This window comes from Schistocerca gregaria, chromosome 1 (assembly GCF_023897955.1).
Source record: "Schistocerca gregaria isolate iqSchGreg1 chromosome 1, iqSchGreg1.2, whole genome shotgun sequence".
NCBI classification, from domain to species: domain Eukaryota; kingdom Metazoa; phylum Arthropoda; class Insecta; order Orthoptera; family Acrididae; genus Schistocerca; species Schistocerca gregaria.
The window spans coordinates 742777719-742849807 of record NC_064920.1 but is presented as its reverse complement, the minus strand read 5'-3'; positions in this window follow the sequence as shown (position 1 = coordinate 742849807).

Genomic DNA, 72089 nt, shown 5'->3' with positions numbered 1-72089 from the left:
AAGCGGTTTTCGGCGTCTTGAATTCGGTGGTCGTCCGAATGCTTGGCGAACTGCGGCGAATAGAGCCCCAGGGTGACGTCCATCGTTGCCATGGTCTCAGAATTGCTGAATACCCTTCGTTGAAGCTGCTCACTGCCAGGAAAGTCGCAATCTCCACTGTCTTCGCACCAGAACGCAAATGCTTGGGGGATAACTTCCAAACACACGCGTTCAAATTTTCTTTTGAATTTTGTGTGTTTGCTCCCAAGCAACGGTACAATAACTCGTCCTCCGAAAGCAAAAAACTGGTGCGTGGAAAAGGCCGATTTCAGGCATGTGCATTTTTTTGTTCAACCGCAAATAACAGACGTTTCCGTTCCGTATTTGCAAAAACCGTTTCAGGGGTGGATTCTAAACACTTTTGTGGGTCCAAAAATTTAATTTAAAAGAATCGATTTTTTGAACCAAAAGATAGTAAACGTCCCCTTAAGTGAGGAGTTCAAATGTGTGCCGCCCATATTCCTGACTGCACAACGCAATGCGTCTTCTGGACGACCTGTGGACGAGATGTGACTTTGCCGTTGTTACGGAGCGATAAGCTTCTTCAATGCACTGTTAGATATCATGTTCGGTTACAGAATGCTGAATATCGTCTTACAACGCCGTATATACGGCAAGTCGGAACGCACCTACAAACGGAATTCAGTGTGCCGCGGATAGTGGCGTGTGTAATAAGCATGGCATTCACATCCAACGAGTGCACTGGCATGTTGCTGATGCTTGGCAAATGCCGACACGATATCAATGATGCAGCCATGGCGTATACCATGAGATGGTGGAAGAAGAGCTCCGGCAGCCATTATGTTCTTACTTGCTGAATGAGGGCCTTGGGGAAAAAAACTAGTCTGAGAAGACGCGGCAGTAATAGACAAAGAGCAGCAAACTGTGAGGAGATAGAGATGTTTGTTTTAGCTGCAGTTCACCACAATCCTCATGTCAGCTTACGAGACTTTTCTACAATCACTGGTATCAGCCTTTAGCATCTGTGTGGCCTATAATGCTAGGTCCCAGTTTTCAACATTACCATCTGTCAGTGACACAGGATCTGAATGGGAATGATTTCAATCGTAGAGTTACTGTCTGCGAAAGGGCCGTGCGTAATTATACTCTGGACGCCTTAAAAATGTTGAATCCAAATTCGCAAATTATGGTGCAGCGAACTATCATAACATGTATTACTGAGCCACAGAAAATCCTAGATGAGTACGTTCTATCGATCGTCAATCGAGGTGGTCCATTAATGTCTGGTGTGGAATCCCTGGTGATGAACTCACACGTCCACACTGCTTCGCAGGTACGCTCACAGGTTAGATGCTCTCCTTAAAAATATCCGTCTAGGCAATAGAGGCCGTATGTGAATGGACCACGATGGTCACCCAGCCCATTCTGAGTGTGATTTGTGCAAGAACTGAACAGGTTCCATGGAATATGGTTGTGGCGCAGTGGGCCGTGCGGTTCTAGGTGCTACAGTCTGGAACCGAGCGACCACTATGGTCGCAGGTTCGAATCCTGCCTCGGGCATGGATGTGTGTGATGTCCTTAGGTTAGTTAGGTTTAATTAGTGCTAAGTTCTAGGCGACTGATGACCTCAGAAGTTAAGTCGCATAGTGCTCAGAGCCATTTGAATCATTTTTTGTGGCGCAGTGGACCCGAGGAATGTTCCGCACGGTGGCCCGATTTAACGTCAGCAGAGTTCTTTTTGTGGGGTTATCTAAAGAACCCACAGCCCAAGATGACTTCAAGCGGCGCATCGCGGAAGCTTGTTGGTCCGTGACACCGGCGACCTTGCATCTCGTCCATAGGTCGTTTAGAAGGTGCATAGCGTTATGCATTCAGGAATATGGACGCACATTTGTCAGCAATCATCTTGGTTACTGAATGACATTTCAATACGAGGTCTGTTCAAAAAATTCCGGAACATCCGTAATTTAGCGCCAATGGTGTGTTGGAGCGAAATGCAGCTGGCATCCATGCAAACGACTGTGTTTAATGTGTAACTTCTGGCAGTTCCATTGTTGAATGTCTGATATTGTTCAGTGCTGTATTCAGTACAACGTTGCGTCGCACAGTTTGCCAGTTTCTAGGCGCTAGAATTCGAGGAGCAAGGAGCAACGCGTATGTACTAAATTTTGCATGAAACTCGAGAAAGCCATTACAAAGACACACCAAATGATGCAGGAAGCCTACCGTGATGAGTGCTTAAGCAGTACTCGGTGCTACGAATGATTCCCACGATTTAAAAATGACTCTCTTTCATGACGCCCTTCGACTTCTATCGACGACACTCATGTCAGGAAAAACAATGAAATTGTGCGCGCCAATCGAAGACTGACGGTCCGAGGGATAGCAGACGAATGTAACATATCAGTTGGATTATGTGGTGACATGCTGTGAGAAGGAAACGACCAGAAACGCGGCGAGACAATTCATGGCTCTTGCATCACACGCTCATCACTGTTGGTGCGTGATTATTGTACAAAAAATGAAATTATTGTGCTGCCTCATCCTCCGTACTCTCCAGAGTTGGTCCCTGCGGACTTATTTTTTTATTTGCAGTCGTGTAAACCACTTTGAAGCTCGAAGATTTGCAACGATAGACGAGGTAAAAGAAATTCGCACGAACCAGCAAGGGGCGTACCAAGATTGCTCCCGGAAGTGGAAAAGTTGTTGGGAGCAGTGCACCAATTTTTGAGGAGGTTATTTTTAAGGAGACCATGAAGAATATGTAAAAGGTAAGCTAAGAAAAATTTTGTGGACGAAGTTCCGGAATGTTTTGAACGGACCTCGTACACTGTTAAGCGGTGGCAGAGAGGGAATTTTAACAAATCTCGTCTTGTGGGCTTCATCAGTGGAATCGAGCAGGTTTTTTACTTTATTGTACTCTTGTGACCAACAGGGAAACATACGTCGCTCATTATCAGCCACGACTGAAGCGAATGAGAAGGGAGGGGATGTGATTAACATTTTACAATGAATCAGCTTGGTGTGAATGATGTCCGGTTCAATAATGCGGTGTTTCACTTCGTGATAGAAAAAAGTCCGAATTACTACGAATTCCGAATTCATGAAAGTTTACTGCAGTTAAATATTACGGCATGTTTTGTGTCCCCTTCCAGTAACGATACTGTTAACCTGCTGAGGCGGTTATTCAGTAACGTTCTAATCATTCATGATGGTGACTGTTTGTTCTATATCGTGTCTCCCTACCACTTTCGCGCAACGACGCTCTGAGTGTATCTTTTAGGGAATTGACTAGTTTAAACCTGGGACCTATTGCTGGTAAGGAGACGCCAGACCACACATGACATGTAGAATTCGGAAGAGTTCAGTGAGACTAGCGATGATATAACCAAATACTAAATTATCTCAGCGTCAGCTCCACTGCATTCCCTGTAAAAGAATCTCAATACTAACTAAATTTAGTGGAAGGGGTTCAAGGCTTTCATATTTTTAGTTAGCTGGTAAAATAACATCGAAAAAGCAGTTAAGTTTAGCATTGGCAATTTTATTCTACTCACAAAACATCGTTTATAAATTGCACTAATGATAAAAGGAAATGTTTTAATACAGGATGGTAAAAACCAACTGCGTTCAACAAAAATGTGAACGGATATTCCCTGAATGGGTTTCCAAGTTCTACAATGGATCGAAGGATGACCTATGCCATATCACATCTATAATCCAGGTTTAAATTAAGTTTCACAAAAGAGAAAACTACCAAAATGGTCTACAGTGACCCTCAATTATCTTTAATAACTTATCTAACTTGTCGTATATTACAGTGGCTGATGTGGCTTCTCAATAATTATATAACAGAGAAATCATCGCGTTTCAGATTTTTACTTCAAGTGGCAAATGTGAACACCATGAGCTTTAATTGACGATCGACACTAGTATTACGCAAAAAAGGGGGTATAACAGATGAGACTTCTGCAGTTATAAGTGAAGCCTTATGCGCTCAAAAATGCGGCATCGTGTGCGTTCATTACCTTGTCGGTGTTTAGGCAGCGTCAGGGCAGCGGCCGGGCAGCACAGCTCCGCTCACCTCGGCATCTCGGAAGCAACTCCTCTCTAACTTCTCCTTACTACAATTTACCGAAGTTGGTTTAAAAAAACTATCTGGCTGTGTTTTGATCTGACCAATCAGGGTCTCAATGTTAACCTTAAGCTCCGCCTACAAAAATTCTGTCTAGCCAATGAGAAACGTTATACTTTTCGTGGTGGGGCACTGTTTTTAAAGTTTGCAAAGTAACAGAGACGCGAAAAAGTCTCACGCTAAAACCTGCAGCTGGTGTGGTCCTTTTAGCGTTATCGTGAGATCTATACTGTTCTTCTGTAGGGCTCTATCTTTTAACATGGGCTGGGGGGTGGTCCTTGACGTAACAGAGACGCGAAAAAGTCTCACACTAAAACCTGCCGGTGGTAGTGGCCCTTTTTGTGTTATCGTAAGATATATACTGTTTTTCTGGAGGGCTCTAGCTTTTAACATGGGCTGGGGGGTGCTCCTTGACGTAACAGAGACGCGAAAAAGTCTCACGCTAGAATGTGTGGGTGGTAGTCTTAGAGGTAGGCTGGCGACGTGGGTGTCCAGTCCGTCCCTTATCGTAGGGCCTTCTAGCTTAACACGGTTCTGCTCTCGGCTTCTGTTCTCGTTTCTCCCCTCAGAAGTGCGTCGGTCTCATGGTGGGAAGGTACGACATGCATTTACGCTTTCTTGTGTTAGTCTGTGGTATTCCATTTGCTCACTCGTTGATCGTATTACTTTGGTTAACTGCTGTCACGTCACGGTTTTCATGGAAGTTGTTGGATTTGCCTGACACCTTACAACGTGTGAAGACACAGATTGTGGGGTGGAGGCAAGTGCTCTCTCGACACGTCCCCAGGCCTTTCAGAGTTCGTACTGGTCAGGTGATCAGCCCCCCCCCCCCCTCCCTTCCCTATTTAAACACAGAAATGAGATGATCGTATGGCCGGGACTCCCCATTTGTGGAAGTTAGGCCGCCGAGTTGCAAGTATTTTCACTTGACGTCACATTGGGCTATTTGCGTGTCGACGATGATGAGATGACGATGAGGACAGCACACCACCTGGTCCCCGAGCGGATGAAGTCGCCCACCCAGTCGGGAGTCGAACCCGGTCCCGTCGCATGACAGTCAGAGTCGCTGACCACTAAACTAGGGGGCGAACGTTTAAGCACTCGTGGATTCATACGCTACGGTCGCAGGTTCGAATCCTGCCTCGGGCATGGATGTGTGTGATGTCCTTAGGTTAGTTAGGTTTAAGTAGTTCTAAGTTCTAGGGGACTGATGACCACAGCAGTTGAGTCCCATAGTGCTCAGAGCCATTTGAACCATTTGATTCATACGCGAACCACTTCAGTTAACTTATTAAAAATAAAATCGTCATGGTTGCAAAATTATTTTTATTTAAAAATATCTCGTTTCGCCATGGTTAGACATCAACAGATTATGTATGAGGCCTAAAGACGGCGAAACGCCTTATTTTTAAATAAAAATAAATGCAGCCGGTACTGTTTTATCTATAATATCACCATGGAAACTGGTTGCTGTATCAGCCAGCCAACGATGGAGTGGAATGAACTTCAGTTAAAGTTTCACACAAACAGGATGAGCAACGAAACACGTTTACAATACAACACCAATACGCAGACTGTTTTTAACACTGATAAATCCTTAACATTTACCAATTAGTCTTCGTATTTAGACAAAACACGTACATAAGCACGAAAGTAAACTAAGAGGAGTATGTCGCATACCTTACCTCTGCAATTAGTATCATGTGTCTCGCCGCTCCCATAAGGAACTAGCCCCCGCCATATAAGGTTTATAGCTCTGGATAGCGAGACAGTGCATAGGATTACACACACAGTAAAACGTAAACTACATTGTGCTTAGCCGAGAGCTCTGGCTATCGTATTTTAGCACAGGCATTGACAGGCCTTGATCAGTGTCTTCTTTTGAGGTGCTGTTTGATAACATCCGAAAAATTAAATGCCTAAGAGCGCAAACCACACGGCATAATATTCTATCCTTTTCCATAATAATACGTCGTAAGTATTGTCTTATATTTTTTTATGCTGTGGACCGTTCAACAAAGATTTTAGCTGTACGCGTATGGTATATGTGGCCGATTTCGACTTCAATGAGTCGTCGTCAGATATTATGGGACTCTACCTTTCATGCTTGCCTCTTGTGGTATGCAGGTGACTCATAACAGCTGGTGAAGGCATGGCAACATACTGACTCCTTAGAATCGAAACGATTCGCAGCATATTATAAACGTGTACAATTATATCCGCTGGCCGACTTTTAGTATGTGGCAGAGGGTACATCGCGTACCACAGTCTGTTTTTCCGCGTCCCATTCCATTCACGAATAGTGTGCCCAAAGAAACTCTGCCTGTTAGTCTGTACGTTAGCTTGGATTTAGTGTCGAGTTTGTTATTTAGTAGAACATGTGTAGAAAGTAGAGACACACGCTGTTTCAAAAGGTGGTTTACGTTATCCGTTTCACAGTTATGACTGTACGCCGTGATTTTCGTTAAGAGTACGTCGTTGGACTTCTTATAGCGTAAGGAGCATACCATATAGTATTGCATTTTGGCCTCCAAGGTCCCTCATCTCACGGTTTGACGTTTTTTCTGGGACGTTTATGAACACTCTATATTTGCCTCCTAACAGCTTAGGGCTATCTGCGACACCGCATAACAACAGCACTGTGTGCAGTAGCTCTGTAACTTCACCTTTTTTGGCGATACCAACAGGGAGGTTTTGTAACCTTGTCGTGTATTTTATTTTTTTAAAAATTTTGAACGAAAGAATTATTATTTTAATGAATTCTTCTACAAGATACTATTACTGTTTTAAATCTTTTCGGCTAAACTTAAACGAAAAATTTACGTCAAATTGAAGTAGTCATTAGGTCTCACCCCACCCCCTTAGTAGTAGATACGACGTTTTACAAAGAATATCTTAGTCATCAAATAATAGCATTGAAAGACATTAAAAGATATTTCCAGGTTGTGGAGCCTACTTTCACACCAGCATCTCTGTAAAAATATTTGTTAATAAAAGTCAACAACAATTAAGAAATCAGTATTTTTAAAAATATTTTTATGGATGCCGTAAAGCACCCCCTCACACCTTCTCCCCCCCCCCTCCTCTCCCCCCACCGTCGACACAGTTAAGCTATTGAATAAGCGTTGGTATTGTTAGAGTTATCTCTGTAATGCAGAAGAATAGCATTACCCACTGGACTTAGTTGAGCATATATGTGACGCTCTCGTGCTTACAATAAACGAACGTGCTGATCTTCGTTGATCCTCTCTTCCTATTGTTCTGTCACACAAGGCTCAAAGCTAGCAGACTGACGAAAAATAAACAAGAATCGGCAGAGAGAAAGTTTTGTAGAATGCACCTCATAACGGCGAACTGTATTTCCTAAGCATTCGTCAAATGAATATCTGAGTTTTCAACCTAATATCGCCCCAGACATTTGTTCATAGATATTCTGCGGTTATGACTGTCTCCAGTCATTAATCACCTATGGTGTAATCATCCAATAATGAACCTTTCTTCTTATGTAGGAATAATGTGAGTCATTTGATTATCTTCTGGCCAGCTACCAGTAACTAAACCAGATGTCAGTTATCTGTAGGGCCTCCCGGCTTTCACTAGTTTCTGGCTTTGTTTCTTTCTTAAATACAGGGTGGACGAGAAGTCCCCGTATGCCTGTTCAATATAAAATATTATGCAGTTTGGTAGCTATGTTAATTCTGTTAAGTTGTTGGAATTCGCTTTTACATTTTTTCTCAGTCGGCGAAGAGTTTCAATTTGCGGCTATGGCAGGTGTGAGCGGTCATATTTACACTACTGAGGAGGCCTTAGTGACATGTGTGCGTGCACGGACGACACACATAGCAGAAAATGAGACAAATTATGGGAACATTCCAGGATAGATTTAATGTGGGTCCAATCCATAAGGCAACACTTCTGGATAGGGAAAGACATGCTTTTGCTTTTGGCAATGATAAAGATAGGCCGAGGCGTAGAGGAGGAAGACACGGGAAGGAACAGGTGCCGGACTATCTGCTTCAATGGAACAATCTCCTATGAAGCTGACACGTAAACGTGCTTCGGAACTCGATATGCTGAGGAGAACAATGCGAGATCACATGAAAAAATACCTCTAGGTCAGATCTTTTGGACCGTCGTTCGTAAACGAGTTAACAGATATAAACCACAATGAGCCCGTTTTAGCATTCCGTGCTTTGTCAATTCAGTTTTCGAATGCAGTGAAGGTCATGTATTCAGGTGAAAGTGCCATTTATCGCAGATCACATGCTAGAAATATTGTCGTTTGGGCCAAAGAGTATCCTCATTACACATTCGAGTTAGAAAGGGAGGGGAGGAGGAGATTAGTGTTTAACGTCCCGTCGACAATGAGGTCATTAGACACGGACAAGAAGTTCGGATTAGGTAAGGAAATCGGCCGTGCCTTTTCAGAGGAACCACCACGGCATATGCCTGAAGCAATTTAGGAATGTTCGGTACACTGTGTCTTCGGACACTCTTGTACACTCTCCAGCATTGAAGTCGGTTGTTAGTTCCGCAACAGTTTGCCAACTGTCCTGTTTTACTGTTTGCCCAGCCTACGACGTACGACATCTGTAATTAGGGTTGAGTGCCCAAACCCATGACGTGTGGATGTGGTTTCACCACGTGTTGCGGACACTCAAAACTGAACTGGTCGAACACCCGAGAAGTCGTGCAGTTTCCGGAATGCTCGTGCCGAGCCTCCGGTCAAACTCAGATAGATCGCGCTCCTTCCCCATTCTACACACGGACAACACGCTCACCGATACTACGTGAACCGCGTATGTGTCTGACAAGCAGTCATTCCTGGTTAGTTGACAATGCTATCGCCTGGACGGGTTTATATCGATAGTAGATCGGTGGTCATAATGTTCTGGCCGAGCAGTTTATGATCATTTGTATAGCAACTAGGGTGTCTAGACACTGGTTAATGGCACATTAGGCAGGACTCAAACGAGGCAGCGATGTTATCCTTAGAACCAAGAGGTTGACTGCCCGGACATAGTACGACCGGCCGGGCATAGATTGTCGGTGGCCTGGGAAAGGAGAAAGGCATATGCATTTTCCGTAGCTGCTCTAGATAACGGCTGCCGGAGATGAAGTTGCATTCGAGTGGTGGAGCCGGGGTCGTTGCTCTTACCCACAGTGGGTGCCCGACGTCTAGAGATCCGCAGACGCGCCAGTGGAGTCGGCGTCGGCGCATGCGCAATGGCGGCAGCCTCTGCTCCGGGCAGTGCCGGAGGCCTCGCGGAGGGGAATCGCCCGAGGTGGGCAGGCGGCCGCGCGGAAAGAATTCCTCCGCCCGGCGAGTCTGGAGGGAGGGGCTGCGACCTATCGATCCTGGCCGCGGGTGGCGCGTCATGGAGCGCCCGGTTTGTGTGTATACGCTGGAGACGAAAGAGTTCCAGTCTCCACAGGCTCTCCGCGGAGCGTAATGGCGGCGTGCGGGGGTGGCAGCGTAGGAGCGGGGACGGTGCCACAGTGTGCCGTCGGATGGCGTCAGTGGTACGCCATCTGGGGCGCGCTACGTGGCTCGGACAGCGTGATGTTCAAGAGTAGACCAACGATCTGAAGTAGGGGAATGGGAGGCAACTCACATTAGCTTCGTGGGAGGGGAAGTGCTAGACAAAAAAGGGAGGAAGGGGAAGACGATGAACACAATTCTTGCAAAATAAAACTCAATACATATTGGAACTAATAAGCCCTCGGTCACAAATATTAAGTCAAAATTGACCTGGTTTCGACGCTACTATGAGCGTCGTCTTCAGAATTTTAAAACAGTTAGTCTAATTCTGAAGACGACGCTCATAGTAGCGTCGAAACCAGGTCAATTTTGACTTAATATTTGTGACCGAGGGCTTATTTATTCCAATATAATTCTGACAAGTTCACTGAACCTTAGCAGCTATGTTCAAAGTTTTAAAACTCAATAGTGTCATGCAACTTTGGTTAATCCATAAAGTTCTGGCCCTTGTTTCATTCTTGGCGTATAACAGACGTCAACGCAGTAATTACGGCGGTAGCTTGAACTAACAGCTATAAACAACAGAAGTGCCTTCAACTAGTCAGTTGTGAGCAGGTAGCGTTATGACATCGGCACACGGACCGTGCATTCGAGCGTTGACCGGGCGGAGTCATGACGTCATAGCGTGGTAAACGCACGTTGGGGAACATTTCCGAACATGGAGAGTGGAGATGGGCAAAGTCGTTGATCCTTGGGAACTAGTTCACTGGTGATCGCTCTTTTTTTGGGAACCGTTAATTTTTACTCGTTCACCGTTCGTTGTACTTGGTATACGGTTCTTATGAAAAATTGAAAATTAGTAGCATAGGTGACTGAAGGATGGATGCCAAGAGGGGGCACTTGCCCCCCTCCTCCCCCCTAGAGTACAGAGTTTTTATTCATAACAGAATTCTCACACACTTTTAATTTTCGTGATTCTGCAAAACATTTCGTTTAGCCAACTGTAGCATTATGTCGCTGATAGTAGTGAAATTATATAAGGTTGCGCACGAAAACCCGGCCCCGCCAATTACGCACGATTTGTTGACCGCCACGAGCAGAATAGATAAACGTGTAATAATTAGGCAGTGAGGAAATAACAAATAAGCTAATGCAGACAACTTCGAAACAATAAGATGAGGATTGGTAAGCGACAAAATGTCCAGACACTCTGTGACCAAAATGGTACTGAAACAGAGGATGACAGACTAAAGGCCGAAATACTAAATGTCTCCTTCCAAAGCTGTTTCACAGAGGAAGACTGCACTATGCTTCCTTCTCTAGATTGTCGCACAGTTGACAAAATGGTAGATATCGAAATAGACGACAGAGGGATAGAGAAACAATTAAAATCGCTCAAAAGAGGAAAGGCCGCTGGACCTGATGGGATACCAGTTCGATTTTACACAGGGTACGCGAAGAAACTTGCCCCCCTTCTTGCAGCGGTGTACCGTAGGTCTCTAGAAGAGCGAAGCGTTCCAAAGGATTGGAAAAGGGCATAGGTCATCCCCGTTTTCAAGAGGGGACGTCGAACAGATGTGCAGAACTATAGACCTATATCTCTAACGTCGATCAGTTGTTGAATTTTGGAACACGTATTATGTTCGAGTATAATGTCTTTTCTGGAGACTAGAAACCTACTCTGTAGGAATCAGCATGGGTTTCGAAAAATACGGTCGTGTGAAACCCAGCTCGCGCTATTCGTCCACGAGACTCAGAGGGCCTTAGACACGGGTTCACAGGTAGATGCCGTGTTTCTTGACTTCCGCAAGGCGTTTGACACAGTTCCCCATAGTCGTTTAATGAACAAAGTAAGAGCATACGGACTATCAGATCAATTGTGTGATTGGATTGAGGAGTTCCTAGATAACAGAACGCAGCATGTCATTCTCAATGGAGAGAAGTCTTCCGAAGTAAGATGATTTCAGGTGTGCCGCAGGGGTGTGTCATAGGACCGCTGCTATTCACAATATACATAAATGACCTGGTGGATGATATTGGAAGTTCACTGAGGCTTTTTGCAGATGATGCTGTGGTGTATCGAGAGGTTGCAACAATGGAAAATTGTACTGAAATGCAGTCGGATCTGCAGCGAATTGACGCATGGTGCACCGAATGGCAACTGAATCTCAATGTAGACAAGTATAATGTGATGCGAATACATAGAAAGATAGGTCCCTTATCATTTAGCTAAAAAAATAGCAGGTCAGCAACTGGAAGCAGTTAATTCCATAAATTATCTGGGAGTACGCATTAGGAGTGATTTAAAATGGAATGATCATATAAAGTTGATCGTCGGTAAAGCGGATGCCAGACTGAGATTCATTGGAAGAATCCTAAGGAAATGCTAGCCGACAACAAAGAAAGTAGGTTACAGTACGCTTGTTCGGCCACTGCTTGAATACTGCTCAGCAGTGTGGGATCCGCACCAGATAGGGTTGATAGAAGAGATAGAGAAGATCCAACGGAGAGCAGCGCGCTTCGTTACAGGATCATTTAGTAATCGCGAAAGCGTCACGGAGATGATAGATAAACTCCAGTGGAAGACTCTGCAGGAGAGACGCTCAGTAGCTCGGTACGGGCTTTTGTTAAAGTTTTGAGAACATACCTTCACCGAAGAGTCAAGCAGTATATTGCTCCCTCCTACGTATATCTCGCTAAGAGACCATGAGGATAAAATCAGAGATTAGAGCCCACACAGAAGCATACCGACAATCCTTCTTTCCACGTACAATACGAGACTGGAATAGAAGGGAGAACCGATAGAGGAACTCAGTGTACCCTCCGCCACACACCGTCAGGTGGCTTGCGCAGTATGGATGTAGATGTAGATGTAGATGTAGAATGAGCAGTATAGTACTCGGGGCCGATTTCGGTGCGCCACTGAAACTACACTCCTGGAAATGGAAAAAAGAACACATTGACTGCGGTGTGTCAGACCCACCATACTTGCTCCGGACACTGCGAGAGGGCTGTACAAGCAATGATCACACGCACGGCACAGCGGACACACCAAGAACCGCGGTGTTGGCCGTCGAATGGCGCTAGCTGCGCAGCATTTGTGCACCGCCGCCGTCAGTGTCAGCCAGTTTGCCGTGGCATACGGAGCTCCATCGCAGTCTTTAACACTGGTAGCATGCCGCGACAGCGTGGACGTGAACCGTATGTGCAATTGACGGACTTTGAGCGAGGGCGTATAGTGGGCATGCGGGAGGCCGGGTAGACGTACCGCCGAATTGCTCAACACGTGGGGCGTGAGGTCTCCACAGTACATCGATGTTGTCGCCAGTGGTCGGCGGAAGGTGCACGTGCCCGTCGACCTGGGACCGGACCGCAGCGACGCACGGATGCACGCCAAGACCGTAGGATCCTACGCAGTGCCGTAGGGGACCGCACCGCCACTTCCAAGCAAATTAGGGACACTGTTCCTCCTGGGGTATCAGCGCGGACCATTCGCAACCGTCTCCATGAAGCTGGGCTACGGTCCCGCACTCCGTTGGGCCGTCTTCCGCTCACGCCCCAACATCGTGCAGCCCGCCTCCAGTGGTGTCGCGACAGGCGTGAATGGAGGGACGAATGGAGACGTGTCGTCTTCTTCGACGAGAGTCGCTTCTGCCTTGATGCCAATGATGGTCGTATGCGTGTTTGGCGCCGTGCAGGTGAGCGCCACAATCAGGACTGCATACGACCGAGGCACACAGGGCCAACACCCGGCATCATGGTGTGGGGAGCGATCTCCTACACTGGCCGTACACCTCTGGTGATCGTCGAGGGGACACTGAATAGTGCACGGTTCATCCAAACCGTCATCGAACCCATCGTTCTACCATTCCTAGACCGGCAAGGGAACTTGCTGTTCCAACAGGACAATGCACGTCCGCATGTATCCCGTGCCACCCAACGTGCTCTAGAAGGTGTAAGTCAACTACCCTGGCCAGCAAGATCTCCGGATCTGTCCCCCGTTGAGCATGTTTGGGACTGGATGAAGCGTCGTCTCACGCGATCTGCACGTCCAACACGAACGCTGGTCCAACTGAGGCGCCAGGTGGAAATGGCATGGCAAGCCGTTCCATAGGACTACATCCAGCATCTCTACGATCGTGTCCATGGGAGAATAGCAGCCTGCATTGCTGCGAAAGGTGGATATACACTGTACTAGTGCCGACATTGTGCATGCTCTGTTGCCTGTGTCTATGTGCCTGTGGTTCTGTCAGTGTGATCATGTGATGTATCTGACCCCAGGAATGTGTCAATAAAGTTTCCCCTTCCTGGGACAATGAATTCACGGTGTTCTTATTTCAATTTCCAGGAGTGTATATTGTAGGAGTTATATTCTCTTTACAAAATGTGGCACCATACACTCGATTACGAAGCGCGGGATTTATTCGGTTGTAAGTCCGTCTACCTTCCATAACAATGAACACGCTCTTTTACCTTGGATCGAAAAAAGATGGAAAATAGCCACTCGTGTGTGCCGTGCTGACTTCCTTTGCATGTGTAATAACAAAAATTCTTGAATTCTTGCCTTTTTACAAGAATTTCTTCTGTTGTTTACCGAAATAATGAAGTAGGCTCGTACACCATTTTGTTACCTGGAAAGATGTATGTACCAAACACCATGCCATTGCAAAATTAATTATAAAATTGGACGCTGAATAGAATAGGAAAAGAACCAGAAGTTTAGAGTTCAAAAAAGGTTTGAAACAGATCTAGAATGGGCGTGCGAAGAGAACGAAACGAACAACAACTCTGTACTGAACTATGAGCAGTCGGCTGTGGAACTGCGACGAGCGGCCACGCGGAGTACGAGTCCGGCCGAGGGAGACCGAGGCAGGCGGAAACGGGACCGAGGCTGCGGCGAGACCGGCCTACGTGCCGTTCGGGAACCAGACCGACCGTCTCCCGTTCCCGGGAACTGTAAGTACAAAGCCGCGATCGAAGTGAACTGTGAAAGACAGTTCCTTAGAATTCGTTCCTCGCTCGTTCCGTTCATCTTGGTGAACCGATCCTTTGCACCCGTTAGTTCTCGAACGCCCCATCTCTAATGGAGAGCAATATCTAGCAAGTCAGATATTCTGAACGTGTGTTTGAATGTAGACCAATGAGGGGGAAGAATTCTACTTACGTCCATGACACCATCTCTTTTCAGTACAGAGTCTCGAGACGTCATCTTGGTTTTCAGTGTAAACCCCTACGTATAGATGTTATGCTTCTGAGCACCAGAAAATTGAGGATTTCTCGAAAACCCGTCTTGAATTGTTGTAATAAAATACTTAAAATGCTATATTAGTGGTTAAAGAATTATTGCTACTTGCGTGTGATGAAAGTATGTCGTTTCAAGGCAGTGGCGTACTGAGGCTCATAAACACTACCTCTTGTTTTATGCACAAAATTATACAGATTAAAATATTTTAAATAAACGTACAACACCTAGACACGGGTCTACAGTTCATACAATCACGTGAAATATTCAAAAAATTCCTTCTTTACTGTGTTATGTTGTTCATATCGCGCATCACTCTGGCTTGAATGTCGGTTATGTGGTGAAAGCCTTGATCCTTCATGTGAATTTCTGCACTTTGATGTTTTGTGGTAAAGATATGGTTCAAATGACTCTGAGCAGTATGGGACTCAATATCTGAGGTCAACTTAGAAGTACTTAAACCTAACTTAGAAATACTTAAACCTAACTAACCTAACGACATCACACACATCCATGGCCGAGGCAGGATTCGAACCTGCGACCGTAGCGGTCGCGCGGTTCCAGATTGAAGCGTCTAGAACCGCTCGGTCACACCGGTCGGCGTTTTGTGGTAGGTTCGTATTTATAACACTAAGTCTCATCACGCGTGGTGTCTTTCTTTTCACACGCACACGTTTTTCTCTCATTCAAAACATTCCGTATAACATATTGAACACTTGATTTACAGACGTTGCTTCGTTGTGATTTGTGACACAAAAACATTGACACACTACGGCCACACGTCCAGTACCTAAAGCCGTTCGCACACGAGTTGTGCTTTCCGATCGTCAGCGTTGAGCGTACCGAATTCAGCCGGTTGCTACACGCTCACAAACCATGCGACTTGCGCATACGCTACATGTGTCTCATCGTGGTACACAGCGCGCTCCAGGAGCAGTTGTCGTCTGTCTCTGGCTCGCAAATCAACCTGTCACCGGAATGGACGGACATAAAACTCCTACGTCAGCTCTATTGTAACCAACATTTAATCCCTTGTCCACACGTTAGTCGTGTCGCTCTACCTTAACAAAACATAAACAGAAACTTCAATATCCATGGACATGAGATACAGCGAAAAAAAAAAAATTCTGTGTCCAGTCAATAAGGAGACCAACTTATAAATGTCCCACAGCAAATAGTGCGATATAGATTTACAATAGCCCTCCACATAAGATAATAATTATTTCATTATTCTCACTTTTAATACACTACTGGCCATTAAAATTGCTACACCAAGAAGAAATGCAGATCATAAACGAGTATTCACTGGACAAATCTATTATACTAGAACTGACATGTGATTACATTTTAACGCAATTTGGGTGCATAGATCCCAAGAAATCAGTAGCCAGAACAACCACCTCTGGCCGTAATAACGGCCTTGATACGCCTGGAAATTGAGTCAAACAGAGCTTGGATGGCGTGTACAGGTACAGCTGACCATGCAGCTTCAACACGATACCACAGCTAATTAAGAGTAGTGACTGGCGGCTTGTGACGAGCCAGTTGCTCGGTCACCATTGACCAGGCGTTTTCAATTGGTGAGAGACCTGGAGAATGTGCTGGCCAGAGCAGCAGTCGAACATTTTCTGTATCCAGAAAGGCCCGTACAGGACCTGCAACACGCGGTCGTGCATTATTCTGCTGAAATGTAGGGTTTCGCAGGGATCGAATGAAAGGTAGAGCCACGGGCCGTAACACGTCTGAAATGTAACGTCTACTGTTCAAAGTGCAGTCAATGCGAACAAGAGGTGACCGAGACGTGTAACCAATGGCACCACATACCATCACGCCGGGTGATACGCCAGTATGACGATGACGAATACAAGGGTCCAATGTGTGTTCACCGCGATATCACCAAACAAGGATGCGACCATCATGACGTTGTAAAGAGAACCTGGATTCATCCGAAAAAAATAACGTTTTGCCATTCGTGCAGCGAGGTTCGTCGTTGAGTACACCATCGCAGGCGCTCCTGTGTGTGATGCAGCGTCAAGGGTAACCGCAGCCATGGTCTCCGAGCTGATAGTCCATGCTGCTGCAAACGTCGTCGAACTGTTCGTGCAGATAATTGTTGTCTTGCAAATGTCCCCATCTGTTGACTCGAGGATCGAGACGTGGCTGCACGATCCGTTACAGCCATGCGGATAAGATGCCTGTCGTCTCGACTGCTAGTGATGCTAGGCCGTTGGGATCCAGCAACCCACCGATTCCATATTCTGCTAACAGTCATTGGACCTCGATCAACGCGAACAGAATTGTCGCGATACGATAAACCGCAATCGCGATAGGCTAGAATCCGACCTTTATCAAAGTCAGAAACGTGATGGTACGCATTTCTCCTTCTTACACGAGGCATCGCAACAACGATTCACCAGGCAACGCCGGTTTACTGCTGTTTGTGTATGAGAAATCGGTTGGAAACTTTCCTCATGTCAGCACATTGTAGGTTTCATCACCGGCGTCAACCTTGTGTGAATGCTCTCAAAAGGTAATCATTTGCATATCACAGCATCTTTTTCCTGTCGGTTAAGTTTCGCGTCTGTAGCACGTCATTTTCGTGGTGTAGTAATTTAAATTGCCAGTAGTGTAAAACCCTAAGCTAATTCTTTCATGACTACTGTTCCTATTCAACAGTAGAATAATGACATTTGAAACACAAAACTTGAAACAAGCTATCTTGTAGTGTAGCCAAACGAACAAACACACTCCTTAGAGAGAGCGCACTTATATTTACATAACACCGAATATTGTAGCGTAAATTTCTATTAATCTATTTAAGTATCAGAACCTATTAGAAAACACGAATGTTAGCAAAAAAATATTGGGGCGCGAATTTGCGACACAACTTCTGCATCACGTTATAATTCTACGTTCCTACTCAATGCGCTATATCTATCACATATGATTACGGACTTACTTTGCCTCTTACCGTACCCTGAAACTGTAATCGTAAATATGTTATTAACTGACATTTAATTACAACGATTTGTACCAAGATTAATGCGTTTGATTATTATTAGTTTTATTTATTTATTTATTTATTGTTACGTGGGACCACATTAAGGACAAGTCTCCATGGTCATGGAACGAGTCAATACATGAAATTATAACACGATTGTAGTAACAGATAAAAAAAAGTATAAGAAACATATTCAGGCGACAAGTCGTATGTTTGAATAAAGAAAATCAACAATGTAACACTGGAATTTGCTTAATTTTTTAGCTCTTCCAGGAGCTCCTCGACAGAATAGAAGGAGTGAGCCATGAGGAAACTTTTCAGTTTAGACTTAAAAGTGTTTGGGCTACTGCTAAGATTTTTTAATTCTTGAGGTAGCTTATTAAAAATGGGTGCAGCCGAATACTGCACTCCTTTCTGCACAAGAGTCACGGAAGTGCATTCCACATGCAGATTTGATTTCTGCCTAGTATTAACTGAGTGAAAGCTGCTAACTCTCGGGAATAAGCTAATATTGCTAACAACAAACGACATTAAAGAAAATATGTACTGTGAGGGCAATGTCAAAATTCCCAGACTATTGAATAGGGGTCGACAAGAGGTTTTCGAACTTACACCACACATAGCTCGAACAGCCCGTTTTTGAGCCAAAAATACCCTTTTTGAATCAGAAGAATTACCCCAAAAAATAATGCCATATGGCATAAGCGTATGAAAATATGCGAAGTAGACTACTTTTCGTGTTGAAATGTCAGTTATTTCAGATACTGTTTTAATGGTAAATAAGGCAGCATTTAGTTTCTGAACAAGATCGTGAACATGTGCTTTCCACAACAGCTTACTATCTATCCGAACGCCTAGGAACTTGAACTGTTCCGTCTCGCTTATAATATGCCCATTCTGTCAGATAAAAATATCAGTTCTTGTTGAATTGTGAGTTAGAAACTGTAAAAACTGAGTCTTACTGTGATTTAGCATCAAATTATTTTCCACAAGCCACGAACATATTTCATGAACTACATTATCTGATAATGTTTCAATATTTACACACAAGATCCTTCACTTCCAAGCTGGTGTCATCAGCAAACAGAAATATTTTTGAATCACCTGTAATACTAGAAGGCATATCATTTACATAAATAAGAAACAGCAGTGGCCCCAGCACCGACCCTTGGGGAACGCCCCAATTAACAGTGGCCCATTGGTACTAAATATCACTACCACACTTTATATTGCGGAGAATTACCTTCCGCTTTCTGTTCTTAAAGTAAGAGGCGAACCAAGTGTAAGCTACTCCCCTTACTCCATAGTGGTCCAACTTCTGCAGTAATATTTTGTGGTCAGCACATCAAAAGCCTCCGTTAAATCAAAGGAAACACCTAACGCTCGCTACCTTTTATTTAATCCGTCCAAAACCTCACAGAGAAAAGAGAATGTAGCATTTTCAGTTGTTAATCCATTTCTAAAACCAAACTGCACATTTGACAGCAAATTATGTGAATTTAAATGCTCTAGTAACCTTGTATATACAACCCTCTCAATAACTTTAGCAAAGACCGATGGCATAGAAATAGGTCTATAATTGTCAACATTATCCCTGTCTCCCTTTTTATAAAGTGGCTTCACTACCGAGTACTTTAATCGGTCAGGAAACCGACCACTCCTAAAGGAAAAGTTACAGATATGGCTAAGTACTGAGCTAACATACATAGAACAATACTTCAGTATTCTGATACATACCCCGCCATATCCATGAGAGTTCTTGTTCTTTAATGATTTAATTATTAACTCAATCTCCCTCTTGTCAGTATCATGGAGGAGCATTTCAGGTAACAGTCTCGGAACACGTTTTTATGCGAGTGCTATATGATTCCCTGTTGGGACTAGGTTTCTATTTAGTTCACCTGCTATATTCAGAAAGTGATTATTAAATACTGTACATATATGCGACTTATCAGTAACACGGACATTCCCTCTACGCACTGATTCTATATCCTCGACCTGTCTCTGCAGACCATCCACTTCCTTTACGACTGACCATGTGGTTTTAATTTTATCCTGAGACTTAGCTATTCTATCTGCATACCACATACTTTTTGCCTTCCTAATAACTTTTTTAAGCACCTTACAATACTGTTTGCAATGGGCTGCTCCATTTAGATTGTGACTGTTTCCAACGTTTTGATATAATTGCCACTATGTTCTACAAGATATTCTTACCCTTTAGTCAGCCACCCAGGCTACCTGTTTGTGCTAGTACCCTGGTTTGAACGTTCTAACGAAAAGCAACTTTCAAAGTGCACGAAAAAAGTCTTGAGGAAAGCATTATATTTATCGTCTACTGTATCAGCACTATAAACATCTTGACATTATTGTTCCTTGATCAGGTTTACAAATGTCTCTACAGCAACTTGATCAGCTTTCCTAAAAAGTTTATAACTATATTTAACATGTGTTGCAGCAAAAAGTCTTTTAGATTTAAAATTTATGCATCATGATCTGAAAGGCCATTCACCTTTTTGCTAACAGAATGCCCTTCTAGTAATGAGGAATGAACAAAAATGTTGTCTGTGGTTGTTCTACTGTTCCCTTGCACTCTCGTTGGAAAGAATACGGTTTGCATAAGATTATATGAATTAAGGAGGTCTACCAGCATTCTTTTCCTTGCACAATCACTTATACAATTAATATTTAACTCACTACATATAACTAACTTTTTGTATTTCCTATAAAGTGAACCAAGAACCTCCTCTAGCTTTAGCAAAAATGTTGTGAAATCGGAGTCTGGGGATCTATAAATAACAACAATAAGGAGTTAAGCTCCACTAAATTTAACCACACTTGCACAACATTCAAACACCTTTTCAGTGCAGTACTTTGAAACATCAATTGACTCAAATGGGATACCGTTTTTCACATACATGGCTACTCCCCCACACCGCAAAGAGCTCCTAGAAAAGCTGCCAGCCAACCTGTATCTTGGTAAAGGAAGCCTCTGAATTATCTCCTTAATTAAGAAGTTTTCAGATATACCAATAATTTCAGAGTCAACATCTATAAGCAGTTCACTAACTTTATCTCTAATACCTTGTATATTTTGATGAAATATACTAATTCCCTAATTAATCGGATACCTAAGCTTTGTCGAAAGTGGTTTCCTTGTTATAGAGACTTCCCTTAAGCAGGAATACCTATCAGCTGACTTCAATCTAAAAAAGGTACAGCTCTAACACCCACAACTACCGGAATTTTCCCATGAGTGATCCCACCACCCCTGCCTATGCTGTCACCTATAAGCTTTGCCAACCTCCCCTTTCCATACCTGTTGAGGTGCAGGCCATGTCTAGTGAAACCCGTCCAGCTGATAGACTCCACCGACACCACTGAAATGTGACTCATGCCTTCTGTCATCAGCGCACCCCCAAGTCTCATGTTATTACGCCTGACGGCTGTATTAAGATGAGGCCGATCGTGACGCTGAAACAGTTCCACGAAATGAACATTCGTGTTGCCAGTCTGAGTGGCTATCTTTTTCAGGTCACCATCTATGTCATACTCCCCATCCCTGCCAATACTATTACCAGCCCCACGCACAATCACTACCTGATCCTCTTTAGTAAAATCCCTACATAACCCACATATGTTAACAGTCACCTGAGCCAATCCTGCATTAGGCTTCACAATGCTGGTGACCTGGTGCTCACTCCCCAACACTTCCTGCAGCTGCTGGCCTACGCCTCTGCCATGAGAACTACCTAACAGCAGAACCTTTTTTCTCTTAGACTTTGCAACTGTCCTAGCCACCGTAACTGCTGAGGTCTGCTGCATACTTCCTACATCTACAGCTACTAGAGGTTCTTCTCCACTAGACTCTGACAGTTGGTCATATCTATTACAAACACCAATAGTAAAACTATCTGAAAATTTCCTTCTCCTAGCAGATCTCTTGCCAACAGCAAGCTCCCATTCCCCAACCCCCTTCTCCCTCCTCATCGTATCTAGCACCTCCTGTGTGTTTTTCAACTGCACCTGAAGGGCACAGATCTTACGCTCCTGCTCCTCTTTCAACTTATTCTTGAAACTTCCTGGCAGATTAAAACTGTGTGCCCAACCGAGACTCGAACTCGGGACCGTTGCCTTTCGCGGGCAAGTGCTCTACCAACTGAGCTACCGAAGCACGACTCACGCCCGGTACTCACAGCTTTTACTTCTGCCAGTACCTCGTCTCCTACCTTCCAAACTTTACAGAAGCTCTTCTGCGAACCTTGCAGAACTAGCACTCCTGAAAGAAAGGATATAGCGGAGACATGGCTTAGCCACAGCCTGGGGGATGTTTACAGAATGAGATTTTCACTCTGCAGCGGAGTGTGCGCTGATATGAAACTTCCTGGCAGATTAAAGAGCACCTACAGCAAAGCCCACACTTCTCACTCATGGTAAAATTTTACAGCTATTGAAACAAGAAAACAACTTTATCTAAGTTCCGCTACTACAATAAGATGTTAAAAACTAACTACAATAATCACAAACTTGCTCTACAAGGGAAGTAACTACTAATATAGAGAGCAATAATCAACAACAAATGAGAATATAACAAAATACTAACACAGAAAGAAAATCAAACGTCTAATGACACAGTAACGAAACTGCAAGCAGTTCGCAAAAATTTCTTCTGAAATTATTTCACCAGAAAACACAAAGAACACCGGTTGAAGACTACTAAAGTTCCTAAATAAACTACTACCCTTGTTTTATGCACAAAATTAATAATAATCTAAACGTCCCGGGTTCCAACCTAGCAACTGCTGAAATCTTCGATAAAAATCATCAGCAATGACGACGAAGGCTTCCGGCATAAGTAGTCACCCTCGTTCTGTCAACGGGCTTCTCAAAGAGGCGGAGCAGATAGAGATTCAGGGCACTCTCTTGCTCTTAGGGTGAGAAACTGTTCCTAAAAGGCGGAAGCATCAGCAATCATCAACGGCATGCGGATGCAGAAGGCAATGGAAACCATTGCATTAAATATCCACAGTTATTGGATGGGACCCGTCCACGTCTACACCGACGTGGTGACCAAACCAAAAGTTCTACTGTCACCTCCGTATAACACGTTGGTTTTCAAATCAGGAGTCACAGGATGCGGGCTGTGATGTTGTCCATGCGTGTGGGTAGGATTACTCATTGACATGGTTCATCAGCAGACAGAAAGTGGACGAAAGCGATCGAAGGGTAGCGGTTTGTAACGGCAGAGGGAAAAACGTGCCTGGCAAGCGCCAAGGGAAAAAACCCTGTGCGACAGTAGGGCGGGTAGTAAGGGCGGTAGCGACTTGCTAGCTGCGACAGTGCATGCAAGGTGTGGTTGTGTTGGAGCGAGGTATCGTGCATCGTTACCTTTGTCGTTGCGGGTGCTCGTTGTAGGGCCTGCTACAGCTGCTGAGTCCCTGTAACAGTTCGAGGTCGTCATACATTAGTGGGTAATCGGCCATAGATCAGCTCACAGTGTCGGGGTGTGTGTGGCTGGTTTGCGTATTGTGTACAGTACGCCCTACATGCGATTGCCTGTTTTTCGGCGGGGCGAGCATGTGGGGTTGCCAATAGTAGCTGTGTTGCAGGGGCTCGCCAGTACTGCCGTGTTAGCGTGCTATGGACCATAGATATTTAGTTTCTTGCTAATAGTGTCTTCGGTCTGTTAGGTTTCCATCTACGGTAGTGGTCGTAGTTACACAGAGAAAGGACAAACAGATTACACGGGTGTCTCGCGTTTTTGTATAGTCGTGTGGAGAGTTTTTGGAATACCTGCAAGATGGTATCTAACCGATATTCCAGGTGAAGATCCGCGGTGCGTGTGTAGCGCGGAGAATTGCTTATGATTCTGAGTACTCTGTTCTGTACGAGCTGCAGTCGGCGCAGGCGTGTGCGCGCAGCGTATCTCCAGACGGGAGCAGCATACATCATCAGGGGTCTGATAAGTGTTGTGTACATGGACCTGGACACCCTCCTATTCAGTATGCTACGCCTGTTGAGTATAGGGTAGATTTGTTTGAGCCTCGCGTTTGCTTTGTTGGTCACGTGTTGAACGTGGTCCCCCCAGAGTAGATTCCGGTCCAGCCAGACACCGAGGTATTTGACCTACTCACGGAAACGTATTGGGCGTGCATGCTGTGTTATTGGGTTGCAGTGTTTATGTTTGCGCAGTAGTTTCGGTTTTCTAGTGAACAGAACGGCTTCGCTCTTGTCGACGTTTACTCTAACACGCCATTTCACCAACCAAGGCTCTGCCGCTCTGAGTGCAGTCTGTAGTCGTGAGTTAATGTTAGACGGCTTCCAATCGTGCGCGAGGATGGTAGTATCATCCGCGTAGATTGCCACCATCGTGTTGCGTGTAGCTGGAAGGTCATTAATGTAGAGGTTAAACAGTATGAGCCGTACTTCTTGGGTTACTCCATCCTGGATACCATGTCGTGTCGATTGTTTGCGATGCAAGTCGGTGTTGAAACTTCTGTCCGTGAGATATGAGTGTATAACACGTACGAGCCCGTCGGGGAACCCTGCGTCCCTGAGTTTGCGTATGAGGCCGTTGTGCCACAGACGATCGAAGACCTTTCCGATGCCCAGGAACGCCGCCCCAGTTGCTTAGTTTGAGTTTTATCCGTGATGTATTCAACGACGCGGAGGAGTTGATGTGTTGTCGAGTGGTGATTCCTGAAGCCGAATTGCTCCGGCCTCAGGGTGTCGTTTGTAGTGCAGTTCCTACTGGGGCGTTTCAATATTACCTTCTCAACGATCTTGCTGAGCCCGCTCAGCAGACTAATGGGTTTGTAATTTTATGGGAGGGAGTGGTCTTTCCTCGGCTTCCTGAACATCAGGACCTTGGCCGTCATCCAAAAGGCATGTCATTCGTGATGTCTGTGAGGTATTCCACTGCTTTATCCGTGAACTCCTCGAGAACACGGTTTTGAATACCATCGTGACCAGGGGCCTTCCTGTCTATGGTGTGCATGATGGCCCATTTGACTTCAGCTGTGCTAGTCCGTCAGATGCCATTGCGCGATGGTTGGGCCGATATGCGTGTAACCTCCTGGTCGGTCGCAAGTGTGAACGCTGGGTCTGACGGATCCAGGTTCGGTGTGAATGACGCTGCAAGTATGAGGGCCATCAGTTCCGCTTTTTCTTCCGCAGTATACGCCGGTCCGTCGGGCCCTTGTACTGTGGGTATATATAGTTTCTCCCTGGTGAAGTGACAAGCCACCTACCACACGCCAGGTCGCGTGTTGTCCAGCCCTTCAAGTTTCTGGTTCCACTGTTGTGTTTTAAATGTTTGGATTTTGTCCCGGTTATTCCTTGGAGCCTGTTCATGTGCTGTTTGAAGTTCTGGCGCCTGGTACGCTGCCAATGTCTCCTGAGGCTGTTCCTCATTGAGATAAGGCCCAGGATCTCCTGGGGCACGGCAGCACAGTGCTATCGAAGGCTCCCGGCATAAGAAGTCACCCTCGTTCTGCCGACGGGCTTGTCAAAGAGGGCGGAGGAGCGGATAGATATTTAGGGCACTCTCTTGCGCTTGGGGTGAAAACTGCTCCTAAAAGGAGGAAGAATCAGCAATCATCGACGGCATGTGGATGCAGAAGGCAGTGGAAACCACTGCATTCTTCACAGAACATGTGGCCTGTTACTGAAAAGGTGTCACGGCGACCTTTCCATTGGCAAAAGGTTCTGGACTAGTCTCCCTTTCGGATATCTGGGAGGGAACTGCCAAGGAGGATGTGACGGTGAGAAAAAAGATTGAATGACCAGTGAAAGGGTAACGTTCTACGAGTCAAGGACTGAAATGTCAGAAGTTTGAACGTGGTAGAGAAGCTAGAAAATCTGAAAAGGGGAATTACAGAGGCTCAGTCTGCATATGGCGAGGGCCAGTGAAGTGAAATTGAAAGAAGACAAGGACTTCTGGTCAGATGAGTATAGGATGACATCAACAACAGCAGAAACTGGTATAACGGGAGTAGCATTCGTTATGAATACGAAGAAAAGAGAGAGAATAAGTTACTGTGAACAGGTCAGTGATAGTGTTGCTCTAATCAGAACCGACAGCAAACCAGCAAACGTAACAATACTTCAGGTATACACACCGACATCATAAGCAGAGGATGAAGAGAGAGGGAAAGTATGTAAGGATACTAAACGGGTGATTCAGTATATAAAGGGAGCTGAAAATCTAAGGGGGACTGCAGTGTGGTTGTAGGGGAAAGAGTGGAAGAAATGGTTATGGGAGAATATGTCCTAGGTAGTAGGAACTAGAGAGGAGAAAGACTAATTGAGTTCTGCAATAGATATCAGTTAGTAATAGCGAGTACACTGTTCAAGAATCTCAATAGGTCAAAGTATACTCGGAAAGGGCGGCAGATACGGGAAGATTCCAGTTAGATTACATCTTGGTCAGACAGAGATTTCGAAATCAGACATTGGATTGTAAGGCGAATCCAGGAGTTGATATAGATTCGGATTACAATTTAGCAATGACAGTGCACAAAGAAGTGGTGTACGGAATTACTAAGGAATGACGAGATACACTTGAAGTTCTCTGTGGCTATAGATACTGGGATAATGGATATCTCAGTAGGCTTTTCAGTTGAAGAGGGATGGACATCTCTAAAAGCTGTAATCACATAAGATATAAAGAAAAACATAGGTACAAAGAAGGTAACTGCGAGGAAACCATGGGGGATAGAGAAATACTTCAGTCGATCGACGAATGAAGGAAGCACAAAAATGTGAAAGGGAATTTAGAAATACAAATCGCTTAGGAAGTGCAGGAAAGCTGAGGCGAAATGGCTTCATTAAAAATGCGAAGAAATCGAAAAAGAAATGATTGTCGGGAGAACTGACTCGGCATATGTCTGTGAAATTAAACGCATTGGTGGTAATATTAAGTGTGCAACATAAATTCCTGTGTTAAATGCAGAGGAGAGAACGGGTACGTGGAAATACATTGGAGGGAAGAGAAAGGGGATCCAGTATTATAATCAGAATTTAAAAGAGCTTTGCAAGACTTAGGATCAAAGAAGGCAGAGGGGATAGATAACATTCCATCGGAATTTCTAAAATCACCGGCGGAAGTGGCAACAGAGTAGACGGTTATATTCCAGCCTTACATTGTGAATGGGTCCATTCTCAATGTAAGGATTGAATATAATGTCTACTTTTTACGTGTAGTGAAAAATAATTTGACAATTACGGTGTGTAATACGTATTACTACACATGAGCTTGAAAATAAAAAGTACAGCCTACTACAGATCATGTTGTCTTTCATTAGACGTATAAATAAATGCAAGAGATTTTGTAATGACGACTGACTATTGAAAAACCAGTGTAGTGTTGTTGGATGACGTTTCCGGACTCAGATTTGTATCCTCGCTGTAATCCACAAGACACCCTACTCAATCCCTCGAAGTCTCTCGCAACACATCGATGACACACTGTATAAGCTACTGGGGAGCAAGTATGGTGGGTCTGACACACCGGTGTCAATGTGTTCTTTTTTCCATTTCCAGGAGTGTAGTAGGGGCCAGTGAAGTAAAACGAATGAAGACAAGGATTTCTGGCCAGATGAGTATAGAATAATATCAACAGCCGCAGAAAATGGCATAACGGGAGAAGGATATGTTACCAATAGGAAGGTAGGTCAGAGAGTGAGTTAACGTGAACAGTTCAGTGATAGTACTGTCCTTGCCAGAAACGACATCAGACCAATACCCACAACAATGCTTCAAGTATGCACGCCGACGTTGCAAACTGAAGATGAAGAGATAGAGGAAGTATATTAAGATGTTGAAAGGGTAATACAGTACGCAAAGGGAGATGAAAATCTAATCGTCTTGGAGGACTGGAATACAGTAGTAGGGGAAGGAGTAGAAAGGTTCAGGAAAATATGGGCTTGGGGCAAGGAATGAGGGAGGAGAAAGATTAATTGAATTCTGTAATAAATTTCAGCTAGTAATAGCCAATACTCTGTTCAAGAATCAGAAGAGGAGGATTTATACTTGGAAAAGGCCTGTTGATACGGGAAGATTTCAGTTAGATTACATCATGGTCAGACAGCGACTCCAAAATCAGGTACTGGATTGTGAGACGCATCCAGGAGCAGATATAGTCTCAGATCACCATTTAGTAGTGATGAACAGTAGGCAGAAGTTTAAGAGATTAGTCAGGAAGAATCAATACTCAAAGAGTACTAAGGAATGACGAGATACGTTTGAAGCTCTCTAACGCTACAGATACAGCAACAAGGAATAGCTCAGTAGGCAGTACAGATGAAGAAGAATGGACATCTCTAAAAAGGACAATCAGAGAAGTTGGAAAGGAAAACGTAAGAACAAAGAAGGTAACTGCGAAGAAACCATGGGTAACAGAAGAAATACTTCAGTTGATCGAAGAAAGAAGGAAGTACAAAAATGTTCCGGGAAACACAGGAATACAGAAATATAAGTCACTGAGGAATGAAATAAACAGCAAGTGCAGGGAAGATAAGACGAAATGGCTTCACGAAGAAAGTGAAGAAATCGAAAAAGAATGATTATCGGAAGGACTGACTGACTCAGCAGATAGGAAGGTCAAAATAAATTTCTGTGAAATTAAAAGTAAGCGAGTCAATATTAAGAGTGCAACGGGAATTCCATTGTTAAATGCACCGGAGAGAGCGGATAGGTGGAAAGAGTACATTGAAAGCCTCTATGAGGGGGAATATTTGTCAGATATGATAGAAGAAGAAATAGGAGTCGATTTAGAAGAGATTGGGAATCTAGTATTGGAACTATAATTTAAAAAAGCTTTGGAGGACTTGAGATGATATAAGGTAGAAGGGTTCGATAACATTCCAACAGAATTTCTAAAATAATTAAGGAAAGTTGCAACAAAATAACTGTTCACGTTGGTGTGTAGAATGTATGAGTGTGATCACATACCAACTGTTTTTCGCAAAAATATCATCCACACAATTCCGAAGACTGCAAGAGTTGACAAGTGCGAGAATTATCGCACAATCCGCTTAACAGCTCATGCATCCAAGTTTCTGACAAGAGTAATATACAGAACAATGGAAAAGAAAACTGAGGATGTATTAGGTGACGATCAGTTTGTCTTTAGGAAAGGTGAAGGTATCAGAGAGGCAATTCTGACATTGTGGTTGAAAATGGGTGCAAGAGTAAAGTAAAATCAAGACACGTTCACAGGATTTGTCGACGTGGGAAAAGCGTTCGACAGTGTAAAATGGTTCAAGATGTTCGAAATTCTGAGAAAAACGGGGGTAAACTGTAGGGAGGGACGGGTAACGTACAATATGTACAAGAGCCAAAAGGGAATAATAAGAGTGGGTGACCAAGAAAGAAATGCTCGGATTAAAAAGGGCTTAAGACGAGGATGTAGTCTTTCGCTCCTACTGTTGAATCTGCACGTCGTGGAAGCAACGATGGGAATAAAATAAAGGTTCCGGAGTGGAATTAAAATTCAAGGTGAAAGCAAATCAATGATACGATTCGCTGACGACATCGCTATCCTCAGTGAAAGTGAAGAAGAATTACAGGATATGCTGAATGGAATGAACAGTCTAATGAGTACAGAATATGGACTGAGAGGAAAGCGAAGAAAGGCGAAAGTAATGAGAAGTAACAGAAATGAGAATAACGAGAAACTTAACATCAGGATTGATTGTAACGAAGTAGATGAAGTAAGGGATTCTACCACCTAGGCAGCAAAACAACCATTGACAGGAGGAGCAAGGAGGATATTAAAAGCAGACTAGCATTGGCAAAAGGCGCATTCCTAGCCAAGAGAAATCTACTAGTAGACTTAATTTGAGAAAGAGATTTCTGAAAATGTACATTTGGAGCACAGCATTCCATGATACTGAAACATGGCCTATGGAAAAACCGGAACAGAAGAGAGTCGAAGCATTTGAGATGTGATGCTACAGACAAATGTTGAAAATTAGATGGACTTGTAAGTAACTAGGAAGTTCTGCGCAGAATTGGAGAGGTAAGTAATATTGGAAGGGACAGCATGATAGGACATCTGTTAATACACCAGGGAACGGCTTCCGTGGTACTAGAGGAAGTTGTAGAGGACAAAAACTGTAGAGGAAGACAGCGATTGGAGTACATTCAGCAAATAATTGAGGATGTAGGTTGCAAGAGCTACTGAGATGAAGAGGTTGGCACAGGAGAGGAATTCGTGGCGTACTGCATCAAGCCAAAAAGAAGACTGATGACTCAAAAAAAAAAAAAATACAAGGTGTGCAACTTTGCTTCCGCCGTTTGCCGATAGGTGGTGACAACGGTAAGTAGCGGTTGAAAGAAACTTATCGCAGACGTCAGGCAGTTAGCTTGGACCTCGGTCAACATAACCTCATTCAAACATTAGTCGATTTGTGTCTGCATCATAAACTTGTTCAAAATGGCTCTGAGCACTATGGGACTTAACATCTGAGGTCATCAGTCCCCTAGGACTTAGAACTACTTAAACCTAACTAACCTAAGGACATCACACACATCCATGCCCAAATCAGGATTCGAACCTGCAACCTTAGCGGTCTCGCGGTTCCGGACTGAAGCGCCTAAAACAGCTCGGCCACTCCGGCCGGCCATAAAGTTGTTCTTGATTGAAAATGTCCGTTTACGAGCCTAGTTCTCGTCTTTTGCGGGAGGGGTTACTGTTTTGTTTCAATAAGAAGAAAACAGCGGCTGAGTCTCATAGAATGCTCTCAAGTACTTATGATAAGGGCGCTATATGTGAAAGAACGTGTCGTGAGTGGTTTTAACGCTTCAAGAACGGTGATTTTAACGTCGTAGACCGGCATAGCGGTGGAAGAGAGAAAGTTTCCGAAGATGCAGAATTGGAGACACTGCTGATTGAAGACTCGCGTCAAACTCAAGAAGAATTGGCACGAGTAGTGGGAGTGACATAATAAGCCATTTCAAAACGTCTCAAGGCTATCGGCATGATTCAGAAAGAAGTAACTTGGGTCCCGTGTGAGCTGAAACCGAGAGACGTTGAACGGCGTTTGGTGTTTGCGAACAGTCGCTTCAGAGGCAAAAACGGAAGGGATTTCTGCATCGCATTGTGACCGGGGTCGAAAAATGGGTTCATTACCATAACCCTAAATGCAAAAAATCATAGGAATATCCCGGCCATGCTTCCACGTCGACGGCCAAACCGAATATTCACGGCTCCAAGATCATGCTCTGCATTAGGTGGGTCCAGCTCGACGTCGTGTACTATGAGGTATTAAAACCAAGTGAAACAATCACAGGTGCTCATTATCGAACGCAATTAATGCGTCTGAGCAGAGCATTAAAAGACAAACGGCCGCAATACAGTGAGAGGCGCGATAAAGTTATTTTGCAGCGCGACAACGCTCGACCCCACGTTACAAAAGAGGTCAAAACGTGCTTGGAAACGTTACAATGGAAAGTCCTACCCTACCCGCTGTATTCTCCAGACATTGCTCCCTCTCACTATCACCTGTTTAGATCAATGGAGCATGGCCTGGCTGACCAATACTTCCGATCTCATGAAGAAGTCACAAATTGGATCGATTCGTGGATTGCTTCAAAAGATGAACAATTTTTTCGACGCGGGATTCGTACACTGTCCAAAAGATGGGAGAAAGTAGTGGCCAGCGATGGAAAATACTTAGAATGATACATGTGTAACCAATTTGATTCATTAAAGCCTCAAATGTTGAGGGGAAAAAGGGGGAAGGAAAGTTGTACACTTGTAAAATAAAATAAAAAAATCCAAAGAATATGTACCTACACTGCCTAGTCTTATTAATGTACCACCTGTCAAAAGCCTGAATAACTAACTTTTGCCGCGCGGAGCACTGCGAGACGTGCAGGAAGACAGTCAGTGAGGTTCAGGAAGGTTCCGACAGGGATGTGCAGCCATGCCGATTGCAGTGCCATGGCCAGCTGAGGTTTCTCGGTTGAGGATCCACAGCGCGATTAGCCCGGTCGAGGTGGTCTCACAGCTTCTAGGTTGGGTTTAAATCTGGGGGGTTTGTTGGCTAGGGGAGTACGTAAAACCCACCCTGATCTCTTAGAACCATGCATGTAAATTACGAATTGTGTGACACTTTGCGTTGTCCTGATGGTAGTTACCATCGTGCTGTGGGAAAACAAACAGCATGTGGAGATTGACATGGTCCCCAAGGATAGACAGATACTTGTATTGATCCGTTGTGTCGTCCAGAATGACGAGATCCTCCAGAGAATGCCACGAAAACTTTGCCCAGACCATAACGCTCCCTCTTGCGGCCTGGACCCATCTGACGATTGTTGGAGGGTTTTTGCCCTTAGACGTATCACCCCGACGGAGCATAAAACGTGATTCGTCTGGAAACGCTACCTCTCGCCATTCAGTGGACGTCCGGCCGCGGTATTGGCGTGCAGCTTGCAGCCTTCGTTACCGGTGAACAGCACTCTGCATGTCTGCACGCACCGGGCGCCTGTTGCGGAGGCCCAAATACAACAATGTTCGCTGAACTGCCGTTGAGGAGACACTGTTGTTAGCCCCTTGGTTCACCTGGGCCGTCAGTTGCTAATCTGTTGTATATCTCTTTTTCCATACGAATCTCCGCGACCGTCGTCCACCCTTGTCATCTATGACCTGTAGTACACCACAGCTGCCGCGCGGAATGGCTGCACGGTTTGAGATGCCATGTCGCGGATTGCAGGGCCCATCCCTCCGGAGATTCGAGTCGTCTGTCTGGCGTGAGCGTGTGTGTTGTTTTTAGCATAAGTTAGTTTTAAGTAGTGTGTAAGTCTAGGGACCGATGGCCTCAGCAGTTTGGTCCCTTAGGAATTCAACAAATTTGAACACCACAGTTGCCTCTCTGACAACCCTACCACAACAAAGGTCAAAATTTAATAATGATTGCGGTGTTGCTTACGCTGCTAAATACTGCATTTTCGGGCAACAACAAAGGTGTTATGTGGCCGGTGTCATTAGGGCACAGTTAATAAAGTCATTTCATTCATCTTTTCGTGTTTCCCACGCGGGTCTCGTTGTAAAATCATGGCTCAAACGTCGAAAATCTGGGTGGTGATGATTCTAAGCTCGGATTCTTGAGGCCTTGGTTTTATTCTGCTATATTCAAAAGTTTTGTAGATGCACTTCACAAACCATTCTTGAAGATTAAACCTTTCAAAGTTAGCACAATGGTGATGTAAAAAAATAATCAGCACTCCGAATTTAAGTTACACTTCCTTTTTATTGCTTTTGTGGCAATATCACGTAACACACAAAACATCACTTCACAATACAAAACATACCTGAAGACATCTTCCTCACATTTTATAAGCTAACTACGTTATGCGTCTTTCCAACGTGACGTCCAAGACTTGACATTTCAAGGTCCGCCTCTCTAACTCTAATAATCGCTGACGCGCCCAAATATCAGAGTTACAAGTACGTCAAAGATCATAGTGACAAAAGAGAGAATTCACATATGAATAATATCATTGCAATATAAACATATCGATGTATCAAAGTACCTCTACATTAATGAAATCAGATCTGAATGTTGTCTCAGAAATATGTCAACTGCTTTACAGAAACACAGGGAATATTGCTGGTATCGAGAGGTTCAGGAGAGGTGCCGTAATGGTTGCATAATTCAAGTACCATTACACCTCGGCGCCGGTTTTAGATAGCTCCAGTTTGCCGTGCACGCTATACTTTAACCATAGCACCACTAGAACAATTTACAAACTCATCTGTTTCAGAAATGCTTCCATGCCTGGCCCGAAGGTGAATGATCGTTCCCATTTAGACGTCCGATAAATCACTCCGATCCGCGCTACGACAACAGCTGCACTGTTTCCCGCGATCCTACGACACGCTTTGTATTCCCTTCACTGCTAGTGCTGCCGCCTGCCGTCTGTGAATACTTGTTGCACGTTGACGTCGAACATAGGCGGTAGACATATTGAAGTGACCGGGCCGTGTACGTCGACAATAATGCGGTTGAGCAGTAACAGAGAGAGAGTACAAGGAGGCAGTTGCTATTCTTGTGTGGCGAGGTACGGACGTAAAGTGGCGGCGCTCTAATGCATGATGGAGATTGTCCTCGAAATGGTGTTGCAGACACGGCAAAGCATTTCGGAAATGTGAGCGGCCATATCTAAGGGCACACGGCAAGGTATATAAGAGGAATTGTTAATCGAAAAAGAATATTCTGTAGCCCAAAATTATTAAATGTTATTAGATGTCAAAGAAGTGCATGTTGCCAATAGTAATTATTACAAAATGCATTGCTTCATACCACCAGCAACTCTCTAGAAAGTAAGAACAAGCCACTTATCGTTATAGTTATGTACACATCTTGTCAGTACAGTTTCAGACTTGAACATTATAGTTTTCATTTAATTGCACCATAAACGTGAGTGCTGCTGATTATCTCTATACATTAACCATTAGCAGGATATGAATCTTTCACCATAAATAACGAGAAAGCCACAAGTGAAAGAGATAATTCAATGAAGACAAAAGTAGGTACATCTGTAATAAAATTAAACCAAGTAATTCGTGAAATTAGGTGCATTAGTAATTAAAGTTCTTTGTACATTATTGCGCCTCTACTGCATCCAATCAGTAAAGTAAAAATGCTGATGCCATTTTAACTAAACTGGCTTTTATAACTTTGAGTATTTTACAAATATTTCATGGGCTATTGATTTTAGTAAGACGGGTATCGCCAAAATAATTATTGTTAGTTACCAAAGTCACTATGAACTTTTCCGAGAAACTTTTATTAGGAAACAGTGATTTGTCTTGAGTATTTGGTTCACGGCACCTCACAACCCGTAGCATTTCTGTGAGTAACGTAATTCAGTACATCTCGCGTGACGTGTTAATAGTTAATATTATTGTTTTTTTAACTGCAAGTAATTGTTACAATTATCAATCAATTTAATACGGTTCATGTTATACTTGGCATTTACATTCAAAGTTGCGATTTTGTATCTTTGTTCCGTTTCTGCCTTCCTACACATTTGTGATTATTGCGTAAGCTTCAGTTCAATCATTAACAAACATTAATTTTTAGAAAAAGGAAACCAATAGCCGTAATTCTTCCTAAAATTTTTATTTTTTAAACAAACAGTTTCGCCCTTTCATTAGAGTAACCTTCAGGCCCCTGTGCGGAAAACGAATGGAGACATCCGAAAGCATTTGCGTACAAAGAATGCGTACTATTTATGTATAACTGGATATTGTTGTTTCTGTTTGTTCAACATGTAAACTGTACACGAACGACAACAATGGCGACTAGGTTCTTGACTTCCTGTCAGAAAGGTCACAGTTCGTAGTAATTGACGGAAAATGATCGGGTGAAACAGAAGTAATAGCTGGCGTTCCCCAAGGATGTGTTATAGACTCTCTGCTTTTCCTGATCTATGTAAACGATTTAGGAGAGAATCTGATTAGCCCTCTTAGATTGTTTGCAGATGATGCCATTATTTACCGTCTTGCTAAGTCATCCGATAATCAAAACCAATTGTAAAAATGATTTAGACAATATACCTGTATCCGTATGGTCGAAAACTGGCAACTGACTCTCAAAAATGAAAAGTGTGAAGTCATCTATATGAATACTAAAAGAAACCCTCTAAATTTCGATTACTCGATAAATTACACAAATCTAAAGGCCGCAAATTCGACTAAATACTAATGGATTACAATTACGGATAACTTAAACTGGAACTATAACGTAGATGAATGTTGTGGGGGAAAGCGAACGAAACATTTAGAAAAACTTAGAAAATGCAATAAGTCGACATTACACTTGTACGTCCTCTTCTGGAGTACTGTCGCGTGGTGTGGGATCCGCATCATATAGGATTGACGGAGATAATCGAAAAAGCTCAATGAATGACAGCCCGTTTGGTAGTATCGCGAAACAGGAGAGAGAATGCTTCGGATATGGTGCAAGAATTGGGGTGGCAAACATTAAAACAAGGGTGTTTTTCGTTGGAGCAGGATCTTCTCATCAAAATTCAATTACCAAATTTGGCCTTCGAATGGAAAGCATTTTGTTAGCTTCCACTTACAGAGGAAAAAGTGATCATCATAATAAATAAGAGAAATCAGAGCTCGCACGGAAAGATTTAGGTGTTCGTCGTCTCTAGCACTATTCGAGAGTGTTTCTATGAACCCTCCGCCAAGCAAAGGAATAATGTAAGCGTAGATACCAAAGAGTTTGGGTACGTTATAAGTCCCTTCAGCCAATCAGCCTGAAGAACAAGAATGAGTCATTTACAATGGCCATTTACTGCTCTTGATAATAACGCTGTCTATCGAAGAGCTGCTTCTTTTTAGGCTGATGGCCTGTCACTCCTATTGAAACTGAACCAGTTGCGACGCTATGCTCCTGGTCCGATGAATTGTGTTCAGAATGACTAATTTTAAGTTAACCACTTTAACGGTGCTCGGATTTCATGTAACCAGAGTGTTGGCACTACACATTTTTTTAAAGTATAATAGTCAAAGATTTCTTTAATAGACCCTCAGATGCTTTGTATCAGAAAGGGAATTCATCGAGAAGAAAATCATTCGCTTGTTCTCTTGAAAATTTGCTGTTCGGTATTGGCCAGCCAAAGATGTTGTATATTGGCGAAATTCGTACCAAAATTCAATGATCGAAGACTGAGATTGTGATTTCAAACTGTTTGCATTACTAAATGTTTCTCCTTTTAAATTTAGATATATACAAACAACATATGAACTGTCCTTTAATCCTCTTCTGGAAATAAATTAGCTTCTTTACTTTAGCAATAAATATGACGTAATATTTAACTTTCAAATCTTTATACAGGACAGTAAGTGTGTCCTCAATAGCAAACAACAGGAGACACATTGACTCTTCACATCATTAAAATTCAATTAAAACTACAGATTTTCTCTTTTTCTTTTAATGAACAATATCATCGATTGATGCCCAATGAAAATCAGTGTTTCGGAGACAGTCGCCGGCAGGATCTTCTTGCTATCGTTGGCCGTCGCTTCTGTTGTGTCAACGGACAGTACTGCATCTGTGGCGCCAGCAGACTCTATCGCCGGCATATTTGCATCGCCCTCGTTTTCGACGAGAAACAAAGATAACGTTCATACAAAAAACAGTTGCAATATTTACGAATTAAGTATCTGAATTTAAATGCATTGGCTCTGCATATATTAAATTGAATTGGATCGTCTTCGCTAAGGTGATTCTTAACAGCAGTATGACAGCTTTCGATATTCTGATACACCACAAAGTGTGCTCATATGCAGTTACGAACTATTCTGATACACCACAAAGTGCCCTCATAAGCAATTATGAATATGGTTTCTGCTACGAAATATTTTACCATACACTGAACATCACCTATTAACAGCGCAATTTGTGTACTAAATATGCAATTCCGAAGATGGAAAAACTTTCCGAAAACGCCACGAGAGAAGGGATGGGGTGCAGAAGGGAGGAGTGTGTGTGCGTGTGTGTGTGCGGGGGGGGGGGGGGGGGGGGGGGGGGAGGCGGTTACTCGGAACTAACACTACTGGATTTTATCCATAGTGGATGCTGTCGAACTCCGTCACTGTTCCTTTATAGAGTGTAGAAAAATGTGTCCGCTACCAGTCACAATAAAATGTTATTTATTTGTCACACGACCGGTTTCGGTCTTGCGCCCATCCTCAGGTGTTTATACGTTCATGTACATGTTTATACTGCTGGAGATCACTGTACAAATACAAAAAACTATTTGCTGGTGACTAAACAGATACAAGTCGGTCAATTGTAAGTTGGGAGGCAGCATTTGACGAAAATACATCTGTACTTACATAAAGGTGAAGCACCATTATTATAGTTACGCTGTGGTGACAGTTTTCCCACTTAGTTACACACTTATTATCATTTTCACGTCCATATTTCAGTTTTTCCAAGTTTAGCTGCATATTTAACTATTACGATGTGCACTCGTGAAATACACTATGTTTACATGTGGGCTGTGGTCAAAGAACTTAGACGTAGCAGATGTATCCCCGAACACCCTATCACAAGGTAGGAAAGAGTGCCCCGGATAGGAAAGCTATGAAATTTTTTTTCAAACATACCAGTTGCAGAAATGTTTTGTCCTTTGTAATTAATGTACGCTTCTCCTCGTACTCTACCCTTCTTTGTTATGATGTGTTTGTATTTATCATAATGCCGTATGCCTTTCGCCTTGTTATGATTCTTCATTTGAGTCCATGCTCTCTTTTCTGATTAAATTGCCACTACTAATGAAAGATTAGACAACAACCACACAAGATTTGTCTTACAATGTGGTGGCAACAATAGATCATGAAACCGGTACTGGTAAAATTTGATTGTTGCTAATGTAGGGACATAAACCATAGTCTACTTCCGGCGATTTAAAAAGTATTACATGAAACTCATGAGAAGATGTAGTATGAGAACGTCATGCGTCCCGGACTCATGACATTTTAATACCAACTAAAAATTTTGGCAACGACTTTCTTGGCTTTAAAGGCAGAAACTCGTGACGTTCTCAACACAGATACATGCGTCTACAGCCGGGCACTGAGACCGAGCGGTTCTAGGCACTTACGTCCGGAACCGTGATGCTGCTACGGTCGCAGGTTCGAATCCTGCCTCGGGCATGGATGTGTGTGATGTCTTTAGGTTGGTTAGGTTAAAGTAGTTCTAAGTCTAGGGGACTGATGACCTCAGATATTAAGTCGCATAGTGCTTGGAGCCATTTGAACCACGCGTCTACAGTACTGAAATCTGAATTTGTGAAAAATTGGACTCATGACCTTTTCATGATAACTGATTCAATTCATTCGCACGGTCATCGGCGAACAGCTGCTCAGCACCCCTATCTGTGCAATTTCTGTCTCGGCTCTGCAGGCAGTAACTGTGCTGAGTTTAGGAGTGTACAGTGTTCGCAACATTCATTCTAGGGTACGACCACGCTCCACCAACGACTTCGTACTCCTGTTGAACAGCTTCAGCCATTTGAATGTGGGTAGAGTTAAGGGCCTGCGGGAAGCTGGATGCCGTTACTGAGGGATTCCTGCACGTGTTGGACACAATGCGTCGGTGGCGTTTCGCTGTTTTCAACAGTTTTGTGTTGATCATTCCCAGACTTGTAGACCGGGCTCTGGAAGTCCACGTAGTACAGAAGACACACTTCAAGATAACGCATGGCGCAAGCAGCGGTGGCAGACCGTCATCTAGGGACGAAATCGGACACATGCTGTACAACTTGTGTTGTCAGGGACCACTGGGAAATGTCTGACCACAGCAGGATTAAGATCACGTGTGCCCCTGGCCGGGCTACCACTGACACAACGACACGGCCAAGCGTGACTACTCTGGTGCTGTGATTGTTAACTGGAGAGTGGAATGGCAGTCTGCTGTCTTCAGGTCCTGTCTGCTTGGGGTAGATGTGGTGAGCTGCCTATTCCAGAACGCATTCGTTCACAACACTAAGTCCCATCCCAGGCTTCATGGCGTGGGGGCCATCAACTACAACTCGCGGTCACAACCAGCGTTCCTGCAGAGTAAACTAACCAGTACCCTCTACACTGCTAAGGCTGTAGTCCTCGTGCTACTGTCATTTCTTCGACAAGAAGGTGATGTGCTTTTTCAGCAGGACAATACACGTCAACATACGGCTGCTGCGACGCATCATTGTCTTTGTGGTGTACAACTGCCCTGGCCAGCAAGATCACCCCATCTCTCGCTATATGAACGCGTTTGGGACATGACGAAGCGTCAAATTACTCGTTCTCCAGGGCTAACAATTAATATTGTCGAATTGCAACAAACGGCGCAAGATGCTTGGGACAGTCTATTGCAGGAGCCCATTCGGCACCTTAATGATCGTTGCATGCAAGAATACATGCATGCGTTGCTGCCGGAGTGGGGGTACACTGTGTATTGTTGCGACTGTTTGGGAAGCCTTTACTGTGACATGTATTTTTCATGTGGCCGGAATTGGTCATATACTCCCTCAACGATGATCCGTCACCTCACTTGGCATTAAAATGACCTTGTCCTTGAGGATGTTGCATTCGTTTCCGGGAGTGTACAACCCGAAGGCACGGTGCTTCCTCTCTATGTGGTACCAGCAATCAGAGCGCTTTACGCTCAACCCGCGCGAGGCGTTCTAACAGAAAAATGAGCGGCCTTTGCTTCGATTGGCCATTAACGACCAACGCATCCGTGGATCCCTAAACAGATAATAATAATAATAATGTCGTGTGACGAGGGCCTCCCTTCGGGTAGACCGCTCGGCTCGTGCAAGTCTTTCGATTTGACGCCACTCCGACGACTTGCGCTTCGATGGGGATGAAATGACGATGATTAGGACAACACAACACCCAGTCCCTGAGTGGAGAAAATCTCCGACCCAGCCGGGAATCGAACCCGGGGCCTTAGGATTGACAGTCTGTCGCGCTGAACACTCAGCTACCGGGGACGGACCCCTAATATATAACAGCCTATTCCTTCTGCAATGATGACCACTTCAGCAGACAGAGTCGCATTGAGTTGACAAGTGAGGACGCGATTATGAAAGAGGCTAGCGCCAAGAGCAGCCGTCCTTCAAGGGCTTCTCAGAAGACATTCTCAACGGGCGCTGGAAAACGCCAGCTGTCACGGAAAGTCACAACTTCTTAAGCTAACCCAGTCAGATCACAACCCATTTAGACGGTTTACTGAGGGACCAGCAGTCAACTTTTGAACGAAAGTCCCTCATGCTCTGGATACCTGAAATAGGACGAACACACAGTTGCGGCTACCGAATGATACGTTACAAACTGGCGAGTGCTTTTCTGCATTACTGCTCACTATCCGCTATTACAATCGCTGACAGTAGACGGCGATTCCCGTCATAAATACATTGTTGGCCAGGGCAGTTGCCTCTGGCGGCGGCAGATTACCCTTGTACGAGGTACCTGCGTTGAAGATGGAGCGTAGCATTGTTCGGGCACCCACGACCTGGTCGCTATTAAATGCATTGGTAATGCCAGTCTATGAGACAGGAAAAGGCCTGATGCCTTCTAAGGTACGTAAAGGAGATATTACACGGCAATCTGTCACGAACGAAACTGCTAGCTCGGCTGCCATTTGGCGGTGGAATGGGTGGAACTATGAGGATTAGTAGATACATTATCGGCAGGCGCAAATAAACAGCAGTCCTAAACTCAAGAGAATCTGTGCATGCGCACTAGACGGCAATATGGCGTGCTGGTACACAAGGGGGTACACAATAGAGCGTGCTTTTTGTTTGTTATTGTTCATTGTTTACCGTTATTGTTTACTTCTGTGGCCAGTAGCTGATTTCAGGTTTTAATATTGGAGCGTTAGAAAATCTTTTTACAAGTAAATTTTCATAACGGCGGAAATAAAACATATGCATTTTTTTTTAGCCGGCAGAATTTCTTTCTTATGTATTGCTGTTGTAAAAATCATTCTTCGTGCTGACTGTCTTGTATTCTAGAAATGGAATGCCATAAACAAGGCCTGAGCGTCCTAGTCATTGCATATAACGATGGACGGTCCCTGTACGTCCTCATGATCCACTGTATCATATATTAAGGTACTTCGGCAGTCGTTTATTTCTGAGTAAATATGCATATAACTTGAAAGTGTTTTGTTTTGGCCGGCCGGTGTGGCCGTGCGGTTCTAGGCGCTTCAGTCTGGAATCGCGTGACCACTATGGTCGCAGGTTCGAATCCTGCCTCGGGCATCGATGTGTGTGATGTCTTTAGGTTAGTTAGGTTTAAGTAGTTCTAAGTTCTAGGGGACTGATGACCACAGACGTTAAGTTCCATAGTGCTCAGAGCCATTTGAACCATTTTTTGTTTTGTTTTGGATATTTACATGTAGCGCCTTAACTGAAAGAAGTTCACTACTGATTTGACTGCATCTTTTGCATGCCAGGAAGCAGAAAGTGCCAATAACGGGAGAGTCGGATCACAAAATGTGTAAATTAATGGTTTAATTCTTACTTACAATAGCTGAAACTGCTTCCCACATTATTGTGTTATTACTGCTGTATCATTCCTTCTGCACATATTCCGGGCATAAGTTCCTTTATTAATAGGGAATGTATGTCACTGCCTTTGTCCCTTCTTTCCAGTCAGCATGGAACCCCACTGCGTCAGGTTTTTGTGGTTATCGTCGTTCTGACCGTCTCTGAACAGTTACTGGCGCCGCAAAAGTAGCTGCGTCCTCCATGTGCAAAATACAGTACAAATGTAAATTTAGACAATATATATGCTTAGGGCTTAACTCGCCGAAATCGCCACGGCGTCAGAAGAGCAGCTGCTATCTCTAATTCAGTTGATCGCACGTGGGTTTACTTATGACCACTGAGTTATTATTTTCCATTCGTATTCTACATCTCTGGATGAACTGCTGGTGCAGCTAAAAGTGTTGCGGGAGGGCGGTGAGCCATTGCTGGATGGGATGCGCATAGTCTGTTAACACTTTCGAGACGAGCGACGTAGCTCCTACGTTGGTCCGACAGTACCCCAAAATGACGATCGACGTAGCTCCTACGTCAGCCGATTATCAGCGATGTTAACGACTCCCAGCGCATGACTTTCACATTCAGTAGGTTTAAAAGTACTCTCCGGTTATCCTAGTACCAAGAAAAAATTGTAGATGGCAGCATATGTCACTGTTGAAGGTGGTACTGGAGTCTATTTTGAGTCATTTGCTTTGCCGCACTCACGCTCGACTTACAACAGGCGCGCGGCAGTTCAAAACTTTAGACTGCTGTCGGCTGATAGCTTTGCGCTTTATTTTCGTCTTGGCCTTGCGAGATGAAGAAATAGAGTTTTTATTGAACAGTAGTGTAAATGACTGTAAATTCATACATTTTATACAAAACGTCGCGAAATACAAGCAAACATCTGGTTGAATACATTACAGAGTTAGCAGAGAACTTGGTTCACAAAGGTGGCCTTCTAGACTCATGCGCTCCTCAGAATAGTTCACCCATCAACAGACTAAGCGGAAGACATTTTTCAAAATTAATTCCACCCACAAAATTGTCTAAGTGGCCTCAGAGAAGGTGCAAAGTATGCGCAGAAACAAGCAAGACTAGATATGGTAAAGTTTCAAGTAAAGACACGCGATGTTATTGTGAAACCTGTGACGTAGGGCTTTGTTTTCCAAAATGTTTCGAAATATTTCATACAAAAGCTAATGTAATTGTGTGATTATTAATAAAATAAAAGTTCATATTTCAACAGTTATTCATTTAAAACTAACAACTTCAATCCTATGTCCCTTAGAGATCATGAAACCTAAAAAAAATTTTTTTCACTGTGAAAACAGCATACTCTAAAACTAATATACAATCCTTGTCACTAACGTAAATGTTTATTTCTTTGCAGTGCTCTGAAGGGAATGGACATAGTTTTTAAATGCAAAGGAGCAATCTACTTTCTGTGGTACAGGATCTGCTGTAGAAAATTCAGAAAAACTGTAAAATCGCTCAGTACCAGCCGGTTGGGCGTCCACACTCGCGCTCAGTCCTCAAAGTGATAACTATCGTTGTTCCGGTAGACTGGCTAGCCTGAGACTGTTTTCAACGATCGCTAGGCAAACGCTTGGCTGGTTCGCTGTCTACACTTCAGAAAATGCAATACATAGGTTAAAATACAGTAACACACAGCACTCCGCAACTGACGGGAAGTGCTCTCGGCCACAAAAAAGAAAAAAAAAGAAAAAAAAAGAATTGCAGCTAGTGTCGACAATATGCCATTATGTGACAGACTTTAGGATATTGAAATGGTCTGTACCAATACCATATGACCATAATTTTAGAATATGTCAATCAGGGTGTCCTAGAAATGTTGTGACAAACTTCGAGGGGTTTTAGATCGTGTCTTGAGGAACGAATACAGCACAGCAACCTGTGTGCGGAAACGTCATCCAATGACGCTTCGCAGTGTCGAAGTTATAAGAGCTGGCGCCTGCCAATAGCCCAACCCTTCGGCATCGCACGTGACTTTGAAAGCTGCCCGACAGTAGGCGCAACGTTGTGCAATGTTCACTGATCGCGACTGTTACCAGTGCTGTGTAGAAAGGCCTTGTCTCCTGTGAATACTATGCTCTGTTGCTTCAGTAGATGACAGTTTTGGAATGGGTGTGCGCCTGCAGTTCGTTTTTCTCCTGTATACTAAAGTACGAGTACAAGGTGATTTGCCAACACAGCACGGAATTCAACTTTTACACAACGACACAAGCTCAGTACAATAGGATGTGGGGTGGTAGGACTGGACACATCAGGCAATGACCATCGACAGTTGCACTGAACATTTATTTGGCACATTTAAACAAGACAAATAACAAATAGAACCATCAACACATTTTTAAAATTACCATTTAGGTGACTGCAAGTTACTTCAAAATTTAAACATTCATAAACCACGGCACTTCTGGCCTATTACATGTTTAGTGAAATGAATTAAAAATTATTTACTCAAAAACTGTGATCAACCTGAAGAAGAATTTACTAAAACCTAACGAGTTAATGTAGTCTTTCGCTACTGCAGTGATTAGTATTACCAAAGTAATTCAGAGTACAGGCAACAACAAATCAGATATCATGGCACACAACCACGTTACTTAAATGGCAGGCACCCTACACAATGTAGGATGTAAAATATAAAATTTCATGTGACCAAGCTATGGTCGCAGCTTCGAATTCTGCCTCGAGCATGGATGTGTCTTTAGTTTAGTTAGGTTTAAGTAGTTCTTAGTCTAGGGGACTGAATGACTTCAGATGTTAAGTCCCATAGTGCTTAGAACCATTTGAACCATTACAGCACATCATCTGTATAATTAATCAACCTATTAATGAACATCAGCTAAGCACTACAAATCGTATGTGTGTAAGGCCAATTATACATTACACAGCGAGCGAACTAGATACAGAGCCAGCTGGCAAGCGCGGGCAAATGGGGCGGAAAATACACAACAGCACAAGCAGGACGCAACCCGGGGCCCCGCACTTGCTACCAAGACAAACAACAGAAGTCCCGATAAAACGAAATCAATCAGAATTACCATATCCCCATACTGTCATTAATAGAATCAGATTCAAACTACACTCCTGGAAATGGAAAAAAGAACACATTGACACCGGTGTGTCAGACCCACCATACTTGCTCCGGACACTGCGAGAGGGCTGTACAAGCAATGATCACACGCACGGCACAGCGGACACACCAGGAACCGCGGTGTTGGCCGTCGAATGGCGCTAGCTGCGCAGCATTTGTGCACCGCCGCCGTCAGTGTCAGCCAGTTTGCCGTGGCATACGGAGCTCCATCGCAGTCTTTAACACTGGTAGCATGCCGCGACAGCGTGGACGTGAACCTTATGTGCAGTTGACGGACTTTGAGCGAGGGCGTATAGTGGGCATGCGGGAGGCCGGGTGGACGTACCGCCAAATTGCTCAACACGTGGGGCGTGAGGTCTCCACAGTACATCGATGTTGTCGCCAGTGGTCGGCGGAAGGTGCACGTGCCCGTCGACCTGGGACTGGACCGCAGCGACGCACGGATGCATGCCAAGACATTAGGATCCTACGCAATGCCGTAGGGGACCGCACCGCCACTTCCCAGCAAATTAGGGACACTGTTGCTCCTGGGGTATCGGCGAGGACCATTCGCAACCGTCTCCATGAAGCTGGGCTACGGTCCCGCACACCGTTAGGCCGTCTTCCGCTCACGCCCCAACATCGTGCAGCCCGCCTCCAGTGGTGTCGCGACAGGCGTGAATGGAGGGACGAATGGAGACGTGTCGTCTTCAGCGATGAGAGTCGCTTCTGCCTTGGTGCCAATGATGGTCGTATGCGTGTTTGGCGCCGTGCAGGTGAGCGCCACAATCAGGACTGCATACGACCGAGACACACAGGGCCAACACCCGGCATCATGGTGTGGGGAGCGATCTCCTACACTGGCCGTACACCTCTGGTGATCGTCGAGGGGACACTGAATAGTGCACGGTACATCCAAACCGTCATCGAACCCATCGTTCTACCATTCCTAGACCGGCAAGGGAACTTGCTGTTCCAACAGGACAATGCACGTCCGCATGTATCCCGTGCCACCCAACGTGCTCTAGAAGGTGTAAGTCAACTACCCTGGCCAGCAAGATTTCCGGATCTGTCCCCCATTGAGCATGTTTTGGACTGGATGAAGCGTCGTCTCACGCGGTCTGCACATCCAGCACGAACGCTGGTCCAACTGAGGCGCCAGGTGGAAATGGCATGGCAAGCCGTTCCACAGGACTACATCCAGCATCTCTACGATCGTCTCCATGGGAGAATAGCAGCCTGCATTGCTGCGAAAGGTGGATATACACTGTACTAATGCCGACATTGTGCATGCTCTGTTGCCTGTGTCTATGTGCCTGTGGTTCTGTCAGTGTGATCATGTGATGTATCTGACCCCAGGAATGTGTGAATAAAGTTTCCCCTTCCTGGGACAATGAATTCACGGTGTTCTTATTTCAATTTCCAGGAGTGTATTTAAACACATAATAACAACTGGCCTCTCAGTAACTTGTAAGAATTTATTAAATTACTCATTTAGAGTTAGACACGTGTCTCTCAGACACACTATCACTTCAGATAGAAACGTAACAGTAATTTTATTGCAGTTCGCAGCGAAATATATCCAGGGGTAATTTTATCCATGTACTCGTATATCTATAGCAATTGGTCAGATTAACTCCAAAGTGTGATATAAATACAATAACCTGGCGGCACTTAGACAAGGACCAGCCAAAGTGCTTTTTTAATGGCGGTTAACACTGACAGTAGCAATCTACTAACATAATGTATCAGCACTCCAGGCCCTAGTAACCATCACATCACATGCAGCTTTCACTAGAACCTTGTCTACTAAACAAGTTGAAATTAACACATTCGAGGACAGACTCTTTAGGAGTAGCAACGGCCGGCCAAGAAAATGAACTTGAAATGGCTCTGAGCATTAGAACTATCGAAACCTAACTAACCTAAGCACATCACACACATCCATGCCCCAGGCAGGATTCGAACCTGCGACCGTAGCGGTCGCGCGGTTCCAGACTGAAGCGCCTAGAACCGCTCCGTCACCTCGGCCGGCGAAAATGAAGTCAACAGCACTGAACCCAGTAGTCGATTCCGGCCACAATTTACAGCACATGCAAGGCCCTCACCCTCTTGCGTGTTCGACGAAGCCAGCCGCCGCAGATCCCGGTGCCAGGAGACACGCAGGATAAAATACACCAACAGATTCCCAGTAACGTGACTGTCTCCACGCCGGCGATATTTCCTACGGCGCCGTAACCCCGGTGAACAGCCCCTTTTAGATGTGTTCTGCCTGCTGCCTCGCACGGCGCTTGCAGTGTCCGCCAGACTTTCCAAACGACGTTACTGCTAGGCGTCCCAAAGCAAAATCCTCGATACTTGCTAGAGCTTAACCCCTCGCTAGCCGATCGGCCAGGTAGGTGGCGCCACCGCGCGCTGTGCGCACACCACAGGGGAGATGACTCATACCGGCGGCGGGAATATCGCTGATCGAACCACACGGCTCACATGGGAAATTTTAGAGGGTTCCATGAGAAAAATAAACTGTGGACGGAAACATCTGGCCGAAACCGTCATCCATCAAGGCAACAGAACATCGCAATCATAGGAGAAAAGACCTTTCTACACAGCAGCTATTCCCATCTTATCCACTGGTGATCATGACAATCGGTTACAATAAATGAATAACAAACAAAACTGGGAGACGTTCCGCCTGCGGTCGGTGTACAAAGTCACGTTTCCTGCCGGAGGGACGGCCTAGTAGCCGGTGCTAGCACCTACAACTTCGACGCCCTGTAGCGTCATTGGATGACGTTTATGGACACGGGTTCCTATCCTCGATTTGTTCCTCAAGACATCCTCTACAACACCTCGACGTTTGTCGCAGGAATTCCGAGGCACCCTTTGTATCTATTTTATATATTTCAAAATTACAGACATGTGGTATACACGATTTCAGTATTCCAAAGCCTTCCAGGTAATAAGATGCTGTCGACTCAAGTTACAGAATAACTGATCTTCGTAAAAGATGTTGAACACAACTGAGCCGTGCGTGGCTCGTGTTCGTGCCATGTCTCATTTGACATCCTGTTTTTTCTGTACTATCACCTCGTTACGTTAATTTCAATTACTGGTGTCACTGAGCTGCCGCCTTGACTGCCCGTGAGCGGCAGCAGTGGCGCTTATCAGTATAAGCCCTGGCGTATTATCTTTGCTGACTGCTGTTACTTTCCGGTTGTCGTGTGTTCGGAGTTAGTTCGGATCTGCCAGTGAGTTGGGAGGCGCTAGCAGTGCAGTTCGGACCTGGCAGTGTTTGACTTAGGACGCGGCAGAAGTTCAGTCGGGGCGCTGCTGCACTGAGGTCCGTACAGCCATGACTCGCCCTTCGGTTGCCGATACATGTCACTTGAGAGCGGACCACCTTGCTTGGTCATCGGTCGGTCGTCTTGTCGAACGACGAGTATGTTGGCCGGCGATCGCTTATGGGTTGCCTGCGTGTGCCGACTCGTGATTCGTCCTTGTTGTTGCACAGTCGCTGCCGTTAGTATTGTCTAGTCCTTCCTGCTAGTGTTCCTGAAACCTTGTTTAGCTTGTGATGTGCTCAGTTATTTTAGTGCTGTCTCCGTGCTGATGTGTGGCAGTCGGTCGGTTGGCGTGGAGCCGTGAGTAATTCTCGGCGGGGCATAGTTTGGCCGGGGCCCGTTGGCGGTCTCTACGCGGTGTCGGAGAGTGTGGCGCTGTTCTCATTGCAACGAGGTCCGTGGCTCACCGACCCAGGACACGGAAGTTGAGTTTTGATTCAACCTACCAGCAAGTCATGACTGTTCACATTGAATCGTTTGTGGTGATTTGAATTGAAGTCCACCAGCGGAATCTTCTGCCTTGTGGCCGTTAACGTTCTGGTTACCTGCCCTGGGAGTGGACGTAAATTTCAGGCAGTGTATTTTCCTCATCATGTTGTTGCTGTCCAGCACGGTGTGTAGTTTGACGGCTCCGTTTATGATTGATTGTGGGCGCCAATATCTTCTACGTTGTTCCGTTGAGCTCCCTGTTGTGCCCTGGTCGGGTGAAGTGGAAGTTATCTTGTCGGTGGGTCCGCTGACTGTCGGTCGGTCGGGTTGTCGTCGGATCGTGAATGGTTGGCCCGACTGCCTGTCTCACCTAAGCGAGCGTCAGTGTTTGAATTACAGGCCGACCGTCGAACATTTGTGCGCCCTTGTGTGGACTGCCTTATTTTTTTAAATTTGTTCTTGTTGTTGGTACTTGTTTGTGTTTTAAATTAGAGTTGTTTTACTCTTAAGGCCTTCAACCTAGTTTGAAGTACTGTTTCACGTAAGCCTTTTTTCATTTTCAAAATATTTGACGTTTTAAGTCTTGGGCCTTTCAGCCGATTTGAATTTAACTTGTTTACTTCAGCCTAATTAAAGAACTGTTTTAATATAAGGCTTGCCTTTTAAATTTCTGGTTATGGTTGCATTTTAAGACATTGGCCTTAAGCCGTTTTTAAATTAAAGTGGCTTTCAGGGTGTAAGTAAGTCTGAAAGATTAAAGCTGTGTGCTTAAAATTATTATTTTTTGGCTCTTGTAATGTTTGATGAAATAATAAAATTGTATGTTCGAGTGTAACTGTAAGCCCTTTCTTTTGGCCTCTTTGCACAATTTATTCTCTCTGTCCTGTTCGGCGGGTTAAGCAGGGCACTTCAAGAAATTAAAGAAAATAAATTAGCAAGTCTTGAAAATAGCAGACGACGCAGAATCGGGTAAATACTAGCCAACGTCCTGAAGATGGCGTAATGCAACTCTGACACTGGAATAAAATGAAATTGGAAATTCAGGCGTCTGAAGGTATTTTGATTTGATATTTTTAAGTCACTAGTTAATTATTTCACATTTTTAAGTCACTAGTTAATTTCAGAACGAAGTATTACTTACTGTGATATCTGCGTTCCGCTGCTCATCACAGCACTGTGTACGCAACTGAAGTTGAGTGGGTGGCTGATTTACTCTGAGAGCCAGGCGGGCCTGTTCATCCCGAGGGCCTCCCTTGTCTCTGACGAAATGGTTCTAATTATGAGCGCCTGCGGGCCCGCGCGCAGCGGAATAGCTTTTTGTCTCGCGGCTGAATTACCTGCAGGGACAAAAAAGTTCCGGACCAAAGCTGGTTGTGTGTCGGAGCTGGCTGCTGGGAACAATGGCGGCCAGAACACAACTTATCGCTGCGAGGCATCGTGCGGTGCCGACTGCGAGGAGTGTAAATCATTTAGGGCAGGTGCGGCACTGGCCGGGCCCGCGCCCCGCCTGCGGGCACCCCGCGGCCGCCTCACACGTCCCTCCGCTGCCAGCCGCAGCGACACGACGCACCGCCACTTCGTGCCCAGTCCGCTCGTAGCCAGGAGGCGGCGAGTTCAACGTACTGTCACAGTGCAGGAAGTACACTACCGGCCGTTAAAATCGCTACACCACGAAGATGACGTGCTACAGACGAGAAATTAAACCGACACGAAGAAGATGCTGTGATATGCGAACGGTTAGCTTTTCAGAGCATTCACACAAGGATGACGCCGGTGGCGACACCTACAACATGCTGACATGAGGAAAGTTTCCAGCCGAGTTCTCATACACAAACAAGAGTTGACCGGCGTTGTCTGGTGAAACATTGTAGTGATGAATAACAATTTGTCCATCAAGTAACAGACATATCCCATAACCTACAAGTTCTCCACTTAACCAACAAAGGAAAAAGAATGAACCTCCTAGAAGAAATCGAAATTTATTCACATAAACATGCATCCCCTTCTGACATACTTAACGACCAAACAGAGCTGCCAAACCGAATATTTCTAAAAAACTTCCACACTCTACTTATCAAACCACTTACTAAGCACAACCAACAAACAACATAATCTGTTATAAACCCTGCAAATACATGTAAAAAACATAAAAATCTTAATTCTAATATCTTAATTATATCTTTGTTATATTGTAAATGTATGAATTACTGCTTTGTATAAATGTGTTATGTTAGACTACTTCTATCAGCCAAGTCAATATTTAGAAAACAATAGCTTATCTTAGAACCTCAAAACTTTCGTAAAAATATAACTCTGTCCATAGATAAACCATTTGTATGTAAACAAAAACAAAAAAAAACTGTCAGTCGACAACATGGCGGATAACGCAGTGCGCCTGTGCAAAATACGTGATAAAAAGCGTTTGTGTCGTTGCAAAAAAGAAGAAAAGCCAGGAAAAAACAAGGAGAGGAGAAAGTAAGTAAAATGAACAGCTGATAGTGTGTGACTTTAAACTCGCGAAATTGAAGTAACTGATTGGAGTCGTTGCTTTGCACAGGCTTGCTGCAGCATCCAAACTGCTGTCGAGATTGTACTACTGTAGTAACTGAAGATCCATGTAATTTGCCAGCTGAAGATGGGTGCAAACCCGAAATGCATATTGGCGTAAATAAAAAACGCATTAAAAAGTGGCTGGTTGCCGTATTTTTTCAGTGAAATTGTAGTGATGCCTCGTGTAAGGAGGAGAAAAGCGTACCATCACGTTTCCGACTTTGATAAAGATCAGATTGTAGCCCGTCGCGATTGCAGTTTATCGTATCGCGACATTGCTACTCGCGTCGGTCGAGATCCAATGACTGTTAGCAGAATATGGAATCGGTGGGTTCAGGAGGGTAATACGGAACGCCGTGCTGGATCCCAACGGCCTCGTATCGCTAGCAGGCGAGATGACAGGCATCTTATCCTCATGCCTGTAACGGATCGTGCAGCCACGTCTCGATCCCTGAGTCGACGTTTGCAAGACAACAACCATCTGCACGAACAGTTCGACGACGTTTGCAGCAGCTCGGAGACCATGGCTGCAGTTACCCTCGTCGCTGCATCACAGACAGGAGCTCCTGCGATGGTGTACTCAACGACGAACTTGGGAGCACGAATGGCAAAGCGTCGTTTTTTTTTCGGATGAATCCAGGTTCTCTTTACAGCATCATGATGGTCGCATCCGTTTTTGTGTGACATCTCGATGAACTCACATTGGAAGCGTGTATTCGTCATCGCCATACTGGCGTATCACCCCGCGAAATGGTATGGGGTGCCATTGGTTACACGTCTCGGTCACCTCTTGTTCGCATTGACGGCACTTTGAACAGTAGACGTTACATTTCAGACGTGTTACGGCCCGTGGCACTACCTTTCATTCGATCCCTGCGAAACCCTACATTTCAGCAGGATAATGCACGACCGCATGTTGCAGGTCCTGTATGGGCCTTTCTGGATACAGAAAATGTTCGACTGCTGCCCTGTCCAGCACATTCTCCAGATCTCTCATCAATTGAAAACATCTGCTCAATGGTGTCCGAGCAACTGGCTCGTCACAATACGCCAGTCACTACTCTTGACGAACTGCGGTATCGTGTTTTAGCGGCATGGGCACCTGTACCTATACATGCCATCCAAGCTCTGTTTGACTCAATGCCCAGGCCTATCAAGGCCGTTATTACGGCCACAGGTGGTTATTCTATTGATTTCTCAGGATCTATGCACCCAAGCTGCGTGAAAATGTAATCACATGTCAGCTCTAGTAAAATATATTTGTCCAGTGAATACCCGTTTATCATCTGCATTTCTTCTTGGTGTAGCAATTTTAATGGCCAGTAGTGTATCAAGAAGAATCATTCGATTTGGGGTGTCTATATTTCTGAAACTAATAAACATATACAATGAATTTTGTTTTTTGATGAACGCGTAACTCAAAAAGTTATTTTTCATACTTTTTCATGGGCTTTAAATACGTCCCCATTGAGTTGCTCATGTAATAGTGTTCTCGGCAAAGACATTGCGCCAGATACTCAGGGACAGCCCGACGATTTGCCTTTACACGAACAACCTGTTTCTCGGAGTTGTTCATGTCATCGTCTAATGCTCTGTGGTGTAGCATGATCCACACTATACGCAGTACGAGAGTCACGCTGAACAGTTATTACTGACCCGCACTGCGCAAAACGTAGATCACAAAACGCCTCCTGTTGTCCCGACACAATTTGTACTAGAACTGAAGTGGGCGCACACTGCTGCTACCTAGCGGGAACCATGTGAAACGCTAGAGTTTTCCTTTTCCAACAATACGTTCTTCACACACATACCTCAAATAACATAATAGTTATGATTTTTTAAAATAGGATGATTATTTTTGGTACACACTGTGTTATTGTTACCTTTTAATCAAATAATACTTTCGCCTATTAATTTTTAGAGTTCCGTACGTCAATCGATAAAAACGGAACCCGTGTAGGATCGCATTGTTGTCTGTGTGTCTATGTCTGTCTGTCTGCAGGTCCGACTGTTCATAATCCATTTTCCCAGGAACGGGTAGACATATCAATTTGAAATTTACATCACATGTTCAGGTCTACTGTTCTTTGGTGATGTTTAAAAAGTGAAGCAGGTCAAAGTAATCAAAATATATGGCTAATATATATTTTGATACTCGCAAACTCGTTCATCAAAACCTATAGGGTACTTCCCGTTGACCCACAGTCACGAAATTTGGCAAGATTTCACACTACAACCAAAGTAAGAAATCCTAACATTGTTAATTTGTAATCATATCACACTAAATTTTTTTGTATTTTATTTTCAGTCTGCCTCTTTGTTAGTCCGTCTGTTACAATCACTTTTTCTCAACCACAGGTAGTTGTATTTACTTGAAATTTTGTCACACAATAAGGTCTGTCGTCCCTTGTCGGTGTAATAAACCTTAGCTTCTAAGCCAATGCAGTCAAAAGATACGGTTATTTATGTCACATACTTTGATATTATTGTCTGTGTGTCTATATCCCATGAACCATGGACCTTGCCATTGGTGGGGAGGCTTGCGTGCCTCAGCGTTACAGATAGCCGCACCGTAGGTACAACCCCAACGGAGGGGTATCTGTTGAGAGGCCAGACAAACGTGTGGTTCCTGAAGAGGGGCAGCAGCCTTTTCAGTAGTTGCAAGGGCAACAGTCTGGATGATTGACTGATCTGGCCTTGTAACAATAACCAAAACGGCCTTGCTGTGCTGGTACTGCGAACGGCTGAAAGCAAGGGGAAACTACGGCCGTAATTTTTCCCGAGGGCATGCAGCTTTACTGTATGATTAAATGATGATGGCGTCCTCTTGGGTAAAATATTCCGGAGGTAAAATAGTCCCCCATTCGGATCTCCGGGCGGGAACTACTCAAGAGCATGTCGTTATCAGGAGAAAGAAAACTGGCGTTCTACGGATCGGAGCGTGGAATGTCAGATCCCTTAATCGGGCAGGTAGGTTAGAAAATTTAAAAAGGGAAATGGACAGGTTAAAGTTAGACATAGTGGGAATTAGTTACGTTCGGTGGCAGGAGGAACAAGACTTCTGGTCAGGTGACTACAGGGTTATAAACACAAAATCAAGTAGGTTTAATAATGAATAGGAAAATAGGAATGCGGGTAAGCTACTACAAACAGCATAGTGAACGCATTATTGTGGCCAAGATAGATACGAAGCCCACAGCTACTACAGTAGTACAAGTCTATGTCCCAACTAGCTCTGCAGATGACGAAGAAATAGAAGAAATGTATGATGAAATAAAAGAAATTATTCAGATAGTGAAGGGAGACGAAAATTTAATAGTCATGGGTGACTGGAATTCGAGTGTAGGAAAAGGGAGAGAAGGAAACGTAGTAGGTGAATATGAATTGGGGGGAAAGAAATGAAAGAGGAAGCCGCCTAGTAGAATTTTGCACAGAGCATAACTTAATCATAGCTAACACTTGGTTTAAGAATCATGAAAGAAGGTTGTATACATGGAAGAACGCTGGAGATACTAAAAGGTATCAGATAGATTGGTAGACAGAGATTTAGGAACCAGGTTTTAAATTGTAAGACATTTCCAGGGGCAGATGTGGACTCTGACCACAATCTATTGGTTATGACCTGTAGATTAAAACTGAAGAAACTGCAAAAAGATGGGAATTTAAGGAGATGGGACCTGGAGAAACTGACTAAACCAGAGGTTGTACAGAGTTTCAGGGAGAGCATAAGGGAACAATTGACAGGAATGTGGGAAAGAAATACAGTAGAAGAAGAAGGGATGAAGTAGTGAAGGCAGCAGAGGATCAAGTAGGTAAAAAGACGAGGGCTAGTAGAAACCTTTGGGTAACAGAAGAAATATTGAATTTAATTGATGAAAGGAGAAGCAGGCAAAAAGGAATACAAACGTCAAAAATGAGATCGACAGGAAGTGCAAAATGGCTAAGCAGGGATGGCTAGAGGACAAATGTAAGGATGTAGAGGCTTATCTCACTAGGGGTAAGATAGATACTGCCTACAGGAAAATTAAAGAGACCTTTGGAGAAAAGAGAGCCACTTGTATGAATATCATGAGCTCAGATGGAAACCCAGTTCTAAGCAAAGAAGGGAAAGCAGAAAGGTGGATGGAGTATATAGAAGGTTTATATAAGGGCGATGTACTTGAGGACAATATTGTGGAAATGGAAGAGAATGTAGACGAAGATGAAATGGGAGATACGATACTGCGTGAAGAGTTTGACAGAGCACTGAAAGACCTGAGTCGAAACAAGGCCCCGGGAGTAGACATCATTCCATTGGAACTACTGACGGTCTTGGGAGAGCCAGTCCTGACAAAACTCTACCATCTGGTGAGCAAGATGTATGAGACAGGCGAAATATCGTCAGACTTCAAGAAGAATATAATAATTCCAATCCCAAAGAAAGCAGGTGTTAACAGATATAAAAACTACCGAACTATCAGTTTAATAAGCCACTGCTGCAAAGTACTAACATGAATTCTTTACAGACGAATGGAAAAACTGGTAGATGCCGACCTTGGGGAAGATCAGTTTGGATTCCGTAAAAATGTTGGAATACGTGAGGCAATAGTGAGCCTACGGCGTACCTTAGAAAATAGATTAAGGAAAGGCAAACCTACATTTCTAGCATTGGGAGACTTAGAGAAAGCTTTTTACAATGTTGACTGGAATACTCTCTTTCAAATTCTAAAGGTGGGAGGGGTAAAACACAGGGAGCGAAAAGCTATTTACGATTTGTGCAGTTATAACAGTCGAGGGGCACGAAAGGGAAGCAAAGGTTGGGAAGGAAGTAAGACAGGGTTGTAGCCTCTCCCCGATGTTATTCAATCTGTATATTGAACAAGCAGTAAAGGAAACAAAAGAAAAATTTGGAGTAGGTATTAAAATCCATGGAGAAGAAATAAAAACTTCGAGGTTCGCCTATGACATTGTAATTCTGTCAGAGACGGCAAAGGACTTGGAAGAGCAGTTGAATGGAATGGACAGTGTCTTGAAAGGAGGATATAAGATGAACATAAACAAAAGCAAAACGAGGATAATGGAATGTAGTCGAATTAAGTCGGGTGATGCTGAGGGAATTAGATTAGGAAATGAGACACTTAAAGTAGTAAAGGAGGTTTGCTATTTGGGGAGCAAAATAACTGATGATGGTCGAAGTAGAGGGGATATAAAATGTAGACTGGCAATGGCAAGGAAAGCATTTCTGAAGATGAGAAATTTGTTAACATCGAGTATAGATTTAAGTGTCAGGAAGTCATTTCTGAAAGTATTTGTATGGAGTGTAGCCATGTATGTAAGTGAAACATGGACGATAAATAGTTTGGACAAGAAGAGAATAGAAGCTTTTGAAATGTGGTGCTACAGAAGAATGCTGAAGGTTAGATGGGTAGATCACATAACTAGTGAGGAAGTATTGAATAGGATTGGGAAGAAGAGAAGCTGGTGGCACAACTTGACCAGAAGAAGGGATCGGTTGGTAGGACATGTTCTGAGGCATCAAGGGATCGCCAATTTAGTATTGGAGGGCAGCGTGGAGGGTAAAAATCTTAGAGGGAGACCAAGAGATGAATACACTAAGCAGATTCAGAAGGATGTAGGTTGCAGTAGGTATTGGGAGATGAAGAAGCTTGCACAGGATAGAGTAGCATGGAGAGCTGCATCAAACCAGTCTCAGGACTGAAGACCACAGCAACAACAACTTTGATATTCACAAACTCACTCATTGAAATTTATAAGGGTGTTCCCCTTGACGTAGAATCATGAAGTTTGATAAGAAGAAAGGTTCCACAGTGCATGTAAAGGAAAAAAAATGGAATAATATCATAGGAAAAAATTCTCCTTTTTCTCGGGAAGTGGTTGACGTATTTAACTGAAATGTATGTTTCATACTAAGGTCTATGGTTCCTTGGTGACATAATAAACGTTAGCTTCTAAGTCAATTAAATTAAAAGATTCGGTCATTTATGTTACATATTTTGATACTCTAAAACTCATTTATTAAAACGTATATGGTACTTCCCATTGGCGCAGATCAAGAAATTTTTCAAGAATAAAAATTTCACAGTATCAGTAAAGGAGAAATCCCAAAAATTGTTTATTTTTAATTGTACTCCTGGAAAATGAAAAAAAGAACACATTGACGCAAGTGAATAAAACCTGTTATACTTGCACGGGACACTATGGGAGGGCAGTGCATGCGACGATCAAAAACGCCACACTGCGGACACACAAGGAACTGCGTTATCAGCCGTGGAATGTTGCAAGCTGCTCAGCGGTTGTTCACCGTCAGAGCCAGTGGCAGCCAGTTTGCCGTGGTATACGGAGTTCCTTGTGTGTCTTCAGCATTGTCAACATGCGGCGACACCGTGTACGTGCACCGTTTGTGCAACAGACGCAGTTTGAGCGAGGGCGTATAGTGGGCCTGCGGGAGGCGAGAGGTGTCCTGAGCTCATCGATGTTGTCGCCAGTGGTCAGCAGAAGGTGCACATCAACGTCGACGTGGGTCCGGACAACGGCGACGCACAGATGCACGCCAAGACGGTCGCATCTTACGAAGTACCGTACAAGAGCGCGCCGACACTTCACAACAAATTAGGGACACCGTTGCTTCGGGGATAACATCGAGAACCATTCGCAACCGTGTCCTTGAAGCAGGGCTACGATCCCGCGTTCCGTTAGGGCGTCTTCCACTCACGCCCCAACATCGCTGAGCCCGCCTCCAGTGGTGTCACTATAGGCGTTTATGGAAGGACGAATGGAGACGTGTCGTCTTCAGTGATGCGAGTCGCTTCTGCCTTAGTGCCAATGACGGTCGAACGCGTGTGTGGCGTCGTGAAGGCGAGCGCCAAAATCTGGAGTTTGTACGACAGAGGCACACAGAACCAACACCCGGAATCATGGTGTGGGGAGCTATATCCTACACTGGCCGTTCTCCACTGGTGACAGTAGAGGGAACATTGAGCAGTGAATGGTACACTGAAACCATTATTCAACCAGTCTTGTTACCGTTAACACACTAGCAAGGCGACATACTTTTACAACAGAACAACGCACGTCCACATGTCTCCCGTGCCACTCAAAGTGTTCTTCAACGTGTACGCCAAGTATCCTGGCCTGCACGATCCCCAGATCTGTCCCCCATTGAGCATCTTTGGGACCCGATGAAACGCCATCTTGCGCGGTGTGCAGGACCGGCGCTGACTCTGGCCCAGCTGAGGCACCAGGTGTACACTGAATGGAAGGCCATTCCTCAAGACTACATTCGGCACCTCTACGATCGTCTTCATGGGAGAATTGCAGCCTGCATATCTGCAAAAGGAGGGTATACACAGTACTAGCGCCGACATTTCTCACGCTCTGTTGACTTTACTCACGTCTGTATGGCTCTGTCTTTGTGACCGTGTGTTGTATACGTCCCCAAGAGTGTGGCAATAAAATTTCCCTCTGCTGAGTCGACGAATTTCATTTTCCAGGAGTTTATATACAGGAAAAACAGTTTTATCATTTGTTATTAGTCTGTCTTTCTGTCTATCCGTCCGTCCTTCTGAGAAGAGCCCCCCCCCTTTTTTAGGAACGGTAGACGTATTTAGTTGAAATTCATGTCACATACTAATGTCTTTGACCACTTGGCGGCATCATAAACGTTAGCTTCTAAGTCAATGAAATGAAAAGATACGGCCATTTATATAACTTATTTTGATACTTGCAAAGTATTTAAACCGACAACCTCTGGGAGGTTGTAGGGGACATCAAAACAAATATTTTTCCCTAATGTCATTTTTTCCTATGAGGATTATTTAAACCGGTAGAGGAAGATTTCTCTGGTGGCAAATTAATTAAACCAACAAACACTTAACCATTTTTTTATGACCAAGAGACAACAAATAAACACAACCTAATTTCGATTACAGTAGATTTTCAAAACTTCCTCCATTGGCAGGTAAACAAAGGTTACACCGTCGGATCATGTTCTGTCTGACACGGACAAAAACACCAGGAGTATCTTGAATTGTTCCTGCTGCTGCTACTATCCGAGCAACCAGATCCTCTTCTGATGTAACAGGAGTTGCGTAAACAAGGTTGCGCATCTCTCCCCACACAAAAAAGTCCAGAGGGGACATATCTGGGGATCGAGCAGGCCGTGGTACAGGACCACCTCTGTCAGTCAACGATTCTGGGAACCGCCGGTCCAGGAATCGACACACCCGACGACTGAAATGTGCCGGCGCCCCGTCATGTTGGAACCACATGCCTTGTGTTGTAGGGACGTCTTCCACCAATTCTGGCAATGTTCTGGCGAGAAAATTGAAATAGAGCCTGCCATTTAATGGCCTAGGTAGCAGATACGGCCCAATTAAACAGTCCCCAGCAACGCCGACCAACACATTAACGATGAACCGCACTTGATGAGCGCTAGTAACTGTGGTATGTGGGTTATACTCAGTCCAAACATGCGAATTGTGCATGTTGAAGACTCCATCACGCCCGAACGTTGCTTCATCGGTAAACAACACAGAGGATAAAAATGTAGGATGCATTTTACACTGTTCCAGGTACCACTGCGAAAACTGTGCTATGAGTGGATAATCAACTCGTTCCAGGTTGTGGACACGCTGTAAGTGAAATGGAAGTAACAGTTGCTCTCGAAGGATTGTTCTTATTCTTACATTCGTCTGATTCGACCCCATGTTACGTTCAGTTGCACGAGTGCTGATTGAAGGACCCCGCTCCACATGCTGCAAGACAGCTTCCTCAAATCGCAGCGTTCTTACCGTGCGACGGCCTCTCTGTCCAGGTAGTTTGCTAAATGACCTGGTGTCACGCAGATGTTGTTACACAGCAGCAAAGGTCGTGTGATACGGCGATTAGGATATTGTTGTTGATAAACCCGCTGTGCAGACCGTCCGTTGTGGTGCGCTACGTAGTACGCACCAACCATGTCAGTGTAGTCATTCCAGGTGTATCGCTCCCTTAGTCAACAGAAACAATGCACTACTACACTGGTGGACAGCAGTTGCTTACAACCGAAGATCGTATTACGGCCTCTAACAACTGAAGAGCGTAATACCGCCTCCACCGGTTTAAATAATCCTCATAGGAAAAAATGACATTAGGGAAAAATATTTGTTTTGATGTCCCCTACGACCTTCCAGAATTTGTCGGTTTAAATAGTTTCCACCCTGTATAGGATGCTTCTCCTTTGAAGTAGAATCATGAAATTTCGAAAGAAGAACAGTTTCACAGTGCAAGTAAAAAAAAATCCGAAAATTGTCAATTTTTTGTTCTAACACACTCAAATTTGTCATTTGTTATCCGACTTCGAATTTAAAATTATAGCAAGAATGCTATAATTTTAAATTCGAAGTCGGATAACAAATAACAAATTTGCGTGTGTTGCGTGTGTTGGAGTTCCGGAGACCGATATCTTGCCAGTATCAATGTCGATAACAGGCAAATCCTCTTTTCCCAGAATTGATGGACTGCCTAAATACATAATTAAGTTTGTACGAGGTGCGAGTCCTATTCGCACCTGGCAAATTTTGTAGTAGGGTAGGATTCACCATAATATAAGAGTGAATGGTCATTAGAAAACTGTTCAGTTTTCATTACAATGTCTTTAAACAAATTAGTACTATCCCAGTCTCATCACTGAAATTGACGGCCTCAGAGTTTCGTCTTGTAACCCTGTAACCAGGGTCAGGGTGTCATTCGTGCGCTGGCAACGTATTCGATGTTTCTGAAGCAGTTGTTTGTTACATCGCAGCAGATCCACGCTACAGCCATGACTCATTAACACATTCGAGACGCCGCCTGGGTCCTACTCTTTCACTGGCATGCCCAGTACCCGAGTTAAACTAGGGCAGCGTCTTGAAAGGGTTAACAGTTTGATAAAGCGAATCATTCACAAGAAGAGATTCACCTTCGTTGTTACTGTCAGAATCACTTGTAAACACTGCCACCTTCCGGTTCTTTGCAGGTGTAATGATGTCACTGTCGCGGGAATCGCCCCCAGAACCATGAAGCTATTCATTCACACACTCATCCGAATACTCATTCTCGCTAGAAACATCCGAATAATCATCGACAGAAACCTTCGAAAGTATTTCAGGTGGGATCTTTTCCTTCCGTTTTGTGAATGGGCTCATGCCTAAAAGCAGAAGGAACTTCAGAACAAGAATAGTAACTACGTTGAATCTGAAAATACAATGAAACTGCAATATAAGCAAAAAGAACATGAAGAAAATCAAGTGTGATACATACAGGGTGAAAAGTATTTAAGCCGACAAACTCTGGGAGGTTGTAGGGGACATCAAAACAAATATTTTTCCCTAATGTCATTTTTTCCTATGAGGACTGTTTAACCGACAAACTCTGGGAGGTTGTAGGGGACATCAAATCAAATATTTTTCCCTAATGTCATTTTTTCCTATGAGGATTATTGAAACCGCTGGAGGCTGTATTACGCTCTTCAGTTGTTACAGGCCGTATTACGATCTTCAGTTGTCAGAGGGCGTATCACGCTCTTCAGTTGTAAGCAACTGCTGTCCACCAGTGTAGTAGTGCATTGTTTCTGTTTACTACGGTAGCGATACACCTGGAGTGAGTACACTGATATGGTTGGTGCGTACTAGTAGCGCACCACAACGGACGGTGTGCACAGCGGGTTTATCAACAACAATGTCCTAATCGCCGTATCCCGCATCATACGACCTTTGCTGCTGTGTAACAACGTCTGCGTGACACCAGGTCATCTAGCAGACTACCTGGACAGGGAGGCCGTCGCACGGTAAGAACGCTGCGATTTGAGGAAGCTGTCTTGCAGCATGTGGAGCGGGATCCTTCAATCAGCACTCGTGCAATTGAACGTAACATGGGGACGAATCAGACGAATGTAAGAATAAGAACAATCCTTCGAGAGCAACTGTTACGGCCATTTCACTTACAGTGTGTCCACAACCTGGAACCAGTTGATTATCCACCCAGAGCACAGTTTTCGCAGTGCTACCTGGAACAGTGTAAAATGCATCCTACAGTTTTATCCTCTGTGTTGTGTACCGATGAAGCAACGTTCGGGCGTGATGGAGTCTTCAACATGCACAATTCGCATGTTTGGAGTGAGGATAACCCACATGCCACAGCTACTAGCGCTCATCAAGTGCGGTTCTTCGTTAATGTGTGGGTCGGCGTTGCTGGGGACTGTTTAATTGGGCCGTATCTGCTACCTAGGCCATTAAATGGCAGGCACTATTTCAATTTTCTCGCCAGAGCATTACCAGAATTGCTGAAAGACGTCCCGCTCCCTACAACACAACGCATGTGGTTCCCTGCTCGATCCCCTGATATGTCTCCTCTGGACTTTTTTGTGTGGGGAGAGATGGGCAACCTTGTTTACGCAGCTCCTGTTACATCAGAAGAGGATCTGGTTGCCCGGATAGTAGCAGCAGGAGGAACAATTCTGGGTATTCCTGGGGTTTTTGCCCGTGGCAGACAGAACATGACCCGACTGGTAACCTTTGTTTACGTGCCAGTGGAGGAAGTTTTGAAAATATACTGTAATTGAAATTGGGTTGTGTTAATGTGTTGTCTCTTGGTCATAAAAAATGGAAAAGTGTTTGTTGGTTTAATTAATTTGCCACCAGAGAAACCTTCCTCTACCGGTTTAAATACACCTCATAGGAAAAAATGACATTAGGGAAAAATATTGTGTTTTGATGTCCCCTAGAACCTTCCAGACTTTGTCGGTTTAAATACTTTTCACTCTGTAGATTAGTAATGTAAACACTTCAGCAGAGGAAGTAGTTAAAATATTTCAAAGCACGTGCCACTTACAGAGAGCACGTAGAAAATACAAGTTATCTCGAGATCCGTCCGTAAGTGACGGCGCACGAAGCAAGTGAACACGGGATCCGTCCGCAATGAGTTAATAGTTCAGCGCGGTTAGCGTGTTGATCGCCGCTGAGTCGTATTAATTTCTTCCGTTACAGTTAACAGAGGTTTCACTGCCCTGGCAGTGCCTCTCTGAAGCCGTAGCACTGTCACAGCTTCATCTGTGTTGTGCACTCATCTGACCTACCCTATATTCGAACGTTGTGCAAAGGTGTATAGAAAGTATTCCGTTATTAAATGTGTATTCTTATTTGTTAGGGAAAAATCACTCCCCGTTCAGAATCTTGAATAAATCAAAATTCAAGATGTTCTCAACCACACAAGAGAATTACAAAACAAGTGACAAGTTCACAGTAATGTTAACAACTCCACTGGATTCAACATATTACACAAACTTTCCGGAACCTATTGGAAACTAATATGTTACTGTAACGTATATCCTGGTGATAACTGGAACGTTATAAAACATTACTATAATTAGTAGTGTAGCCTGTCCCTACTAATAAAGCAGAAATCACTCGATAGTTAATGGTTAATGACTGGGAAAATGGTTAAATAAAAAAAGCTCTTCACTTAATTGGATGTTTGAAAGCTGCACCCAGTGAAGTTTGCATCCAATCAGAAATCTGTGAAATTTGCACCCAGTCACTACCCCTGGAAACTGCCTGCGCCATAGTCACAGCCTACTTGCAGCCTGAGTACTCGCCCACACGCTCCTTGCGGCCGCATTCGGGTGCTGTGCGACCCTGTCCGAGCCGCGTCGACGCCGCCTTGCAAAATGACCAACGTAAGCAAAATATACAACCCAGGAAGAAGAGCAAGAGCGCCAACAGTTGTCTTCATAATATCCTACGATATTCCCTCTTACACACGCACAGGGCACTGTTACACTTGTTTAAATGTTTATATCTTACTTTTCCCTCTTTTACGATGAATAACTACATCTACATGACTGCTCTGCAATTCATACTTAAATGCCTGACGTAGGGTACATCGAACCACTTCTCTGCCTTCCAATTAGTACAGCGCTCGCGAAAGACGAACATTTAAATGTTTCCGTACGAGCTCTGATTTTTTAAAATTTTATTACGATGATTATTTCACGCGATGTAGGTGAGCGTCAACAAAAACAATTTCACAGTCCGGGGAGAAAGTTGGACATAGAAATTTGACGAAAAGATCTCCCTGCAACGAAGAACGCCTTGTTTTAATGAGTGCCGCACTAATAGCGTATAATATCCGTGACATATCTTGTCCTGACACTTCCCCACCCCCCCCCCCCCCCCCCCCACTGCGCGATAATACAAAACGAGTTAACCTTCTTTGAACTTTTTCGATGTCCTCTGTCAATTGCAATTGTTTCTTGTAAGGATCGCATACCACACAGAAGTAGTCTAGCAGAGGGCGGACAAGAGTAGTGTAGGTACTGTTTTAAGCGGATTTGTGGCATCTTCTAAGTGTTATGTTAACAAAGCGCAGTCTTCAGATTGTCTTACCCACATAATGTAATCGTTCCAATTTCACTTGTTTGTCACTCTTACCTCTGGATAATTAGTTGAGCTGAGAGCCTTTAGATTTGTGTGGTTTATGATGTAACCGAAATTTGACGGATTTCTTTTGGTATTGACGCGGATGACTTCACACTTTTAATTATTTAGGGTCAACTGACACATTTCGCACCATACAGATATCCTATCGCAACCATTTCGTAATTGATCTGACGACTTTACAAGACGTAAGTAACAGGATCACCTGCAAACAACCTAAAAGGATGCTCAGATTGTCATTTAAATTGTTTATTAAGATCAGCAACAGCAGAGGGTCTGTAACACTTCCTTGGGGAACGCCAGACATCACACCTGTATTACTCGATAATTCTCCATCAGTTACTACGAATTGTGACTCTCCTGACAAGAAATCACGGATTTAGTCACACAACTGAAACGACAGTCCATAGGTGTGCAATTTGATTAGAAGCCGCTTGTGAGGAACGCTGTCAAAAGCCTTCTGGAAATCTAGAAATATGGAAAAGATTAGAGATCCTCTGTCGATGGCACTCTTTAGTTCATGAGAAGCAAGAACGACTGAATTGATCTGTGCTGACTATATGTCAATAGATCGTTCTCTTGGAAGTAATTCGTAATGTTCGAGCACAGAGTATATTTCAAAATCTTACTGAAAATGGACGTAAGTGATATAGGTCTGGAATTCAGGGCCACTCATGTTTCCTTTCTTGGATATTGGTGTGACCTGCACAACTTTCCCGTCTTTAGATGCGGATCTTTCGAGAAGTTGTGCGTTATTGCTAAATACGGAGCTATTACATCATAATACTCTGAAAGGATCCTAACTGATGTACAGTCTAGACCGGAAGACTTGCCTTTATTAAGTGATTTGAGCTGTTTCTTCGATTTGCTGGTAGGATACTGGGCAAATGCATTCACTCTACAAAGGAGATTGCATGCAAAACTGTCGTGCGATCCATCCCACACTGAAGATGCAAAGAAACTTGTACACCTGCTTAATATCGTGTAGGGCCCCGCGAGCACGCAAAAGTATTGCAACACGATGTGGCATGGACGCAACTAATGTCTGAAGTAGTTCTGGAGGTAATTGACGCCATGAATCCTGCAGAGCTGTCCATAAATCCGTAAGAGTACAAGGGGATCGAGGTCTCTTCAGAACAATACGTTCCAAGGCCCAGATACACCCAATACTGTTAATTCTGGGGAGTCTGGTAGCCAGCGGAAGTGTTAAAACTCAGAAGAGAGTTCCTGGAGCCACTGTGAAGCAAGTTTTGACGTGTACGGTGTCGCATTGTCCTGGTGGAATTCCGCAAGTCTGTCGGGAAGCACAATGGACATGAATGGATGCATGTGATCAGACAGGATGCTTACGTATGATTCATCTGTCGGAGTCCTATCTAGACATATCAGGGGTCCTATATCACAGCGACTGCACACCATTACAGAGCCTACACCGACCTGAACAGTCCTCTGGTGACATGCTGGGTCCATGGATTCATGAGGTTGTCTCCATACCCGTACACGTCCATCCACTCGATACAACTTGAAACGAGATTCATCCGACCAAGCAACATGTTTCCAGTCATTAACAGCCCAATGTCGGTGTTGACGGGCCCAGGCGAAGCGTAAAGCTTTGTGTCTTGCAGTCATCAAGAATACACGAGTGGGCCTTCGGCTCCGAAAGCCCATATCGATGATGTCTCGTTGAAAGGTTCACACGCTGACACTTGTAGATGGTCCAGCATTGAAATCTGTAGTAATTTGCGGAAGGGTTGCACTTCAGCCACGTTGAACGATTCTCTTCAGTAGTCGTTGCCCCGTTCTTGTAGGACCTTTTTCCGGCCGCAGCGATGTCCGATATTTGATATTTTACTGGATTCCTGATATTCACGTTAAACTCGTGAAATGTTAGTACGGAAAAATTCCCACTTCATCGCTACCTCGGACATGCTGTGTCCCATCGCTCGTGCGCCGACTATAACACCATGTTAAACTCACTAAAACTTGATATCCCGCCATTGTAGCAGCAGTAACCGATCTAACAACTGTGCCACACGCTTGTTGTCTTATATAGACCAGTTCCAAAAATTATATAGTCAACAATAATTCTGCAACCCAAACGTGACCAACTACATCCATCTTCATTTTACAATGCATGTCCTACCAACACTGAGTCTCCACGAGGGACACATGCCCAAGCCGTCCGCTCGCTAACTGCTAACTGCTAGTCCGTCCAACCACAGAGTCTCTTACCAAGGGCGCAGAGCGATGTCAGCGATATTTTTACAGTGTATAGCGCTTCCAACACACAAACGTATAAACGGGGTATTCACACTGGATATGGCAACAGAACTTATTTGATATTTGTTGAAGGAAGGCTGAATGCTCGTGAATGTTTGACAATATTGGCAAAAACACATTACGACCGGAAAAACGCCCTGAGAAAAGTACGAATGCTTGACTCGCCTACCCAGTCCCCTGATTTCTCCTCTGCAGAGCAGGTCTTGCATGAGATAAGAAGTATACTTACACACTAGGTTCCTGCGAGGAATATTCGTTAACTGACACAGTATGTCTTTGACACATGACAAGAAACTGACGCTGTCCCGTAATGAATATAACAGCGCTTTCGTGCGTGTAGAGTGTCACAACTCGTAATGACGGACGTCAATTCCGAGTGGAATGAAAGCTTAGCCATTCAATACCCGTTATGTGACGACCATCACCACAAGTTCGATAAATATCAGATTAGTGCGTCATGTTGTAATACTTCTGTTTCCGTCAGCGTATTTCTGTGAATTAAAATAGCATTCACGCGTCAATAAAATGAATGAATAAGTAAATAAAGTGACAGTAGTTTTACGTTTATACCTGTGTCCCCCAAACAAATACATGGTGTATGGCGGAAGGTAAATAACGTACCGTGATCAGTTTCTTTCTGTTCCTTTATGGGGCGACGGGAAGGAAGAAAGATAATCACGACCGCTCCGTATGCAAACGAATTTTTTCTAATTTCTCCCTCGTCCTTATGCAAAAAATAAGCTGGAGGAAGTATTCGTGCAGTGGTCTAACGAAGTTTTGTAAGCTATCCCTTCGTGGGTGGACTGCACTTCCCGACAATTTCTTTTCTGAATCTCTTTCTGGGATCTGCTTTTCGCAATTTCTTTTGAGTGGTGATTCCACTTTAAGTCGCTCCGTACGCATATTCCCACGTATTTACTGTATATGAATGCTTCCACAGATTGTTCAGCAATTGCGTAATCGTGCGATCTGCGTATTTATGCTGATTATATTACATTTGTTTATGTTGTAGGTGATCTACCAATCCTTGCAGAAAGCGTCGATCCTCTGCATGTCTTTCCGCATTTGACTGCATTTTGTAGCCTTAGACTTCTCTGTATACAACAGTATCATTCACAAAAGCCTTATGGAACTTACGATGCTGTCTGCTATGTCATTTATATACAGTGTGATTCAGCTGCGCCTACTTCTGCGTTTTATGCAACTCGCAGTGTCTTCAAATAGCACATGCAAGATTTTCATATTCTCTCACTCACTACGAGCAAACTATTTGTCCTACAAAAAAATGAACACGTCGTTATTGTAGGAAATTCAATGCAGTTAAATTTTGTACTGGGATACGTTTTCGTTAGAGGCTGCAGTTTTCTAATTATTCAAGAAAAATGTACAGAAGTGACCTTTCCTTGAATAATTCGAAAAGTGTGGCCTCCAGTGAAAGCATATGCCAGTACAAAATTTAACTCGATTAAGTTTCCTACAAAAAGGTCCTGTTCATTTTTTCCGTATCGCTAATAATTTGCACGTTGCGAGCAAAGAATATGAAATTCTTGCATTTGTTATTTGAAGGCATCGTGAGCTGCGTAAAACGCAGTGGTAGGGACAGCTGAATTACCGTGTTTACTGTGAAAAGCAATCGGCCTATAATACTATCCTGGAATACACCCGAAGTTACGTCTGAAGACTCTTCTCTGTTAACAATCACTTACTGTACTCTGATTGTTACTGTAAACTTCCACGTCCGGAAATGTTGGAATTAATAAAATGTTGCGGGCCGTTATGCCGTGGTCGAATGGACTTCACCGTAAAATCCGACGTTTCGTCCCCATCTGCGAAGGACATTTTGAGGGGGGTTCGTGGCTTTTTTGAATGTCCTATTCACACTGTGGCTCGCTACTTCATCCTCGTAGTGGCTAAACTTCCAAAAACAGTGAAGCACGTAATTTTTTATTTCTGAGAGAGGTCAGATACCAGTTTTTATAGATGAAGCTTTAAAATGCCGTAGAAGTATTTTAATAATGATTTTACCCCCTAGGGATGGAATTTCCCAGTATGCCGAAAACGTATTTTAATCGAGAAGCCAAACAGCAATTTTCTTAGCTCTAGCTTAAAGACTGCCTTAACAGTGACATACTTTCAAAAACTTTTCATCCAAAATTTCACCCCCTTAGGGATGGAATTTCTAAACGTCCCTTCTTTAACGAACCCTGTAGCATAAGATCTACACTCTCTCCAAATTTCAAGTTTCCATCCTAAGCGGTTTGTGCTGGGCGATGATGAGTCAGTGAAAACAGTGAGGACATTTAATTATAGAGAAGACAGGAGACAGAGGCTTCTGTTTTACGTTAATAGCGATGGTCGTGTAAGAGAAGAGGTACTGCTTTCGCAGTCAATTCTGTTCGCGGGTACTGAGGCAGTAAGTAGGCGCAAGGTAGAGCCACAATGTCAGAACAGGCCGAGGTCGTGCTAGCAGGAATCGTGAATGTTGGTGAAGGTAGGAGAGGGGGGGGGTTTAGGGCGAGGCAATTAGGGAGGGGAGGAGGGGGGAGGGGGCGCAGCGGCGATGGCCACTCCACTGCTATTAGGCGGCTCCGGCCGCCACCCACGCTGCACGCTTTCCCTCACGGCCCGCCGCAGCTCTCCCCATACGCACGGTAGCGCGCGGCGGCTACCGCACAAATCTGGCCTCATCCCAGGTTCTGAGCTGCGAGTTACATTAATGTTTAGGTACCGAGCAACAGCAGAAATACAGAGTTAAAACACCTAGTCTGTTTAGTGCGACAAAAACAGGTCGTCTCTGTCTGTCAGCCAAGAGCCGAAACCAGAGAAAGTAGTGACTTTGGCCCATTGGAGTCTGCAATGAGGTCAATGTTCTAACTTGACCGAAAAGTGTTCTATTTGGTGCAAGTAGAGGTTTTGGGCAGTGTAGTCTATTCAGGAATATTGTTGGAACCAAACCATTGCCTCACAGATACTCCTTTATGACAGTGGGCATTGTCATGCCGATACAGCCATCCTCTCCAAATTGTTCCTCTACTGTACGCTGTACACAACATTGTAAAACGAGTACATATTCTTCTGTATTTACCGTTTTCTTAAGCTTAGCAAGGGGCCACACCCTAGTTACGAATAATACCCCCTACCACAACCTCGCCTCCTCTGTGCTTCACTGCTGGTACAACACACGATGGCAGGTAACGTTTTTCCGGCATTCGACAAGCCTAAAACCTCCCATCTGGTTGCCACAGGCTACAGTGTGGTCGTCACTCCAAATTGCTCATTTGCAGTCATCTGCTTTCCAGTGGGGTCACTCTTTACTCCACCTCAAGCGTCGCTTAGAGAGTGTTGCTACAGAGACATGTGGCTTACGTGGAGCTGCGCGACCACTGTACCCCACTGTGCCACGTTAACTGCCGATAGCACTCTGGAAGTCAAGAGTGACTCATTCAACTGGTTTCACGTAATTTTTTACAAGCACCCACTGCAAGTGCTCGACGGTCCCCGTCCATTGGTAAATGAGGTTTGCCTGTTCTTGGTTTAGCTATGGTTGTACGTCAATGTTTCCACTTCACAATCACTTCAACATCAGTTGACGGGCTGCTTTAGAGAGGTGTCCGCCCCTGGTAGCTGAGTGGTCAGCGCGACGGAAGGTCCGTGACCGGGCCAAATATCTCACGAAATAAGCGTCAAACGAAAAAACTGCAAAGAACGAAATGGTTCAAATCGCTCTGAGCACTATGGGACTTAATATCTATGGTCATCAGTCCCCTAGAACTTAGAACTACTTAAACTTAACTAACCTAAGGACAACACACAGCCATCACGAGGCAGAGAAAATCCCTGACCCCACCGGGAATCGGACCCGGGCGCGGGAAGCGAGAACGCTACCGCACGACCACGAGATGCGGGCCAAAGAACGAAACTTGTCTAGCTTGAAGGGGGAAACCAGATGGTGCTATTGTTGGCCCGCTAGGTGGCACTGCTATCAACTGCGTTTTATTAAAAATAGGAACCCCCACTTTTATTACATATTCGTGTAGTACGTAAATAAATATGAATGTTTTACTTGGACCACTTTTTTCGCTTTGTGATAAATGGCGCTGTAATAGTCACAAACATATGGCTCACAATTTTAGACGAACAGTTGGTAACAGGTAGGTTTTTTAAATTAAAATCCAGAACGTAGGTACGTTTGAACATTTTATTTCGGTAGTTCCAATGCGATACATGTACCTTTGTGAACTTATCATTTCTGAGAACGTATGCTGTTACAGCGTGATTACCTGTAAATACCACATTAATGCAATAAATGCTCGCCGGCCTCGGTGATCTCGCGGTTAAGGCGCTCAGTCCGGAACCGCGCCACTGTCGCAGGTTCGAATCCTGCCGTTCGAATCCTGCCTCGGGCATGGATGTGTGTGATGTCCTTAGGTTAGTTAGGTTTAAGTAGTTCTAAGTTCTAGGGGAATGATGACCACAGATGTTAAGTCCCATAGTGCTCAGAGCCAATATATGCTCAAAATGATGTACGTCAACCTCATGCATTTTGCAATACGTGTAACGACATTTCTCTCAACAGCAAGTAGTTCGCCTTCTGTAATGTTCGCACACTCATTGACAATTCGCTGACACATGTTGTCAGGCGTTGTCGGTGGGTCACGATAGCAAATATCCTTCAACTTTCCCCACAGAAAGAAATCCGGGGATGTCAGATGCGGTGAACGTGCGGGCCATGGTATTGTGCTACGACGACCAATCCACCTGCAATGAAATATGATATTCAATACCGCTCCAACCGCACGTGACCTATGTGCCGGACATCCATCATGTTGGTCGTGCATCGTCATTCTGTCATGCAGTGAAACATCTTGTAGTAACATCGGTAGAACATTACGTAGCAAATCAGCATACATTGCACCATTTAGATTGCCATCGAAAAAATGGGCGACAATTATCCTTCCTCCCAGAATGCCGCACCACACATTAACCCGCCAGGGTCGCTGATGTTGCACTTGTCGCAGCCATCGTGG